The sequence below is a fragment of the Microtus pennsylvanicus genome, chromosome 7, assembly GCF_037038515.1.
Source record: "Microtus pennsylvanicus isolate mMicPen1 chromosome 7, mMicPen1.hap1, whole genome shotgun sequence".
In the NCBI taxonomy this organism is placed as follows: Eukaryota; Metazoa; Chordata; class Mammalia; order Rodentia; family Cricetidae; genus Microtus; species Microtus pennsylvanicus.
In genome coordinates this window covers 107,019,038-107,089,021 of record NC_134585.1, presented here as the reverse complement: position 1 = coordinate 107,089,021, position 69,984 = coordinate 107,019,038, and the positions used below count along the sequence as shown (strand labels likewise).

At 46.8% G+C, this 69,984-nt stretch overlaps 4 protein-coding genes and 1 pseudogene across 7 annotated transcripts in view; all 5 read right to left on the bottom strand.

Annotated features, from left to right (window-relative positions):
• Positions 1-2,540: 2,540 nt before the first annotated feature.
• LOC142855172 (small nucleolar RNA SNORA70) lies at positions 2,541-2,668 on the bottom strand (annotated as a pseudogene).
• A 9,516-nt stretch (positions 2,669-12,184) lies between these two features.
• Positions 12,185-17,670, bottom strand: LOC142855045 (glutathione S-transferase Mu 7). Its single transcript, XM_075981629.1, has 8 exons — positions 17,517-17,670; positions 17,112-17,187; positions 16,620-16,684; positions 16,260-16,341; positions 16,062-16,162; positions 14,882-14,977; positions 14,684-14,794; positions 12,185-12,815 (listed from the first exon to the last, which is right to left on the bottom strand). The coding sequence occupies exons 1-8, from the start codon at positions 17,550-17,552 to the stop codon at positions 12,726-12,728; spliced, it is 657 nt and encodes a 218-aa protein (XP_075837744.1). The 5' UTR covers positions 17,553-17,670; the 3' UTR covers positions 12,185-12,725.
• A 7,529-nt stretch (positions 17,671-25,199) lies between these two features.
• On the bottom strand, positions 25,200-49,337 carry LOC142855046 (glutathione S-transferase Mu 3). 4 transcript variants are annotated; one of them, XM_075981633.1, is made up of 14 exons: positions 49,240-49,331; positions 48,886-48,961; positions 48,237-48,301; positions 47,864-47,945; positions 47,667-47,767; positions 46,469-46,564; positions 38,326-38,436; positions 29,656-29,731; positions 29,163-29,227; positions 28,809-28,890; positions 28,614-28,714; positions 27,563-27,658; positions 27,260-27,370; positions 25,200-25,650 (listed from the first exon to the last, which is right to left on the bottom strand). In XM_075981633.1, exons 1-14 carry the CDS (start codon positions 49,273-49,275, stop codon positions 25,561-25,563), a joined length of 1,188 nt encoding a protein of 395 aa, XP_075837748.1. In that variant the 5' UTR covers positions 49,276-49,331; the 3' UTR covers positions 25,200-25,560. The 4 variants fall into 4 exon arrangements, with proteins under 4 accessions (XP_075837748.1, XP_075837745.1, XP_075837747.1 ...); XM_075981630.1 differs by lacking the exons at positions 38,326-38,436; positions 46,469-46,564; positions 47,667-47,767; ... (2 more) ...; positions 48,886-48,961; positions 49,240-49,331 and adding an exon at positions 29,960-30,109; XM_075981632.1 differs by lacking the exons at positions 25,200-25,650; positions 38,326-38,436; positions 46,469-46,564; ... (3 more) ...; positions 48,886-48,961; positions 49,240-49,331 and adding exons at positions 25,657-25,751; positions 29,960-30,109.
• Positions 49,338-61,104: 11,767 nt separating this feature from the next.
• On the bottom strand, positions 61,105-65,421 carry LOC142855048 (glutathione S-transferase Mu 2). The gene is made up of 8 exons (XM_075981635.1): positions 65,275-65,421; positions 64,940-65,015; positions 64,465-64,529; positions 64,109-64,190; positions 63,912-64,012; positions 62,947-63,042; positions 62,753-62,863; positions 61,105-61,531 (listed from the first exon to the last, which is right to left on the bottom strand). Exons 1-8 carry the CDS (start codon positions 65,308-65,310, stop codon positions 61,445-61,447), a joined length of 654 nt encoding a protein of 217 aa, XP_075837750.1. The 5' UTR covers positions 65,311-65,421; the 3' UTR covers positions 61,105-61,444.
• Positions 65,422-68,350: 2,929 nt separating this feature from the next.
• The window catches only part of LOC142855044 (glutathione S-transferase Mu 1), a 5,622-nt gene continuing 3,988 nt past the window's right edge, over positions 68,351-69,984 (bottom strand). The window contains exon 8 of the mRNA XM_075981628.1: positions 68,351-68,705. Coding sequence (XP_075837743.1) covers positions 68,616-68,705 — 90 coding nt within the window. The 3' untranslated portion in view covers positions 68,351-68,615. The remainder of the gene's footprint in view (positions 68,706-69,984) is intronic.

Here is a 69,984-nt window from a genome sequence, read left to right as displayed (position 1 = left end):
AAATAGTATATGAATCATAAGATGGAATTCAGTAAAAGAAATTTCCCACATGCTTCAGATATTAAGAATAAGGCAAGCCGGGCGGTAGTGGCACACGCCTTTAATCCCAGCACTTGGGAGGCAGAGGCAGGCAGATCTCTGTGAGTTCAAGACCAGTCTGGTCTACAAGAGCTAGTTCCAGGACAGGCTCCAAAACCACAGAGAAACCCTGTCTCGAAAAACAAAAACAACAACAACAAAAAAAAAGAATAAGGCAAAACAAAGTTTTTCAGAAAGCAGAAAAGCAACAAAACATGATAGAAAACAAGAAACAGTTCAAGAAAGAAAACAGTGAAACTTTTTTTTAAAAAATGTTAGTTTTTATTTATTTTTATTTTATGTGCATAGGTGCTTTGCCTGCATAAATGTCTGTGCCCTACATGTGTGCAGTGCCCTCAGAGGCCAGAAGAGGATGTTGGATCCTCTGGAACTGAAGCTACAAATGACTATGAACCGCAAGGTGAATGCTGGGAATTGAAACCAGATCTTCTGAAAGAACAGTCAGTGCTCTTTGAAGGGACTCTGGCCAACTCGAGTATGACAGGCATGGCTCTGGCAGGCCTTGCCCTTCTCCCTGATTCTCTCTGTCTTGCTGGAACCATTAGATTGCCTTCCTAAGGCTAACCAACAAGGCCTATTCCCTTATTTGGTCAAACACCATCTTTCATCTCCTGTGGCAACAAGGGTCTTCTACTGTTTCAGTCAGTCCCCAAGACTGAACGTTGGCCTAATCAGTCTCTGCTGACACAGCCCTGTTTACAGCAGGCTTCTGCTAGATTTATCTTGGATTCTGTTACACGTTGGCAATTCTTCTTTGTATTTAATGATTACTCTTGACCGGTTGCAGATGTTTCAAATGTAATGAAATGTTATCAGGAAAATATTGCACAGTATGACACAGACGGACTCTGCTCTCCCCTGCCCTTTGCACTGAGAAGGGATGCAGGAGGGATCTCTGGGTGGTTTTCTCAGACAAATCTTACCATATTTTAAAAATGCATTTTAAAAACACATCTTATAATGCCTTCTTAGTATTTCTGTCTCATAAAAACACATTATAAACTCCTTTCTCAATGGATCTCCCTTAGGCACAAGAGAGGAAAAAAATGGTTTAACTTTCAAACTGTTTGTGCTCTTGAATTTGGGGCATAATTGGTCTCTTTTTCCATGGACATCTTTTGAATTCCTGCCTATCTTGCCATTTTGACTTTCCTTCTCCGAGGGGATACACAGTGTGTTGAGACTGTGTACAGAGGATCTGAATGAATGAAGAAGGCCCAAAAATATGGCTGGAAAAAAAAAACATGAGTAGCAACTTGATAAGTATGTCTTTCGGTACACTGTGAATATGTGTTTCTCTTATTGGCTGATAAATAAAGCTGCTTTGGCCTAAGGCAAGACAGGATTGAGCTAAGCAGGAAATCCAAGCAGAGATACAGGAAAAGAAGGGCAGAGTTTGGGACATATCAGCAGCCGCCCAAGGAGCAATATGTCAGAGCACCACAGGTAAACCACGGGCCACTTGGCAATACACAGACTAATAGAAATGGGTTAACTTAAGATGCAAGAGCCAGATAATAATAAGTCTGAGTCATTGACCAAGCATTTATAAGTAATATTAAGCCTCTATAGGGTTATTCAGGAACCTCCAATTACAACTCTTTTTTATGTTTGTTTTGTTTTGTTTGTTTTCAGATGGATGTAAGATTTATTACTGAACTACTGATTTAGTAGGTACAGGTGTAGATGAAAGTTTCTGTCCTGCCCTATTCTGCAGCCATTCAGTCCCAACAAAACAAACAGAGGTTTATATTGATTATTAACTAGTTGGCCTATTAGCTTAGGCTTATTATTACTAGCTCTTACAACTTAAATTAACCAATAATTTTTATTTATGTTTAGCCACTTGGATTGGTACTTTTTCTCAGTGTAGCATTTTCATCTTGTCTCCTCTGCATCTGGGTGGTGACTGCAGACTAAGCCTTTACTCTTCCCAGAATTCTCTTAGTCTGGTTGCCCTGCCTATACTTCCTGCCTGGCTACTGACCAATCAACATTTTATTAAATGAATACAAGTGACAAATATTTACAGGGTACAATTGCATTATCCCACAGCATACAGGAGAGTACCATGGAAGCCCTCTGTAATGCCGGGCTCGCCACTTGTCCAGGGGACAATGATTGGGGACATATTTGACCTCACAGCTTTCAGAAATTAGCAGTTTCTCAGCAACCATGTCTTCAAATTCATCTGCATTAAACTTGGTGAAGCCCCACTTCTTTGAGATGGGGATCTTCTGGTGGTCAGGAAACTTGAACTTGGCTCCATGAGGAACCTCAATCACATGTTCCTTATTCTGCAGCTTGGTGTAGATGGACATGATGACCTGGCCAATGTGAATTGTGGTCACTGTGTCCTGGGTCTTACCAAAGTTACCACACATACCTGTCTGGAACCAAATTGGGGACAGAATTGAGATCAGAGACTTGAATAAGTGCCAGAAAATTGCAATCCCTTAGGGCTACCCATATGGGCAATAAGTTACATATACTTCCAAGGGGGCTGCTGCAGCCATTGCATGCCAGGCCCCCATGGGGAAAGGGACCTGGTTAGCTTAATTAGCTGCAGTTTGTTGCTACCAAATTGCACTTGTGTACAATGAGGAAATCATTTTGTCTTTCACCTTGTGTTGGAAGTCATTTGAGTTTTGACTGCAAGCATTGTTTTCTCACTGGAGAGCTTGATTCTTTTGATCTTTAAAAATATTTCTTCTTTAAAAAATTGTTTTCCTTTTTCAAGATTAAACCCAGGGCCTGGCACATGCTAGACAAGTGTTCTACCCGACAGAATCCCAACTCCATCCCATTCTCGCTTGTTTGGGTCTCACATGTAGACAGCAGTTAGAGATTAAACACACCTCTGGTCTTAAAGGTCGCTTCATTCTTAGACCATGACAGCAACTTTTGTTTCATTCTTTTCATCTGGGGATGAAACGAGCTATAGACTCAAGAGAGAAGCCATGTAGGGTCTAGGGATATATCTTAATGACAGAGAACATACCTGCATGGATGAGTTCCTAGGTTCAATCTCTAGCAAGCCCAGCTCAAACCCACTTGTCAAGACATTTAACAGACAAACCATTTGTGCAGTTGTAGTAGTCAGTTTTCTAGTGCTTTACAAGATACCTCAAGTAATCAACTTAAAAGGATGAAAGGTGCGTTTCTGGTTCAGTTTGAGATGTCTTTGCTCATGGTCCACAGCCCACTGCTTTGGGACCCTGCAGCAAGGCAATCTATCACAGTAGGAGCATGTGACAGAGGAAGTTCCTTCGCCTTATGGCTGAAAATGGGGGAGGGGGAAAGAACAGAATATCCCGCAGTCTCATTCAAGGCCATTTTCCTATTTCCTAAAACCTCCCACTATATTCTACCTCTTAAATGTTCCACCAGTTCCCAGTCATGCCAAGCTAAGGACCACACCCTTAATTAACATGTGGGCCTTTGGAGAACATTCCAAATCAAAACTATAGAACCATTCTAAATTTAAAGCAGAGAACTTTTTGGTCTTGTTCTATTGAAATGGGATCTCACATACCCACCCCACCCCCCAAGCTGGCCTTGAACTCACTGTGTTTTGTGGTGACCTTGAATTTCTGGTTCTCCTGATTCCACTTCCTGAGTACTAGAACTGTGTCCTAGTACCTGGCCATATGTGACCATACCTGGCTAGTAAAACCTTTAGTTCCATCTGTAGCTTGGTCTTCCTGTTAAAGGCTTAGTACTCAGAAAGTGCTAAAACCTGTGAGAGGCCGGGTGGTGGTGGCGCATGCCTTTAATCCCAGCACTCGGGAGGCAGAGGCAGGCAGATCTCTGTGAGTTCAAGATCATCCTGGTCTACAAGAGCTAGTTCCAGGACAGGCTCCAAAGCCACAGAGAAACCCTGTCTCGAAAAACCAAAAAATAAATAAAAAATAAAAAAATAAAACCTGTGAGAGTTAGAGCAGAAAGGGGGGGGTATTATTGCCTCAATATGAAATGTCCTTCCAAAAAGGTTGTGATTCTAATCTCATCAGCTTGACACACCTTCAGTGAGAAAACCTCAACTGAAGAACCACCTCCATCAAACTGGGCTGTGGACACATTTGCAAGGCATTATCTTGATTGTGGTGAAGGTAGAAGGGCCCAGCTCACTATGGGCGGTACCATCCCTAGAAAGGTTGGCCCTGAGCAGTATAAGAAGAGCAGCTGCAGAAGTGAGGGTTATCTGTCACCTGCTGTTGATCTCCAGGGTTGATCTGGCTGATCTGGCTGGCGAAGCAGATGTCCTCTTCTTTCCTCATTGTTCCATAGGCAACCCTCCTGAGGACCGGTGTCAGGGCATCCCTCCTGAGGACCAGTGTCAGGGCAAGGGTATATGAGTAACTGCACTCCCCTGTTAGAACTTCCAGACACGTTCTCAAGAAAGTTAGTTGAGCGAGCCAAGGAGAGCAGCCCAGGTAAGCATTCCTGCACTGTGTCTCTGCTTCAAACTCCTGCCTTGACTTCCTGTCATGGCTTCCCTCAATGATGGAGTATACTCTGTAAGCTGAAAGAAACCCTTTCTTCTCCAAGTTGCTTTCTAGCATGGTTTTTTTTTAATCACCATGACAACAACAGAAACCAAACTAGTCTGGATATCATGTATTAAAAGCTTGATTGCCAGCTGATGGGTTTTGGGAGTTAATTAGACGTTGAATGTTTTGACCTTATTAATGAATTCATTTCTTGATAGACTCATAGTATCATTTTTTAATTTATTTGAATACCCGAATTTTGACAAAGAAGCTAAAACTATAAAATGGAAAAAAAGAAGTATCTTCAGCAAATGGTACTGGCATACCTGGAGGTCGACATATAGAAGAATATAAATAGATCCATACCTATCACCATGCACAAAACTCAAGTACAAATGGATCAAAGACCTCAAATTAAAACCTACCACACTGAACCTCATAGAAGAAGAAGTGGGAAGTAAACTTGAATGCATTGGCACAGGAGACCACTTCCTAAATATAACCCCGTAGTACAGACACTAAAACAATTAATAATTGGGACCTCCTAAAACTGAAAAGCTTCTGCAAAGCAAAGGACACAGTCAATAAGACAAAATGACAGCCTACAGAATGGGAAAATATCTTCACCAACCCCACATCAGACAGAGGTCTGATTTCCAAAATATACAAAGAACTTAAGAAACTGAACACCAAAATCCTAAATAATCCAATTAAAAATGGGGTACAAATCTAATCAGAGAACTTCCAACAGACAAATCTCAAATGACCAAAAGACACTTAAAGAAATGTTCAACATCCTCAGCAATCAGAGAAATGCAAATCAAAATGACTCTGAGATTCCATCTCACACCTATCAGAAAGGTCAAGAGCAAAAACACTGATAATAGCTTGTGCTGGAGATGATGTAGAACAAGGGGAACACTCCTCCATTGCCGGTGGGAGTGCAAACTTGTACAGCCACTTTACAAATCAGTATAACTTTTTTTTCCCCAGAAATTTAGGAATCAATCTACCTCAAGACCCAGCAATACCACTTTTGGGCATATACCCAAAGAATACTCAATTATAGCACAAGGGCATTTGCTCAACTATGTTCATAGCAGCATTATTCATAAATAGCCAGAACCTGGAAACAACCTAGGTTCCCCTCAACCAAAGAATGGATAAGGAAAATGTGGCCAAGTCAAATAAAAATACTTTTTAAAAATGCCAGGAACAGATCGTCAAGAGACGTGGGCTGTGCTTGGTGAGCTTCCGCTTCTGAGTCCGGTCCAGTCCAAACCAAATCTTTAAGAGTAACAAATAAATTACCAAACCTTGGGGTGGGGGAATCAAATGTCTTTGTCCTACGAATTGGATCACTACAAAGACAGAAATATACCTCTAAAAACTTACCCTATTTTTCTCAGAATAGTACTTTCAGGTACTGTTAAAATTTTAAAATTAAAAAAAAAAAGGAGCCTTGAAATGGCTACGTGGATAAGTGGATTTGCTACCAAACTTAATGACCTGAGTCTGATCGCTGGTAATCCACACAGTGGAGGGAGAGCCTAGCCCAGTGGTTACCCTCTGAATCCACACGCCCACTGTACAACTATGTCTGCTTTGCCCTGTCCTTAAAATTTTATAAATGAGATTAAAGCCTAAATAGAAGGTCGGGGATGTGGTTGTCTAAACAGTGCCTGTCAAGGTGTCCCAGCTGCTGGTGACTCCATGTCTGGAATTCAGTCTGACAAGCTATTGGAACTGCGTTATAAAAACTGTGAAAAAAATCTCTTTTCTAGGAAGAGATTTCTTCCCACTGTCTGGTGCCAGCCTTTTCCTTCTCCCAGCAGGAGATTCCTGGAGAAAATTCTAGCTTCTTGGAGTTCATCATTTCAATAGTCTGAAGGCCAGCTTGAGGGACACAGGTGTCTCGTTAGCAGTCCCTCATTTCTTCCCGGCTGGTCACAAGGATTTCCACAGGGAGAGAAGTTTTCAGGGTGGCATTATGAGCTTGCTCTGTCCTTGTGTGACCAGCATCCCAAGGAACACACACTGATGTCAGAGACGCACAGGAGGCCGGTTCTCATGCAGATAACACCAATTTGTTCCAGTTCCCAGGAGGCCTGAGTGGGAGTCAGTGACCTCCTAGGGAGTCCTTATCTGAACGTCCTGGTCTTGGCCCACTTTCAATGGAGGACACGGTGTTAAATGCCTTTCTTTCTGCTCTCACCGTACATCACCAGCTAGGAACTTTTTTTTGTCTTGGATGAAGATTTCTCGTGTGGCTGTGGTGGATTGTTGACTGAAGGTGACCGTCTCTCACGCCTTTAGCCTCTAGAGTGGCCTGGGGTTTCTGTCATTGATTGATCCTGAAGTCAATAACATCAAAACAATCAGCACCATAGAGCTTGGGATGCAGTTGCAAATAAGAGGACCCAGGTAGGCATATGATGCCCAGAAGAGACTGTAAAGAGACTAGGAAGCACCAAAGGGTTTTGGGACTTCTCAGATGGTCAAAGGGGTTGACGTTAAGTGTTAAAACCTAGGAGCTCTAATTGGTTCCTTCATAAACACATCACTGCCCAGTGCCTTGGAATACATTTTTTACAAAGTGTAGGAATTGTACCAGAAACTAATATTATTTGAGGAAAGTTTGTTCCACCTGGGACACTAGAGAGCACTCAGAGAGTGTCAGGGATCCCAATAATCCTGTCTCACACTGCTGATTTTGGAATGAAAATCTCAGCTCTGAGTCCAGCACTGGAACGCTTAGGGCGGCTGAGCTTGCTCTAGAGGAACGGATTTTAGCTCGCCCTCCTCCAGGTCAGGTGTGCATTCAAAGCCAAGGGATGAGCCTTCCTGAGAATGACTTGAAAGTGTGATGTTTACAAACACAAAAGCATACAATTTATAGCTTTCAAGAAAAAAAGATCCCATAAAAAAATCATTAAAAAAAAAAAAAAGACCCAGGTAGCATCATGCTTCTTTAATTCCTGAACTCGGGAGAGGCAGGCAAATCTCTAGGCCAGCCTGGTCTACTGAGCAGTTCCAGGATAGCCAAGGCTACACAGAGAAACCCTGTCTCAAAAAACAAAAAAAAAAAAAAACAAGAAGAAAGAAAGAAAGGAGGGAAGGAGAGAGGGAGGGGGAGGGGGAGAGAGAGAGAGAGAGAGAGAGAGAGAGAGAGAGAGAGAGAGAGAAAGACAGAAAGAAAGAAAGAAAGAAAGAAAGAAAGAAAGAAAGAAAGAAAGAAAGAAAGAAAGAAAGAAAGAAAGAAAGAAAAACTGTGGAATAAGAAGGCTGAAATCCTTGGACATGTTTCATTTTTCTGCTATCTATATGGCTTACTTTATAGATAAAACAGTTTGTTAAGGTGTGATATGATCTAGTAGCAATAGTTCCTTGTTCTTTATCATGAAGAGTATGACCATTTCATTTAATCTTACAAATCAAACACGTTTTTATCTGCTACTTACACATAACACATAATGTATTGTGTATGAAATAGAGAATTTACGGAATGGGCCTCACCCATGTTCCTCTTTATTAGACTTAGTTAAAGGCAACAGCACTAACTGATAATAACCTCTTATCTTTGGGAAGATAAAATGTATTTTTCTCCTGACAGAAAACAGATGTTAAATATGTTATGAATTTAAACTCCAGTATTGAAATCTAGATGATCCGTGTCTGTTCACCTACTGCAGTAAAATAAAATGATCTGTGTGGGGCTTTGTGGGGTTTTTTGTATTGTTTTTGTTTGTTCAATTCTTAAGCAGAAAGAGTTCTTTTTTAAAACTTACCTTAAAATTAAGTTATGGAAATTCCCTATTTCCACTAACTTTATAGTTAATATGGAGAGGACTTAGTCTATGATTCATGAATCTTCAACTGAATTTTAACTACTTGAGAATTGGTGGCCAGCACGTAGGGGACCAGACTAGACACTACCCTGGAAAGAGTTACCAGGAGGGAGGACCTGGAAACTGTCTTGCCCCAGTGGCATCAGGCTGCGTATATGGAAGGAGAGATGGAGAGTTGGGCACGGGGAAAGGCTAGGCACCCTGGTCCTCTAGGGTAGGGAAGAGTAACTCTTTAGTCAGAAAACTGCTCCCTGTGCAGTCTTTAGCAGGCTGTCCCAGGTCCAGGCACCTCCTCAAGAGACTATGGAGATGGAAGGAAGTCCCACCATCTTTAGTCTGCAAGAGAAGAAAGCAAAACTGCCTGGGCTGTTAAATGTACCTGAACAGGTAGACACGACAGGGGAGTGAGTGGCAGGGAGATGGTATAAGTCTCCGCTAAGCCGGACCAGGGAACCAGGAGCACAGATTTCTCCACGCCAGAAATGGATGTCCTCCCTGAACAGAGATCCCAGTTTCACACTTCCCCACCCCATCCCCCCATCAGATCTAAGTTCCAATGCATCCATCTGTCTACCTGTCTCGATGGTCAGGATGTTTCCTTGCTACTCAGTCTCCTTCTTCATGCTAATCACTTCTGCAAACAGCCTCCCAGACACAGCAGAAGAATACTGCACAACTGTGTGGCCACCCATTTGTCCAGTCAAGTTAAGACAAAAAAAATTAAGCATCTTATTTGTGATAGAAAACCTGACCCTGAATATCAACTAATAACACTGAGCTATAGGGGACGAGTAGATTTGAACTGCGAGCAGCTCATCTTTTAACTGTTGCCTAAGCCCAGGGAGCTGTTGGATAAGCAGAGTTTTACACAGGGAGACTCACAGGCCTTGATCCATCAAGTGGAAATGGTATGCACAGTAACAATTAGCCAAGAATGAAGGGGAAAAGCATCAAAGAGTCCATTATAAACTTCAGAGGTACTGTGAAGTGGAACGATGGACTCCAAGTGCTTTGTTGACACATGAAAGGGGCCACATGTCTTCCTGGTGACACTGTAAATGTATTCGTAGAACAGGTACACAATCTCTTAAAACACCACACAGCTGGTCTTTCTCTATGCCCCAGACGGTATCCTTTAGAGATCATCGAAAATACAGGAACCAAAAAAAGGGAGACGATGCATTTAAAGACCATCATACTGGTGTAATGAAAGCTAAAATGTTAGAGGTGCCCAGTAGCATGAAAAGGATTAGGAAAATAGTATTTTATTTATAGGAACAAATACTAGAAGACAGCTAAGTTTCATGAAAGTACATGTAAGTAAAATGTTGGTATGTCCCACTTTTAAAAAATATACACCTCAGTGGGGCTAGAGAATGGCTTATTAAAGTGATGGGTATACAAGCAGGAGGACCTGAGTTTAGATCGCTAGTACACACTTTAATAAACCAGGCTTGGGCTGGGGACCTGTAATCCCAGTGCTGGGAGACGGAGGCAAGAGGATCCTAGAAGTTCACTCACCAGCTGTTCTAGCCACACAGGGCTTCAGATTCAGGCAATGACCCTGTTTCCAAACTTAAGGTTCAGAGCAATAGAGAAAGGTACCCATTGTTGATCTCTGGTCTCCACATGTTCACACACAGACACTTGCAACTAAACACATACGTGCACATACATCACACAGAGAGAGAGAGAGATGAGAGAGAGAGAGAGAGAGAGAGAGAGAGAGAGAGAGAGAGAGAGAGAGAGAGAGAAGCTTATGGTCTTTCTTTTCTTTCTTGGGCAAGGGGTCCAAGACAGGGCTCTGTGTGTACTGGGCAGATACTCTACCAATGAGTAACACAGCCAACCCTAATATGTTTTAAGTAAAAGGTTAAAGAAAGAATGAGCAGAACCTATAGGGAGCAGAGGAAGCCCTGAGTGAACAAAGTCCCGAGCGAATGTTATTTTGACACAGGCACAGCTACGTAGAGGACTACAAGACCTTGGAACCATGGGACTATTGGCAGAACCACTGCCCATACGGCCCAGGCTCAAGAGGAATGACAAAGCTTTTCTTGGGAGTCGGAGTATTTATGAGCAATTGATCAGTGTGTGCAAAGACCAGCAACTGCTGCTTCTTCCTCCTGGACGTTCACAGCCTAAGAGTGCATAATTACCTAGATTAGCTGACCTTATCCCCTTTCCTGTGCTCTATCTAATAAACAAGCTGATTACCCAGGTTGTGGTGGTGGCAGAACCCGACCAGATCCTAGCTTCACTATATGTGTGTCTGTTCTTTCTTTACTCCCTCGCTGCCTCTAGTCAGGGTTCTGGACCCAAGCTAGACTAATCCTGGCAAGAACATTAAAGCAGGCACTACTAAAAGGCAAGAGACAATGAAGTGATGTCACTAAATAGCCATTCATGAAGTCCCTACTAGGTTCAGGGTATTTTCTAGGTGGTAAACACTTAAAATACTAGTGAACAAAAAAACCAAAATACATGCCATTTTGCCGTTCTCATCCATGGACAGATGCACACAAGAAATGCGAACGGTAAGATATACAATGTGCATATTTTCCACTGATGTGTAACTCCCATGAAATACATGTGCGGCTCTTAAGCATGTACCTGTGTGACTTTGCTATCTGTATTCTTTGTGTAATTGCCATTCAGATCTAGATAAGGAGCATGTCTAGCTCTCCACAAGTTCCTGTCAATAAACAACCCTGCCAAAGTCAACATGCATCTGACCCAATCACACTTCCTATCAAAGCGGAATGATAAGAATGCACTTTCTACGTGTGTGGATCATTATGTCATTGTCAGCATCAGTCAACAATATGTCACCGAGACGCATACATGCTGTGGTCTAGAACATTGCCACATTTATCTTAAATTATGGTATTCTGTTTCATTACATGTTAATGGCTTTATATTAATAAACTACACTTGATTTATTAATTTCCTGCTGAAGAAATTTAAAACTAAGCTGTTTCCCACATTCTTGCACAAGTCTTCACAGCTTCTGGAAGACAAAAGTCTTGGGTGAAAGGTCACTACTTGCTCAACGCTTTACCATTGTCAACATTCCAAAGTGGTTATACACCCAGCAAAACACAAGTTCCATTACTTCATAAACTGCCAGCGATTGCCAGCCTGTTGGATCCTGGTCATCCTAGTAGGTCTATGCTAAGATGTTACAGTGTATGCAATGACTGGGGTTTGTTGTGAATTTACGAGCTAATAGACCACTTGGACGTTCATTTTTAGGAAATGCCTGTTCAAGCCTTGGTCTGTTTTGCAATTTTTTTTCTGGTTATTTTGTTTTTGGATAAGAGGTCTTTGTTGAGTAGCCATATTCTCCCAACTGAGCCTGGACTGAATGCCTACCCATAAAGCAGCTCATTCTGGTGCCATGCATGGGAACCGCTGAGACCCTGAAAAAAATCTCCTGGCGACTCGCTCTTTGGTGTGGTTTTTAAATCGCTTTGGGAGTGCGTGATGCAAATGAAGAACTGGTGAGGAAAAATTCTGAGGAGACAAAGCTTCCCACTAACAATGTGTATAAAAGAATGTCACACATGAAGCACATGAAGCAACACAAAAGCCAAGCTGGCAGTTGACTTAGAGACCTCGGAAGACCAAAGAGACGGCCTTCAGTATTGAAGCTCCTCTACAAGGGGTTTTGGATCTGTTGGAATTAGGCTTCTCGTCAGCTGTCTGTTGTTATGACAAAATACCAAACAAAAACGACCCAAGGCAGGGGGAATGATTTATTCCAGTTCATGGTTCAGGAGCTACAGTTCAAAGGGGCAGGGAAGGCAGGCAATAGGACTGAGTCACAGATGCAGTGATAAGTGTTTCTGTCGCAGCACAGCTTGCTCAGAGAAACAGCACGCAGAACAGGGGCGCGGCTACAACGGTCAAAGCCTAAGATCCTAGCAACCTCCCTCAGATAGAGCCCCCCCCCAACACCTTCCAGAGAGCCCACAGTTGTCCAAAGTGGTCATCAGTTGGGAACCAAGTATCCAAACACATGAGCCTGTAAAGGGCACTTTAGCTTTAGAAGGGTACTTTGATCATGGAAAGGAGTGGCGATGGTTTACAGAGCCTATGTGGGGCAGGAATTCGATGAGCAAAAAAAAGAGATAACTGTGAAACTTGGGGTCTGAAGCGGGGTGGAAAGAAAGGAGAAGGAAAGGGTGGCTTTGGGGCTGCAGGGGTCCAGGCTGCTCCCCTGGGCTCCTTGCAATCCAAAGAAATCTGGCAACGTAATCATACACCCCACCCAGCCAAGGCTCTACTTGCTGCCCCAAATGGCCATCTTTGTGAACACAGGTCTTGGGAGGAAGCGGCTAGTCTTCATGTATTCTGAGATCTTCTTCAGGCCCTGTGAGCGAGAAGGATGGAGCAGGAGCTCAGGTCAGCAGCCCCACAGGGATAAGCAGCCCCACTCCAGGAACAGCTTTCCCCATAGGCTCTAGTATTAGAGTTCTGAATGGGGAACTCTTCAGTTTCCTATAAAGACTCTACAACAGGCTTTGTATCCATATCGATTATGTATATGCTATTATGTATATATATTACGTTATATATATGCTCAGATCACCCACTTGATAATCCAAGATCAGTCTCACTGTGCCTACATGTCAACAAAAGCTGAGGTCCAGAGGTGTTAGGTGGCTTGGTCCCTGGGACAGGGACTGAGTCAGTCTGGCTCTAGGGCTTCCATTCTGTGTCCTCTCTGCCCAGTGCCCTCCTCTCCTCCTGCAGGACACCCCACCACCCCCTGTCTTCACAGACAGGCTCCTTTTCCACAGGGAACATCCTCTTGGCTGGTTTACACAGAAAATACCTGTAGCAGGACAAGGAGGTCCAGAACAGGCCAGTGCAGCACACCAGAGAGCCAGGACCTCAACAACTGACCTGGCAAACCCTGGATGAAGTGCACAAGGGGAGGAGGGGCATCCTGGAGTGTTGAGCCAGCTCTAATCACTCCTGAAAGTAGAGGTCCAATCTGTTCTCTGTGGAACCTCAGGCCAATCTCACTGTGCCCCCAAGCTGCCTCATATTCAGCCTTGCTATATACAGAGACTGCAAAGGGACACCAGGTGTGTTTTGTTCCATCTTATCGGTAGAGCCAGCTCAGATAATTCCTACAGTGTTCAGAGCCCTAGAGCTGACTGTTGTCAAGGAGACGGGAGCCGCAAGCCTTGGGCTGCAGCCCTTGGCTCTTCCATCCTTCCCTATCATGCCCACACAGCTCTGGTATACTCCAAGGCCACTGCATCAGGACCAGAGTCAGAGCTGGTGAGAACTGAGATGAGGTATCGCTTGATTTAAAGAGATGCCCAACTAGAAACCCATTGTCCCACCACCTGCAATTGCCAAGTCTCTCTGAAAGGAGAGATTATGTGGGTGTTAAGGAGAGTCCGGGGGACTCGTGCAGTGAGGCTGAAGCTTCGATTCCCAGCACCCATCTGACACCATGTCTGTTAGGTCCCCATCTCTCTGCCGTACTCAGTCTCCGAGTGGAGTCCTTTCCGTGTCTCATTGGGCCTGACGCTGAGTCTCATATAGAGGACGAGGCCAGTGATAGGAGAGAATACAAAACGGCTCCATGGAAACATGGGAAAAGGGAAGAAAAGCCCCACACCATGCCACACTTTAGGATAAAACCCTGAACAGGGCCCACACATACTCTCAAATCTAGTATCAAAGAAACAGCCCTGGGTTTGTCATGTACTCAGATTGGGATCAAATGGAGGGAAGCGTTCTGAAGATCGGGTGTGAGTGTTGTCCACACACGGCTATTTCACATAAATCCTACCAAGCCTCCCTCTCAGAATGCCCATGGCTTACACAGTTCCTGCCATGTTCTGCCTTCTCCACAGCATCCTGGGCTATGTAACCCAGACACAAGGGCCCAAGGCTCTTTCTTTTGACAGAAAATAGGAACATAGCCACTGCCTGCTGACCTTAGAAGCCAGATACCAAGGGGAGCTGGGTATCATCTCTGCTAGTAAGGGACTTACCTTCTATAGTCTGTTTTCATATCTATCCAATGGGAATCACAATTCAATCTGCCCTATTGATCATAATGATAAAGTTCACCCTATAGAAAAAAGATGCTAAGCACAGGTCCTGCCAGACTCAATAAATGCCACTGTTTTTGCTGTTTTTAACTTAGATCCAGGACTATGGATTTATCAGAGGAAGGAAGGAAATTCAAGAAAAAAAGAGGATTAGGAACATCACCTCAAAGCGGGAGATGAAGTCCTTCAGGTTGGGGAATGCGTCCAGGCACTTGGGTTCAAATACTTGGTTCCTCTCCAGGACATCATAAGCAATGAAGTCCACGATGGTGATCTGCAGGAAGCCGCCAGTGAGTGTACTGGAATCTGGTAACTTGGGAAGAATGGCAGCTCCTCCTCCTGTCCACCCCACTCCTTTTACCTTGTCTCCTGCAAACCATGGCCGCTTGCCCAGGAACTCGGAGTAAAGCCTCATCATTCCCGGGAGTTGCTCCAGGTAGCCTGACTTCAGCTTCTCCTACAGCAGAAAACACGGTGACCACCCTCAGTCACAAGATTCTGGGCACAGGCTGAGCTCACAGGGCTGTGAAGGCCCCATCTGAGCAGAGGTGTGGCTGCCTTCCAGAGATTGGGCCCGGGTTAATCCAGGCTTTATTCTGTTATGTCAGCACTGATTAGATCCCATAGGCGCCAGATCCAGTGTCAGAGGTGATGAGAAGGCACACGGGAATACCCTGTCCCTGGGACTCACCACTGATGTCCAGAACCACTCTTGTGGGTCACAATCAGCACTATGTGGGTAGGCTCTGGACTCAGGTGTTATGCAGAGTCAAAGAAGCAAACAATTAAGCACTCTGGAAAAGAAGTCGAATGTTCTACATGGTAAAGTGGCAGGAGAAGGGTAGGACTTGGGTGCAGCTTCAAAAATGATGAGATCAACTTGCGAGGGCGAAAGAGACCAGGGAGAGAGTTGATTGGCTGCGGATTGCCTATGGGGAACATCTGCTTACCACCTTGGGCATCCTGGCTCTGGGAATCTGCTTGGGAAGAGTCCCCAGGTGGTGACGCCCTTCCATTTCCAGGTGGCTCCACTTTTTCCTCATTGTTTGAGAGTGAACTACCGGAGCACCGATGATTTAAGCCAAGTGGAAGCCATAACCCAGGGCAGAAACGGGTAGTCAGAGCTGAGGATTCTAAACATAGTCTTTCCTGCCCAGGTATTGATGCTTGACTGTGCAGGTTTGCACTGGTTGCTAAAGGCAGTAAAGTTCACTGGGAGTTTCATTTGACAAGACTCTGAGGTTTGCGGGTCACTCTGTGGGCAGGAGTGTGTGTGGAGGGGGGTGAGTGTGTGCACAAGCGCCTGGAGGGGTTGGTTTGTTTTGGTAGCTTTGATTTGGAGACATCTTGCTTTGTAACCAGGAAGGCCTTAGACAGCCCCATCTTAGCTCCAGGCTGTGCCACACGAAGGCTGCAGTCCAGGGCACCATTTCTAGGTGAACAGGGCTAAGAATATTAGATGCTAAACACACGGAGAAGGTGGGAAGGCAAGGGTGCAAGCTCCTGTTCTCCCACCTCACCCAGCCCGGAGTAGGACTCACAAAGTCAGGGTTATAGCAAAGCCGGGCTAGCATCATGCGGTTGTCCATGAGCTGATTCTCCAAAATATCCACAAGGATTCTCTCCTCCTCTGTCTCCCCACCTGCGGCACACACAGCACAGACTCACTCTCAGCATCCCACTGTACCAAGCCCAGGAGGATGGCCACCGTCCCCCACCCTGCAGCCAGCCCCACTCACACAGGTTGTGCTTGCGGCCAAGGTAGCGCAGGATGGCGTTGCTCTGGGTGATCTTGTGGGGCCCGTCAATTAAATATGGCAGCTAGAGAGACAAACAGGGATGGTCAGATGGGGTACACGGTCCCGGCATCCCTTCCTTGGGTGAGGACAGACATGGGGCCTGGCACTCAACTGTGCCTGGCATGGGAAACTTTCCATGAACACAATGCACTTGAGTCAAAGAGCTGGGATACAGCCTGTACCAAAAAGATGATGTGGACAACCAGGGGTGGGCGGATGAAAAACCCGACACCGGACCTCCTGATCTGTGCAAAATAGGGACACCATAACCTTCCCCAAACCTCCCTTCCCTGCACCTACATTGGGAAAGTCCAGGCCCAGCTTGAATTTCTCGTTCAGCCATTGGCTTTGGTCATAGTCGGGAGCTGTGGTAGACAAGGTAACATGAAATCAAAGGACCCATGTGTTCAGATCCCTCTCCCAAGACCCTCCCAAGGAATTGAAGACTCTCTGAGACAGCAGACCTGCAAGCTGACTCACACAGTCTCACACTGCAAGTTTCAAGGATAAAGAAGTCTATAAGGGCTGTGGGCTCCTCCATCGCTAAAGCTTACAAAATCTTTAGCCAAGTGCTGAAGGGAATGGAACCCAGTTATATATACAAAGAACCCTCTAATCGTTCCTTAGCATCTTCCATTGGTAGAGCAAACTACACGGTTAAGGTTCTATAAGGGGGTATAGTCTAGTTCCAACAAGAAGAGGCAGAGCTGAGCAACAAGGGGCCTAGGCATGGGCCGCTGGGCACCAGTGGGCAGGAGCAGGGTAGGGATCTGACTAGGAAGGTGCAGTCACCATCACCCATGACGTATCTCTTCTCCTCATAGCTTGAGTCTGTGTATTCCAGGAGCAGGCGGATGGCATGGGCCAGCTGCAACAGACAACCAGAGACAGTGAGATTATTTACCCCCTCCAGATGAGTCCCCACCTCCCTGTACTAATTTTACCATCTCTATGCGCTCTCGCTCTCTCTCTCTCTCGCTCTCTCTCTCTCTCTCTCCCTCTCTCTCTCTCTCTCTCTCTCTCTCTCTCTCTCTCTCACACACACACACACACACACACACACACACACACACACATCTCCAATAGCATGCCTCCACAGATTGCCTTCCGGAAGACAATCCTCCCCGGCAAACCCATCTACTGTGTGTGTCCTTACGCCTCCTCAAAATCTTACTCTGCTTTTGGACCCTCACTTACCCCGCGGATGTCCCAGTAACCCAGTATCATAGGCATGATGCTGTGGTCCGAAAAGACAGGGTCAGTGTCAGACTAGGCTCGACGTTCTGAAAGCTGCCAGAAATGGAGGGACCGGGACTTAGCTCTGTCAGTTTTTCAGACCGCCCGCCCCCGGCCCCAGTTTGGACCAATACCGGAGTCCAGCGGGGCGGGCCAAGCCCACCACAAATGAGAGCCAATGGAGCTTGAGCTCAGATATTACGCAGTGGGTTGGCTGACCCCCTGAAGCAAAAGGCGGGGCTGGACTCGCCAGCTCCTCCTTAGTGTCTCTGCTCTCCTCCGTTATGGGGCTGCTGTTCTGAAGCCTCCGGTCTAGCTGTCAGCCGCACTGCCTAGTGGTGACAATTCAGGAGGCCTGGAACCTTGACAAATGTGCTCTGAGGACAAAATTATCTCTTGTATTGTGAATACATGAAAAGGGAAAAACTGTAAAACATGATAATGTAAATATAGTCATGCATGCAAGATAAATCTTTCTAATTAAATTTGCTTCAACTCCGTGTTTTTGTGCATGTGTGTGGTGTATGTGTCCCAGAACATGTGGTAAATTTATCTATTTTTTCAGTTTTTTTATTTTGATATAATACTAGCCTTTGAGAGAATTCATAATAGAAAAAGCACACACTCGTCTCCTATGAACCCTAGCTGCTCCCTTGTTCAGGTGCTCTCCCCCAAACTTGTCCACCTAGCCACCCCCACCTCGGACCCCTCCCAGCGTGAGTACAAAAGCTTATAACCAAGATCCCATTTTGTTTCTCTCCAGCACCATCCTGGGGGTGAGTAAGACCCGGAAGGAGCTGTGGTTTATAATCATCTCTGGTGTGCTGACTCCCCAGCCAGGCCATTCATGTGGACCTGTAATTTATGACAATTGATGGAACATGTTTCTCTCTGCAAGCCTTGATTCCCCAAATTCCTGAGGAACAAGCGCTCTTTGTCTTATGTTTCTTCTTCTTCTTCTTCTTCTTCTTCTTCTTCTTCTTCTTCTTCTTCTTCTTCTTCTTCTTCTTCTTCTTCTTCTTCTTCTCTCCTTCTCCTTCTCCTCCTCCTCCTTCTTCCTCTTCCTCTTCCTCTCCCTCTTCTTTTTCTTCTTCTTTTTCTTCTTCTTCGTTTGTGATGACTTCATAACTCTAGGTAACCCGGGGGGGGGGCATGAATTAACTTCACTTCTCCTGCCTCAACTCCCAAGTGCTGAGATTAAGGCATACAGCACCATGCCTATCTCTCTTAGAATGTACCATCAACTCACTCCAATCTTGAGTTTTTTAAAAACGTGTTTTATGTTTGTGTTGGTTTTATTTCGTCGTGTTAAAATGTAGCTGAAGAAGAGGAAACCTTCCCTAATTTGCAAAATCATTGTACTGATATATTTTTTAGGCCTGATTTTTACTAACTTGCAAATCTCAATAACAGAGCAGAGTGAAAAATATTCCAGGCACAGAAGGTGCCCTTCATGTCTAGAGATCTTGCGAAGGTCACCTGCTCTGGGGGTACCCTTCTTAGTCCTCTAGAATCCTTGTGAACCGGGCACTATTAGGGTCACCAGGCAGTCCTTCTGTAATGGCGAAAGCTCGTGTGACATCCAAAGCAAGTGTGACTCAGACTTTATGGAAACCGTACAAGGCCATACAGGGGCCTCACTGGGGAACACTGCAGGTAACCACTAGCGAGCATGGGGTGGGCATACCAGGCTCCTCAGCATAGCACAGCCAGTGCCAGACAGGACTGTCAGGCCAGCCTCAGGGACAGTCACTTCAGGAGGCCACTTTGTTGAAGGAAAAGAAGGAGCATAGGCTTTAAAGCGCAAGAACGGGACAGGGATCAGGGACAAAAAGAAGGGTAGGTGATACCTTGAGGTCAGGAAGAGGAAAGAAAAAGAGTAAGAGAAGGCAGTGCCAGGCTGGAGGGGAGTGGCTGCTGCTGAGGCCCCAGCTTCACAGGGAGAATGGGGGTCTCACCCACACCTCGTGTCCTGTCACGGCCCTAACTGTTGCCCCAAGCGTCCATATTTAGTGGCCATCTTTGTGAGCATAGGTCTGGAAGAAGCAACTGGTCTTCGTGCAAGCAGGGGTCTGCTCCAGGCCCTGTGAGTGAGGAGATAGTAGGAGCTCCAGCCTACTATCTCCCACGGGGCTTCCTGGGGCTCCACTCCAGGAGCAGCCTTTCCCTGTGGGCGCTAATGCAGCCTCTTCAGTTTCCTGTAAAGAAGGGGAGACCTGGCGGGGGGGCAGGGGTTCCTCATACATAGAGAGTCAGAAAACTCACTTAATAATCCTGCAAGTTCTATCAGACCATGACTAGCTGTCAGCAAAAGCTGAGGTCCATAGGTGTTAGGTGGCTTTCTCCTGCTCACACAGCTGGTCCCTGGGACAGGGACTGAGTCAGTCTGGCTCTAGGACTCCCATTCAGTGTCCTCTCTGCCCAGTGCCCTCCTCTCCTCCTGCAGGACACCCCATCACCCCCTGTCTTCACAGACATGTTCCTTCTCCACAGGGAACATCCTCCTGTTGCATACCTGTAACAGGACAAGGAAGTCCAGAACAGGCCAGGACAGCAGACCAAAGAGCCCAGACCTCAACAACTGACCTGGCAAACCCTGGATGAAGTGCACAAAAGGAGGAGGGGCAGCCTGGAGTGTTGAGCCAGCTCTAATCACTCCTGAAAGTAGAGGAGTTCCACCAGTTCTATGTGGAACCTCAGACCAATCTCACTGTGCCCCAAGCTGCCTCATATCCAGCCCTGCTACTGAGGACCGTGCAAAGGGACTCTGGGCACTGGATGTGTTTTTGTTCCATCTTACCAGAAGAGCCAGCTCAGATAATTCCTACAGCGTTCAGAGCCCTAGAGTCGTAGGCCTTGGGCTGTAGCCCTCAGCTCTCCAGTCCATCCCTCCCAAAGCAGTGCCAACATTTGCACAATCACCAAGGCTATTCCTGCATCAGAACCAGAGCCAAATAGAATCTGAGAAAGCAGAACATTTGATGGAGGGACAACTTCGGACCACAAACCTATTGTGCTGATGCCTCCAGTACCCGAGTACATATCAAATGGACTCGAGGACCCATTGTGAAGTGGTGTAGGCTACTGTGACCCCCGGTAGCCAGGTGACTTGTATGCCTCTTGCTCTTTGCTGTACTTAGTCACCGAATGGTGGGTCATCTTTGCATGGCTCGCTCTGCTTCATACAGAGAAGATAATTGAGTATCAGTGAAAATACATACACAGCTCCATCTCACAGATAGGAAACAAGCCACGCAGAGGATGAAGGGAGAAAAACTTGAGAATGAAGGACACTGTTCCATTTGATTTCAGGATTAAAAATCTTCCAACCAGGGAGCTGGAGAGATGGTTCAGTGATTACAAGTGATGGCTATGCAACCATGAGGACCTGAGTTCTGATCCCAGTGTCCATGAAACAAGCTAGGCATAGGTCCATGCCGAGCGTTAAGGAGTGGGATAGGGGCATAGCCGGAGTTGGTTGACTAAAAGCCCATCTGAAAACCATGAGCTGAACTACTCGGTTCAGATAGAGATGATGCCTCAAACAGAAAAGGTGGGAAGAGCTAGAGGAGCCCTGATGTCCTCCCGAGTCCCTGTGCATGCTTACAAAATGCACACAAACAAACACACATACACACAAGCACGCACGCATACACACATACAAGCATAGATATACACACACAAATTCTTCCAACTGGACTCCTACGTGTCTACTCAAATCTAGCACCAACTATATCTCTTGGGTCTCAGTACTTCTCCACTTGGGGCTATAAGTCAGTAGGATATCCTGTAGATGGAGCATAAGACTGTCTGTGAACCTCTGCCTAGCTTGTCCCCCACAACTCACAGCTGGTCCTATTCACACACACTGTGCTTTGTACGATATAGCACAAGATGGCACCATTTTAGGTGATCTTGTGACTGGTCATAGCACACTACCTCAACCGTGGGATGTATCTGATCTCTGCCTCACTTGTAGAGGGGGAATCTCTTGCCTTGGTTTGGACTTGTTTTTGTTCTCTCCTTCCTGTACTTTAGATACCACTTCATCTAAGGACAGGAGTGCCAGACCCAGCACCCAGGCAGGGAGCGTGTCTCTCCCTCGCAAAGGGCCCTTGCAGATAGCATAGCCCTGGACAGAGAAGGATTACAAGTGACCAGTGTCCTCTCACAGATTGAGTAGGCCCTTTGTTCTTCCAGAAATCCTTATCCAGAAACGTCCTTGGGACGTTTTAACAAGAAATACAAAAACACGCAATCTCTCTTAGTTGGCTAGGGGGTATCAGCTGGCCTTGTACCCATTTTCTCCTATAACACCACTCCCCGCTCCAAGTTTGTCGTCACAAGAGACCTTCAAAGCCCAGAACTCCACACTTCAGACCCCACCACGCTGTGCTTCCTCCCTTCCTGTGGGTGTTGATAAGGTCTGGCCTGAGAGCAGTTTGACTCAATGCTTCCCTTGTGAGCTGCTTTCACCTCTCAAACCCTAAACCCCAACAAAGAGGAAGCACCCTAGGGAATGGAGGGACCATGGGCGAAAGGAGGCTGAGACCTTGAAATACTCCATGGAGCAGAGTTGCTCAATCCCCTGGATTCTCCCCATAAGAGAAGATAAACTGGGGGCATGTTCTTGCAGAGGTCGTTCCAGGCACCTTCCTGTCACACTCTGCCTCCTATCCACTCAGAAGTGAGGATAGTCTCTACCATATGCTCTGACAATCATAATATTCTGCCTAAGCACATGGGGCCACGCATACATATATACATACACACATAACATATATGCATATGTGTGTATTCATGAACTTCAAATTACTTTGCATATGCATTCAGAAAAGGAATTAGTGAATAATATCATAATTTTTTTAAAGGAAATAATTACTAACAGTTTAATTTCCACAGTAGCTGCAACATTTTCTATTCTTCCAATTACCCCAGTCTGCCATCTTGACAATGACTGCTTGACAGTGGCTAATTTGATGTGTGTGAGGCATATCTTCAATGTAGTTTTGTTTGTTCAGTGATTAGTGATTTTGAGCAATTTTGATGTGTTTACTGTCAATTGTACATCTCCTCTAGAAAAATGTTTGTTCAAGTCTTTGGCCCAGGTGTGAGTTATTCGGATCTTTTTGCTGCAGTAACCCTGTGTCTACAGGTATGTTCATCAGAACACAGCCAGATCGATTCATTACGTGGAGTTTGATACCCAGCAGAGATATTAAAAATGACCCAGGAAAGGAGCGGGAAGTGACTCCCTCTACAAAGTACTTGTATGTCGTGCAAGTACAAGGACCTGAGTTGTCAAGCCAAGTGCTGCTGTGATAAGAACTTAGACTCCCCAAGCTGGGGAGATGGGGACTCTCCGGACTTACTCTGTACACGGCTTACCCGAACCAGTGAGTGCCAGGTTCAGAGAGAGATCTTAAGAGAGCCTGAGGAGGATACCTGATGTCATCCGCTGACCTGCACGTCCAGGCACGCATGCACACGAGGCCAGGGCTACTCATGGAAAGTGTTTTCTAGCTTCTGCTATAGAATGATAACAATATTAGTCTGGTTTAACATTTCTGTCTTCTTCACTTTTATATATGCCCATTAACTTCTCTTTTTCCTGCTGCTGTTGTGTCTGGGCTTCAGTTAGTGTTTAGTGAAGGTTGGCTGAGAAGGGTGCTGATCTCTTCGATGAGTACAGGAAATAATCTCTTCTCCGATTTTACAGGCTCTACCTTTATTTAATCACTTTTTCCACCGTGATCCTCACATCCTGTCTATGGGTGCTTATTTCTCAACTGCTGTGGTAGCAGCTGGAACTGGGCATAGGGACAGTGCCCAGGAGGCTGTCCTCCAACCTGCTGCTAGTTATAGATAGGAAGTGCTTGACAAAGGCCAGGATCCAGGAGCCAGCTGCCCTCAAGGATCCTGCTCATTGGATGCTTCTTCAGTGAACCCAGTGCCTTTGTGGGTGACCTGACGGCGCCTGTGGGTGACCTGACGGCAGTCGGCACCTGTGGGTGACCTGACAGTGCCTGTGGGTGACCTGACGGCAGTCGGCACCTGTGGGTGACCTGACGGCGCCTGTGGGTGACCTGACGGCACCTGTGGGTGACCTGACGGCAGTCGGCACCTGTGGGTGACCTGACGGTGCCTGTGGGTGACCTGACGGCACCTGTGGGTGACCTGACGGCAGTCGGCACCTGTGGGTGACCTGACAGCACCTGTGGGTGACCTGACAGCACCTGTGGGTGACCTGACGGTGCCTGTGGGTGACCTGACAGCACCTGTGGGTGACCTGACGGCGCCTGTGGGTGACCTGACGGCACCTGTGGGTGACCTGACGGCGCCTGTGGGTGACCTGACGGTGCCTGTGGGTGACCTGACAGCGCCTGTGGGTGACCTGACGGCAGTCGGCACCTGTGGGTGACCTGACAGCACCTGTGGGTGACCTGACGGCAGTCGGCACCTGTGGGTGACCTGACGGCAGTCGGCACCTGTGGGTGACCTGACAGCACCTGTGGGTGACCTGACAGCACCTCTAGTGACCCAGGCTGCTCCAGGGCCTGGGAAAGCAGATTTGCCCATCTCCAGTTGCTCAAGGAAACTGATGCCTCCTTTTATCCCCCTGTTTATTTTTTCAAGACAGGGTTTCTCTGTAGCTTTGGAGCCTGTCCTGCACCTATCTCTTGTAGACCAGGCTGACCTCAAATTCACAGAGATCCACCAGCCTCTGCCTCCCGAGTGCTGGGATTAAAGGCGTGTGCTGCTACCACCTGGCTTAATTGAAGCCTCTTAAGTGCTTCACCTGGGTCTCTGGGTCAGACCACAGCACCTCCACATGGAAAATTCTTCTGTACCTCATTCTATGCCTTCTCCAGAACCATTGGTATTTCCAGAGCTCTTCCTCCAAACACTGGTACAAACATCTCTAAAAGCAAACCTTCACAATTTCCTGAACATTAACAATGGGCCAGACACCGCCATACATTTCAACAAGGCCAGGATCCGCCCTCGATGAGCGATGATTGGATTTGTTGAAGATCCCACAACACAATCACCAACAATAGGGAATATTTATAGCAAAACATCTTGGAGAGAGAGATGACTTCCAGGCGAGGCCAGATGTTGAACCTGGAGCCTGCTCACCCTCTGCCTACCAGCCCGGCACCTCTCTGACACAGGCTTAGAGGTGCACATGGCCAACAGAGGTACTGCACACTGCAGGATGAAGGATGAGGGACTCCTATAGGAAACCCAGGTGAACACTGTCAGGGGACATTGTGATCTCTCTCTTTTAAAGATTTATTTATGCGTGTGTGTCTGCTTGCCTAAATTCACGTGCACCAAGTGTATTTGAAAGTCCAAGGAGGCAACAGACAGCATCAAATTCCCTGGAACTGGGCTTACAGGTCATTGCATGCCACCACGCGGGTGGTAGGAACCAAACCCAGATCTTACACAAGAACAGGAAGTGCCCTTAACAGATTAGCCATATTTCCCACCCCTGTGCATGATCTTACCTCCTCCTGCCTGAAAGCCCACCTCCCCCCTTGTTTCCATCACCCACCTGTTCTCATGAACAACAGAACAAGGGTGCACATCAATGCAATCCCTCCGGCGAATTGCAGAAAATAAGACAGGACACGAAGCAAGTGTGGCTCATACTTTACTAGAGATCAAACAAGGTCGACCATCCCACTCTGAGGACCGAACCTGTACACCAGGCAGTATGGATCTTTGGGCAATAACCCAGCTTCCCCAAGCAATAGAATGGCTGTCTATCTAGTAAGAAGCACGACAGAAACAAGTAAGAAAAGGAAGGGTCTTTGCGAAGGATGGGAGCTGAAATTTCAAGGCTTGCGTGAAAAGAGGCAGTGCGAAATGGGAGGCAAGGAGAAAGGAATGGAGGACTGGGGCACAGAAGTTACTGGAAGTTAGCTGCGGCCCCGTTGGTGTTCGGGGTGTCAGGGGCACTGGCAGATCTTCCCTGCCAGCACCAGCAATGTGGGTCCTACTTGTTACCCCACATGGCCTGTTTTAAGTACAAAGGACTCGGGAGGAAGCGGTTGCTCTTCATATAGGCAGAGATCTTCTTCAAGCCCTACGGCAGGAATGAGAAAGCAGGCTCTCAGGTGGGCAAACTCACTCTAGGAACATCCAAGAGAGTTTAAAATCCAGATGCAGAAAATCCATCCAACCACCCTGCAAAATCAGTCCCACCATCACCATTTAGCAGGGATGCTGAGGTACCCAGAGGTTAAGAAACTTCCTCACTCTCCCATGCTCTGTGCCCGCCACGCTGCACTCCCCCCTGCATCCCATAGAGGGCACTGTGACTCCTGGCTGGATTGCCATGTCTATAATGAAAAGAAGCAAGGATCCAGAAAACCAAAAGGGCTGAGTACTTGCACATATGGCTTAGAAGAGAGTCCAGGTCCCACCCAGGGATTCAGCAAACCCTGAATGTGAACGGAGAGGGGTAATGGGTCTGCAAGGAGTGGTCAGCTCCAACTCTCGCCTGAAGCTTCTTTTGAGCTCTGGGCACACTCTCCCTGAGCCCCAGCTAACCTCATCTCTAGCTCTGATTCAGGAGAGTGTGTTACAGGGCACCTCAGCAAAGAATGCACAGATCATTTTTACAGACCAACAGAGAGCTGGAGCTACCAGCCCCCAAGGAGCCACAGCCATCTATCTGCGCTCAGAACAAGGGCTTCTCCGCAAACACCCCACTCCTCTGCCAGGCCGGTTCTTACACACTCCCAAGACCACTCTAGGTGGACCAGAACTAAAAAATGAACGCATCCCTTCATGGAGAGTGGAGAAGGAGAAACACTTCCAGGCCAAGAGCTGTTGCTATGCTAATGGCTCTAATTTTCGAATCTGGTCTTGTTCATGTGAAACCAGAAAATTCAGCATGGCTCTGAGTCACTGTGAGATGAGTGCCAGGCAATTACTAATATCACATGCATCTCTGCCATGCTTACTGCTTTCAGCTGCTCCCAGTCCCACGATGGAGGGACATTTTTTGCATGTCCTGTTGGGCCACACACAGGGGATAATCAAAGAAACTGAATAAAAATAAAAGTATGGCCTCGTTTCATAGAGGAACATAAGATATGAAAGAAGAGGGGGAGGCAAGAGTACACCCACCGAAAGAACTCAAGATAAGTTCATCCCCGGGAGCGGGCCGGGATCACCCTGCTTCCCTATTCATAATCAAGGCCGACTGCATCATTCTGCAGGCCAGGTGTGACTACTGAGTATGTTTTGGTTCTGCACATCAGTCTGCCTTGGTCTCTGCCCAATGGTTGCAGGAACAAAGACATTCTTCACATGTTCTGCATGCCACAGGTCCTGAGCAGGAAGCCCATGCTGTACAAAGGCCTGACTTTCCCCTTTGCACAAATCAGAGATGCCAAAGGCAATCAGGAGCCCAGAACAGTCTCTGCTGGAACTAGGACCTTGAGCAAACAGCTTGTCCTCCACAGTCTCAGATCCCTTATTAGTCCAGTGGGACATCTAATTCTATCCAGTTTACTATTGCAATGACAAATTGACTCCACAAACCTAAGAGGCTGAACTTGGGTCCTGGCAGAAAGCCAGGGCTCAATAGATCCTTCTTATTCTTCTTTTAACCCTCAGAACTAGAGAAGTATCCTAGAAAGGGGGAAAGAAAGGGCATCCAAGAAGAAGGAGGATCAAGACATCACCTCAAAGCGGGCCACAAAGTCCTTCAGGTTGGGGAAAGCATCCAGGCACGTGGGCTCAAATATACGGTGCTGGTCCAGGACATCATAGACGAGGAAATCCGCAAAGGTGATCTGCAGGAAGCGGGGTCAGTGGGATGGGACCTGGTAGCCTGGAAACAATGGCAGCTCCTCCTCCTTCTCCTTTTCCTCCTTCTCCTTTTCCTCCTCCTCCTCCTCCTCCTCCTCCTCCTCCTCCTCCTCCTCCTCCTCTTCCTCCTCCTCCTCCTCCTCCTCCTTCTTCTCCTCACTTTTTACCCTCCTTACCTTGTCCCCTGCAAACCATGGCCGCTGACTCAGGAACTCAGAGTAGAGCTTCAACTGACCTGGGAGGCTCTTCAAGAACTCTGGCTTCCGTTTCTCCTGAAGCAGAAAACAGCTGTCACACCCTCATTCAGGCCCCAATGGAGGAAGAGTGGCCTCACGGGGCTGTGCAAAGGAGCAGGCTCCTTAATAAGACTGGGCTATCACCGTCTGATGTCTCACTGTTTGCATGGTTAGACTCCTGTCTGCTAACGGGCCTCATCTCTCAGGGATGATCAGAAGTTAGATGGGAATGCCACACTGTCCCTGCATCTGTCACGACTGACATCTAACCTAGGACTTCGTGGGTATCTCCTACTTCTTGATCGAGAGGGCCAGTAGAAGCAGAAAAGCAAAGTACTTAACCATTTCAAGAGAAGAGAAGAAGTGAGTTCTAAGAGATGGTACGAGGACAAATTTTCAAACATCGAGTAGGGCAAATACAGTTGAACAGGGTCGGATGTTGCAAGGGACAGTGGTCCTCCGGCTGACCATAAGCTGCCTTTTAGCAAGAGGCCCTCATTTTTGCTCCTACTGGGGACTCAGCTGCAGGAAAGCTGCTGGGTATGTTCCTGAACACCCATGACTTCTTTCGCTCTGACTTTCATCTGTGAACTCCAGGAGTGGTAGTTGGTGTGTGAACTGGACAAGGAGGTACAAGCTCAAATTTGAAGAGAACTGAACCCAGGAATTCACTCTGTAGGAAATGAGTTTCCAACCGTGGGTGTCATGACAACACCTCGCAACTTCTTGCAATTGATACGTAGTGTTCATTGACAAAATGAGGGTGAGTTGGCAGCTCAACATGTTGTTAGGATAGGAAAGCCTGGGAAATCAGTATGGGTGGGTTCAAATTCCAGAGGAACAGTGTGGATGTGAACACAAGCCCTTCACTCCTCCTGCACACCCAGCCTACGTCACAGCGTGGGAACTCACGAAGTCACAGCTGTGGATGTGAACATAAGCTCTTCACTCCTCCTGCAAACCCAGCCTATGTCACAGAGTGGGAACTCACGAAGTCAGGGCTGTAGCAGAGCGTGCCCATCTGAATGCGGGTGTCCATGACCTGTTTCTCCACAATGTCCACACGAACCCTCTCCTCCTCCGTCTCTCCACCTGCAGCACACACAGCACACAGCCTCAGCACCTCACCCCAGACAAGCCCAGGGGGATGACCTCCATGCCCCACCCTGCAGCCAGCCCCACTCACACAGGTTGTGCTTGCGGCCAAGGTAGCGCAGGATGGCGTTGCTCTGAGTGATCTTGTAGGGCCCATCAATTAAGTAGGGCAGCTGGAAAGACAAGCAGGGAGAGTTAGATGTGATGAGGGGTCCATCCATCCCTTCCCTGGGTGGGGACAGACATGGGGTCTGACATTCAGTGTGCCTTCTATGAACACACTGCACACCGAACGAAAGAGAGCTGGGGCACAGCCCATCACACTGCCCAGCCACCAGGAATGGGAGCAGGAGAGCAGAAGCTCTGACCCCAAACCCCCTCATCCAGGCAAAGAGATGAGGTGAGGATGCCATGTCTTCCCCAAACCTCCCTTCCCTGCACCTACATTGGGAAAATCCAGGCCCAGCTTGAATTTGTCATTCAGCCACTGGCTTCGATCATAATCAGGAGCTGTAGACAAGAGGATGTGACAAAAAGATCATCTGCCTCTAAGCCTCCTTCCCCAGAACCCTTCCAAGGAGGGCAGGACCCCTGGTGCAGGGAATATGCAGTCTGACCCAGTAACCCTTCCATCCCAGAGCTGTGCGCTTGAATAGGGCCTTAAGGGCTGTAGGCCTTACATCGCCAAGGCTTACAAAAGCACTAGGCCAGTGCTGGGTGAACCTCACCCGATTACAGCCAGAAAAGGGCCAACATCCCACAACCAAGATTCTGTGTTGTAAAGCAAAGCTGCACCCTCAAAGAAGTCTCTAGAAGGGATACGCTCTGGGTTCGTCTGGAGGAGAGCTACGGAGCTGAGAAATAGGGAACTAGGCAGAAGCCGCTGGGCACCAATGGGCAGAGCTGGAGGAAGAACTTGGCCAGAAGAGCGTCATTACCGTCCCCCATGGCATATCTCTTCTCTTCGTAGCTTGTCTCTGTGTATTCCAGGAGCAGGCGGATGGCGTGACCCAGCTGAGAGAGACGGCCGGTAACAAAAGTCACAGTTAGTGCCTTCGCCTCCTCTAGGAAAGCCTCCCCACCTTTTACTACAAAGAGAGGTGGGGGAGAGGGAGGGAGGCAAGGGGAGGGGACCGATTGCGCAGGGTGGTTCTGACAGAGGCAGGTAAAGGGCTCAAGAGAATCTTCCTTTGTGTTCTGACCCTGGGCTCTTCCCACCTAGCGACCCAACCTTTCACTCACACCACGGATATCCCAATAGCCCAGAGTCACGGGCATGATTTCTAGTCCAGCCTTGGAGACTGTGCAGTCAGGCCACGGTCAGAAAAGACTCCTCTTTCAGATAGCGGTGCCCAGCATCAAGTGTCTGAAAACGCTTCCAGAGCAGCTCTGCCCCGCCCCTAAACGAGACAACCACCCAACCATAAAGCCCAGCCCACCATGACAGAGGAAATGAAAGCCAATCCAAGCTCAGGATCTATAATCCGGAGGCGGGTCTAAGTTTTCAGATACCAAAGACGATGATTGGCAGACCTGCTCCCTCTGCCCCCTGCTGGATCCTCAGGAAGTTGGCAGTATCCCTGGAGACGAGCTAGCTAGGACCGGTTCTGCCCTTTTCTTTTCCTTGTGGATGGGTTTTCACATCTAGACTGTGGGAATCAGTCATTCAGTGAGGCTCAGATCTCAACGTAGGGATAAAAAGGCACTCTCTCAACCCGAGAATCTATTGTCCCCATCACTGGAAGAAAAGACCCTGCCAGTGTGACAAACTCCAGGCTTTATTGTCCTCACAGCCTGGAGGCACAGGTGCAGTGGAGTGGGAACGACCCGACCCGGGACAGGCCCAGACACTCCCTGGTGTTTCTTTGGGAGCACGTGGGGGGCTGTCGTAGCTACCTTCCTATTGCTGTGACAAACACCATGACCAAGGCAACTGTGGTGGTTTAAACGAAAGTGGCCCCCAAAGGCAGTGGCACTATTAGGAGGTGTGGCCTTGTTGGAGAAGTGTGTAATTGTGGGGGCGGGCTCTGAGGTCTCTTTTCTCAAGTTTCGCTCAGTGTGGCAGTCAGTCCACTTCCTGTGGCCTCTGAGTCAAGATGCGGCACTCTCAGCTCCAGTATCATGTCTGCCTGCCTGCCGTCATGCTCCCGGCCATGAACCTCTGAAACTGTAAACGAGCCTCCCCCCACCCCGCCCCATTATATGTTTCCTTTATAAGAGTTGCCATGGTCATGGTGTCTCTTCACAACAACTTTGCAGCAACTTACAGAAGAGAGCATTGAATGAAGGATTGCAGTTTCAGAGGGGAAGACTGTGATCATCATGGCGAGGGACGTGGCAGCAGATAAGCAGACAGGCAGGCGTGGTGCTGGGTCAGTAGCTGAGAGCTGACATCTGATCTACAAGCAGGAGGCAGAAGGAGAGCTAGCTAGGAATGGCATGAGCTTTTGAAATCTCTAAGCAGACCCCCAGTGACACACCTTCTCCAGCAAGGTCACACCTCCTAATCCTTCCCAAACAGCTCCACTAACTGGGGACCAAGCACCTAAACATATGAGCCTATGGGGCCATTCTCATTCAAATGACCACCGGGACCCAGCCCTTTGGTCAACAAGTTAGTGACTATATGAATTAATGAGTACTTTGGCCTTATTTGTGAATTAGTTCTAAGAATCCAAGAATCAGATACAAAGGGCTTGCGATACTGAAAGGGTTCTACCATCATGGACAGACCCCCTGAACTCAACAACACAGTAGCCAGGAGGGACAAGACACCTCTCCTAATTCTAAGGGACAACAGGATTCTGTCCAGAGAGGCCCTTGACAGATTCTGCAGAGGACCCAAAGACCTAAGAGTCAAACGCTCAACTGCCCAGTTCACTGGTTTCAGCCCTGGCCCAGCTCATGCCTCATGTGTGTTTTGGTACAAGAGGGTGGCTCAAATGTCTTCCAAGTCATCGTGGCACCCGTGGTAGAACCTCAAAGACAAAACCCTACCAATGTTACCTGAGAACCAAGGCTCCCTTTTCCAGGTTCTTAGCATCAGTGATAAATGAATGTTTAAAACAGACACAAGATGGCAGGAGGGATGGTTCACTTAATAAGTATCTTCTAGAGCAACATTAGGATCTCAGTGCTAACTCTTATGAGAAGGTTTTTATAAGAGCCAGCGCTGGGGAGGCGGTGACATGAGGATCTCGCGGACTCCTGCGGCCAGTCCAGCTGACTCAGCAGACTCCGGGATCTGGGAGAGAGACGTCTTAAACTCCACATACAAAGGGATGATGAAGACACCAGACGTCAGCTTCTCACCTCCACATACATGTGTGCGCATGTGCACACGCAGGAACACATATGTACAGCTCAGGGGGCTCAGGGTCATAAAGTCAAAAATTAACTCAGTGGGGAGGCAGAGGCACAGTAAATACTTGACCGTTTCTGTGAAGTTGGGGAGTAAGTGAGGCTGAGAGGAGAGAGAGAAAGAGAGAGAGAGAGAGAGAGAGAGAGAGAGAGAGAGAGAGAGAGAGAGAGAGAGAAGCAGAGGTCCTCTGACTGCCTGTGGGCTGACTACTAGAAAACTCACTGGTAGATCTGAACAGGCAGCCCCAGGTAACAGGTGAGCAGAGGAAGTCAGGGGCTCCATCCTAAACTACTCCTCTTGATGGAATCTATTAATTCCTTGGGTACAGAGAATATTTGAACCAGCTGGAACAAGGCTGTGGCACAGGCCATAGGCAGAAGAAGTTCTAGAGAGCTCTCTGGGAGATGAAGATCCACTCTGCGGAGAATCCACTCAGCCTCACCCTGACGAATAACAGTGCTGTGAACAGCTTGTGGAATGACCTGGGCTGTAAGTGGCTTCAACAAGGTCAGAGGAGACTTAGGGCCTGCGTGCAGGATCCAAACCCTGCCTGGCCCTGTCCAGCAGGAGGCGTGAGATGCTGTGGAAAGTCTGGAGTAAACAGGTTCCTGCTGTCTGACTGGAGATACTCTCAGCGTGGTTCTTCAAAATGTCTGTCTGTCCACGTGTAGCCAACACAACGACTGATGTCCAGTATTTCCCCTTTGGTATGTTCAAGCGATGGCCTCTGACCTCCCCGTCCCCTATCCCTGCAATTTGCAGCCAGCCCCTCTCATACAAGCTGACATCATCCTAGGTGACCCTGTGCCTGGTCATGGCATATTGCCATAAGCCTCCCCAATAAGCTGCCCCTCGTCCCCTCTATATGTTGAGAACTTCTGCCTTGGCCTGTGTTCTCTCTCTCTCTCTCTCTCTCTCTCTCTCTCTCTCTCTCTCTCTCTCTAACTGAAATACAGCTTCTTCTAAAAACAGGAGTGTCAGGGCACATAGACAGGGAGCAAGTCTTTCCCTCCCTGTTAATGTGCCCCTCTGGGTAGCAAGGCCCTAAACAGAGGACAGCACACAAGACAGGACCACTGTCCTATTGTGTACTAACTAGGTCCCTTTGTTCTTTGAAAAGCCCTTGTCCAGAAACGTCCTTGGGACTTCCAAGCACTTGTTTATGCCAGAAATGCAAGAAAATAATTGTGTCTCTTAGTCTAGTTACTGACTGACCTTGGACCGGGTTCCTTGAGATACAGCCCTTCCTCTTTACTTGCCTCTCCAGGGACCTGAAAGGAACAGGCTCTGCCTGCCTAGAGGGAGGAGCCTGAAACTTCTTCAGACCCCTGCCAATAGTTAGCAAAACTCTTGCTTAAGGGTCAGCTCCACACAGTGCCCCCTTCTCCTCTTGAACCTGAAAACCTAACAAGGAGAAAGTACCCTAAAGAAGGAAGCTGAGATCCTGAAAGACTCCACAGAGTAGAGAGGCTTAGTCTCCTGGCCTCTCCCTGGGAAATGAACTGTTATCTAGATAGCTTTCTCTTTGGGCTGAATTCTCCTCCACAGATACCATGCAATATGGGAAAATAGGCAAAGAAGTGTAGCAGAAAGTGAGACCAGACTGACCAGGCCAGCTCTGAGCCGGTTCCTCCCCAACTTTGGTTGGTTTGTTTTTAAGAAAGCCTGTCCCCTTCCCCATCCTAGAGAGACAGAGGCTTACCAATGGAGGGAGCCCAGGGAGTCCAGCAACAGCAAATCATGTTTTGTTGCCTCAATCTGTAGCATTCTTCTAGCAGAGACCTTCAAGTGGATATTTTTTATCTCTCCTAAGTGTGAACACAGTGTTCAGAGAGCTTTTTCATTTGCAGCTGCCTTATTTATTTCATCCTTGGCAATGAGAACAAAGTTACTCTTGATTCTTTTAATAATCACACTTAAATTTCAAATCTAAAGTAGCCTCTGGCTTATAGCGGCTTGCCTTTTTCATGGGAACATCTGAATTTGGGGGTGGGTACCGCTGGGAACCCATATTTCTTTGCTTTCTCTCACTGTGGTCAGTTCTATAACATCACATTTGCCATTGTGCCGGTTCAGTATGGCCCTGCATTCATGTCGGCAGCTGTCCTCACTCTGTGGCTCTAGTGTAAGCTGGAGGTGCTGTCAGCGCTCTCCGGTCCCCAGAAGCCACCATCCTGATGACTATTCTGTCTTCCTCATATGTTAGAGCTCGAATACGGATCATATCGCGAACACTTGAGTAGGAGGTAGCACTATCTTTTGAGGTGGTGGAAAATTTAGACTATGACCCGAAGCTACAAGAGGAGATGCCCGGGAACAGTCCCTTGCAGATGTCCAGTCTGTGAACCCTTCTGTCACACCCTCCGCTTTATCCACCAAGAAGAGAAAAACAGCCCCTTCCGTATGTTCTTGCCGCGCACCGCGCCCCCGTGTCTGCGCTCTGTGCGCTGGCACCCAGTTACCGAGCTTCGGGAAAGGGGCTAGAGGTTAAAATACACAGACACACACAGACAGAGAGACAGCGACACGGGTCATCCTTGAATTCCCCAAGAATGCCCCCTTTATTGTGTTCAGGGGCAGATTATATAGAGATAGCCACGCCCCAGCCAAACCCACCAGAAACCACTCTCCTGCCATCAGGAACTCCTGAAGGTCTAGTGCTCAGAGCAGCTGTAGGCACTCAGATCAGGGGAAAACAAGCTGTTTACAAGAAATTCAGGATCTGGGGTCTCACTGATCCCAACATGTTCTGGCCACCATAATATTCTGCCTTAGCACATGGAGCCAAGGGACTGTGGGCTGAACTTTCTGAAATGTCAACCTAAGTAACTCTTTTTGCTCTCAAGTTGTTCACTGCCCAGTATTTTGTCAGAATGATAAGGAAAGTAAGCGCCATAATCAGAATTGTAAAATGTTTGTGGTGGTGTTTTTTGTTTGTTTGTTTTTGTTTTTTAAACCAGTTTTCATGTCTCAAGTTGCATCTAAGTTTCATCACGTGTCAAAATATCCCTCCTCTTTAACACTGAAAACTATTCTTCAGTAATTCTATACTGCATTTTCTTTCTACGTTCAATTGAAAAAGGGTTCATGGGTTGCATTCATGTTTTATTCATTGGAATAATGCTTCTTTGAACATGAACAAACACTTATTTGAACTGGCCATGCTACCACATACCTGTAATCCTGAGGACTCAGGAAGCTTAGGCGAGAAGATTACAAGTCTTGGCCAGCCTGGGCTACACAAATAATTCTAGGCCGGTTTGAGAGCTATTCAATAGAGAAATTTTGTCTAAAAAAGTCAAAATGATCATTTAAACCCACTATATATGGTGCATATTTATTGTATATTATATGTGCATATACATTACACACGCTATATATATATGTATATATACCTTGAATTTTTGAGCATATATCTAGAAAAAGAATTGGCACATAATAAGAAATTCTATCATTTATTTTATGAGGAACATAGTAGCTGTAGCATTTTACATTTCCAGAGACAAAGCAAAAATGCTCTAATTTCTTTACATAATTACCATCTATAGTGACAGTGAAAAATCAGGTGTGTATCAGGCAGATATCGAATGTAGCTTTGTTCTATATTTCTCCAAGTGATTTTTGAACAATTTTTCGTGTGTTTATAGACACTTGCATATCTTTGCAAGAAAAAGACAAGGCCATTTAAGTCCTTTGCCCAAGTTGGAGTTGTCTGGTTTTCTTTTTGTGGCAGTCACTGTGTGTGGACTACGTTCATGGGATGTCGTGTGTGACTTCTACAGACTGGCATCCAGCAGAGGAATCCGAAAAGACAGGAGGGGCTGAAGAATGGCCCAGTCAGTCTGCGAAGTATCTGCAGACTACATGCTCAACCACCTGAGTCCAATTCCCAGCACCCGTGGGAAAGCCAGGCTAGGAAGTGCGAGCCTGTTGATTTCAGTGCCTGCAGGAGGCAGGATGCTAGCCAGACAGTTTAGTCAAATCACTGAGCTTCAGGCTCAGTGTAAGACAAAGTCAAAATAAATAAATAAATAAATAGTAAGGTAGAGAATGGTTGAAAAAGAATCTGATATTGACAAACTCTGATTACACATGCACAAGCACACACACACACACACCACACACTCACACACTCTTACTCTTGTTGGATATTTGTGTCTACCTACTTAACTTTTATCCTATTTCCTTTAGCTTCCCTTTTTCCTGTTATTCCATCTGTGTTTGAGTTAACTTTCTTTGTTTGTGTGTTCGCTTGTTTGTTTTAACTTTTATTGATTCTTTATGGATTTAATGCCATGTGTTCTGATCCCATTTATCTCCCCATGCCCTGGAATTAGCCTTCTGCCCTTGCAACCTCCCCCCAAAATCAAAAACAAATTTAAAAGAAAAAACAAAAAACAAACCAAACAAAAACAAACAAACAAAAAAAGAAGACTCTTGTAGTGTGGCTGAGACACACAGTTTACCCTTTTGTCTGCTTTTATGAGTCAGTAATGTTTAATAAAGACTGACTTAAAGGATTTTGACCTTACCAGATTGATCAATCCTTGTCTTCAATGAATAAAGAAAACAATCTCTTCTCTTATCTTACAAGTTTTACCTTTTAATTAATCACTTATTTCACAGTGACCCTTACATCCTGTCTATGAGTGCTTATTTCTTAACTGCTGTAGGCAGCAGCTGGAACTGGGCACAAGGACAATGTCTAGCAGGCTGACCTCCAACCTGTTCCAAACAAGTTACAGATAGGAAGTGCTTGACAAAGGCCAGAACCCAGGATCTGGCCACCATCAAAGGATGCTTCCCCAGTGAGCACAATTCTTTGTGGGTGAGCTAACACAAAATGCCCACAGCTTTTGCTTCCACAGAGGATGAGAACCTGTGGGTTCCTTCCAGATTAATGTGGTTTCATGGACCAAGAGTCCCTGAAAGTTCACCATAAACACCCCCAAAAATACTTCACCCAACAAAAAGCAGGAAGCAGTTTGGAGAGAACTATGCCCAAATTCCCTAAATGATTGTTTATAAATGTTTGTTTACATTTAAACAGGGATACAATATAGAGACGAATACTTTGCATTGGTATGGATCTTGGTCTATTGATATAAATTTAAGGTCAATTTTGTTATATGTATATTTCTGCTCTTGATTAAGGTATTGTGTTTGTGCAGCTCATTTAAAAATGTAATGTATAATTAAGAAATATAGGTTAATAGAGAGTCATCTATAATAGTCTATGTAGTCATGTTAGTTAGGTTTTCTAGATATATAGAAATATATTTCAGTTAGATAGATATTCTTCAAATCTTTCAGGGACCTTCAGAATATGGTATTTATAATGTTTTAAGAACTTAGGACTTTTCATGACAGTGAGGTATATCTGCTCCTGGCAGCACCAATTACTACAAGAGGAAGATGGGTATCGAAGAGGCTCCTTATGGAGTTTGTTAGCTATTTGGGCAAGAAACTGCTCCTGCTTGGACTGCTTGATGTTATGCTGTAGGAACTGGACATGCAGGGCCCACAGAGAAAGGACTGAAAAATGAGACAGTCCTTCAGGGCTCCTGCTTTATAAAAGAGTCTACAGACATTCTGCAGGACACAGAAAATGTGACAGACAAACTGGCAGTATAGGTTTAACTGTCTTTGAGATTTCCTGCTTCATGGAAAAGTCTGCTGGATACTATGGGCCAGTAGGCTAAAGATGGATGCCCACAATAAAAAAGAACTGTGGGTAACTGTCCAGGCGGCGAGACGTCTCTATCAACTCTAGAGTTTTGGAAGTTGCTTACAATGCACTTCCTGTTAACTTAGATAATATTATATCATTCTGGAGTCTTTGATAGAGTTGAAGAATAGATCGTTAGAAATATTTCCTAATGTGAGCTCCCTGCCAATGCAAAATTCCCAGTCAAGCCAAATTAAGAAATAGCAGGTTTAATGGGAGTTCTGGGCTCTCAGATGGCCCCAAAGGGGAGCCGCACAAACACGATGACCAGGAGGAAGAAAAGGAGACCACATGTCCCTCTTTTGGGAGCTCATTTAAAGTGGGGCATCTAATTCTATCCAGGTTGTTGTTGCAATGGTAAATTGACTCCACAGACCTAAGAGGCTGGTCATGGGTCCTGGCAGAAAGCCAGGGCTCAATAGATCCTTCTTATTCTTCTTTTAACCCTCAGAACTAGAGAAGTATCTTGGAAAGGGGGAAGCAAAGGGCATCCAAGAAGAAGGAGGATCAGGACATCACCTCAAAGCGGGCCACAAAGTCCTTCAGGTTGGGGAAGGCATCCAGGCACGTGGGCTCAAATATACGGTGCTGGTCCAGGACATCATAGATGAGGAAATCCGCAAAGGTGATCTGCAGGAAGCAGGGTCAGTGGGATGGGATCTGGTAGCCTGGGAACAATGGCGGCTCCTCCTCCTCCTCCTCCTCTTCCTCCTCTTCCTCCTCCTCCTCCTCTTCACCATTTACCCTCTTTACCTTGTCCCCTGCAAACCATGGTCGCTTGCCCAGGAACTCAGAGTAGAGCTTCAACTGACCTGGGAGGCACTTCAATAACCCTGGCTTCCATTTCTCCTGAAGCAGAAAACAGCTGTCACACCATCAGACACCAGAGCTCTGGAGAAAGGCTGACCTCACAGGACTGGGCAGAAGTGTAGATTGGGCCTGGGCAGTGTGCAGGTTTCTATGTAATGCATTGCTGTTTTGTTAATCAGATGCCTTCTTGGTAGAGGATTTCACTCAGAGGTTAACATGAAAAATGACACATTCATGTCTAAGTTAGATGGAAATGCCACACTATCCCTGAATCTGTCCTGACTGACACGCACCAGGCATGGTGTATTACACCCAGGATATTAGGGTAGCTGTTGGGTTCTGCACCTGGAAGTACAGTGAAACCAGAGAAGCAAAGTAGTTAACAACTTCAAGAAAAGAGACCAAATTATTTCTAAGGGATAACACAAGAGTAGGGTCAATATTTGTGTAGCATGAGCAAAGTTGAGCCATGTCTGATGCTGAAAGGGACAAAGGCCCTCAGGCTGACCATGAGCTGCCTTTTTGGGAGAGAGGCCCTAGTACTGCTTCTATCAGGGACTCAGCTCTGGAATAACTGTTAGGTACATTTCTGAGTATATTAGACTCGTTTTATCCTGGTTTGAATTTATGCACTCAAGAAGACAGATGGTGTGTGACCAGTTAGGCAAGATGGCACACAGCCATGATCACATTCAAAGTTGAAGAATTCAATTCTGAATATGTAAATTTATTATATAGGAACCAAGTGCCCAGCCATGGCTGTCACAATAATACTAAGTGTTTCTAGGCATTGTTACACAGTGTTTGTTCATTAAGATCTGGGGGTTAAGGAGTGAATGTGTTGGCTGAATAGGAAACTTGGAGGATTAGAATGGGTGAGAAGCTGGAGAAGAATCTGACCATTGCCATCAATACTCTCCCCCAAGGTGTAGCGCTTCTCTCCGCGGCTTGTCTCTGTGTGTTCCAGAAGCAGGCAGAGGGCATGGCCCAGCTGAGAGAGACGGCCGGTAACAAAAGTCACAGTTAGTGAGATTCTAAATGTGTGCCTTCGCCTCCTCTAGGAAAGCCTCCATCTCTATTCCTAGCAATAGAACAGGAGCACGCATAGGACTCCTGACAGGGAACAGGTAGGAGATTCTAAAAAGCGTTGAAGAGGTTCTACCTCCTGGAACCAAGCCTAACTCTTCTCTGCCCCAATCCAGGGCTCTCCTCACTCAGCAGCCCAACCTTTTAAATCACCCCATGGATATCCCAATAATCCAGAGCCACGGGCGTGTTTTCTGTTCTAGCCTTAGAGTCTGAGCAGACTGGCTTCAGTCAGGATGGATTTTACTTTCTGATACCAGAGCACAGGGGGGCAGTGTCTGCTAGCATGCATTTCCTGCTCCACTCCTAAATGGGCCAACCCTCAAGACCTGAAGCCCAATTTAACATGACTGTAGTGAAATCCAGTCCAAACCCAATAATCTTCAGGGGCAGGTCTGAGTATTCAGATACTGAAGGCGGTGACTGGCAGGCCTGCTGCCCACAACCCCTCCCCCTGCTGGGTCCTCAGGCAGTTGGCAGTGCCCTGGAGCCTGGCCAGATAGGCAGAGAACAAGGCAACTCTCTCTCCTCTCTTTACAGGGCTCCATTTTCACACCTAGACTGTGGGAATCTGTCATCCCTCAATATAAGGACCAAGAAAACATGTCCCCAACCTGAGAGTTTAATCCAACACCTATCGCTGTTTCCAGGACTCCTCTCCTCTGAAAGCTATCAAAACATGCTGTCCCACAGTCTAGAGTCACAGGAATAAGAGGTGACGTGGGAATGACCCCAGGGCAGTGACAAACAGCACCGCTAGAGTCTCTGTGTTTCCTCTAGGGGATTTTGTTGGAGTTGCAGGTCTTTGATTATCAAGCTACTGAGCATATAAATTAATCAGTACATTGGCCATATTGGTGGGGACTCAGGGTTTCCCACCGCCTCCAGCAGCAGTCTGCTGGCAGAGCCTCGCACTCACCAACACCGTGGGAGGAAGCACAGAACTCACAGCTGGAGTTTGCTAGGGAGGTTGAGCACGTGTCCCAAGGAACCAGACACCTCCCCCACTTCCAAGGGGTTACAGACTCCTGTAAGAGAGAAGGCCCTGCAGTAGCTCCCTAGGATCTCGGGGCTCAAGGTCAGGCTCTCAGCTCTCCAGCTCCCCTGCATCAGCTCAGGCTCCTGATTCCTGTGTGTCTGCGAATGAGAGGGTGTAACACCCGATTTTGTGTTACACCCTCGGTACAGTTCGCGCACCACTGTACCGAACGCGAGTCGAGCAAGGGCCTGGAGATTGAAAGAACACACAGAGAGACCAGGGTCAGTCGAAAGGAGATCAGCCGAATGCCATTTATTCAGACTTGGGGAAGTCCTTTTGTACCTAACTGCTGCACAAGGATCTCCTCCCAGGCAGGTGGGAAATTACCATATTAACAATAGAGTAAATGCCCTGCAGCTAACCACCAGGAAGGGCTGGGAGAGCACAGAAACACACAGGAAGCTTAGTTAGCTGATCTTAAACTGTCCCCGTGAATGCACCCCAGGAATAAGGGAGACCAGGGCCCTACAAGAGGGTGGCTTAATTGCTCTTCATGCCACTGTGGGACCTGAGACTTGAGGTTAAAATTCAAATACAATATCCTGCCAGTGTTCCTCAAGAGCCAAAGTCCCCTTGCTTGGGCTTTTAGTATTTGTCTTTGTCATTGTCCTATTGCTGTGCAGAGACACCATGACCATGGCAACTATATATATATATATATATATATATATATATATATATATATATGGCTTGCTTACAGTTTCAAAGGTTTAGTCTGTTCTCCTCATAGCAGGGAGCATGGCGGCACACAGGCAGACACAGTAGCTGAGAGTTCTAATCTATAATCAACTGCTTTAAGGGAGGCACTTTGGGATATGTAAATATGCTATCTCATTCATGGGATAATTATTCCTCCCATCTCTTGACATGCCTTCGGGCATATCAGCTTTCTTGAGGATGTGATCTCCTGGCCAGATCATTGACAAGTCTATTTGGATAACTTTTAAGGGAGGAGACAATAGTACATATTTGTAATCTTCTATTTTGAACATTTTAGAATGTCATGACTGTACCCAGGGCCAGATGTAGAACTCAGATTCTACAACTGACCAGGAAGAAATACCTTCCCTTAATGTGTCTCGGCAAAGCCCTGATACCTTTGTCTTCCATCTCCTCATTTGGTATTTGAAATCTGCAGTCTTGATGTTATCCTTTCTTACAGAGAAACAGAAAGGCAGGGAGCTGATCATATATGACAATTCAGTTTGTCTTCAGATGGCTTCAAAGTCTCCTAGTATTAGTCTAACTGCCTGACACCAAAGAACACTGTCCCTTGTGCCGGTGTTCTCACTTAAATGCAAAGAACTGATTTGAAGGTTCACAACCAAGTGATGGAGGGCAGGTAACTTGGTCTGTAGTTGTCTTTGCCATATCTAAAGGAACTTGACTGACATAATGGATAATGAATACACATCTTTTGTACTTAATGCTGCAATTAGATGGTTAATACTTAAAGTTATTTGAATCTCTGTGGACTTTCTCTTCTCCTTTTTCTTGTTTACAGGGAATGTTCCGTGCTCAAGGTCACTGATAACTTTGCAGACCTTTCATGGAATATAAAACTTTCTCTTACTTTCAAAATCTGTGAGACCATAGGGGGAAAAGATATTAAAATCCAAATGATGAGAAGTTCCCAAGACTTGCAGGAGGAACAAAGCTTAGAAATTTGACTATACATGTACAGATAATCTTAATTTACTACACTGTGCCTCATATGTAATTTGGATTAAACTCTTATTACAAAATAGAAGTTGAAAAGGGTATAAATATAAAAATAAATATATTTTTGGTAAGAGGGTAAAAATCTGTAACAAGGGTGGATTTTGTATACTAAAACAAGATTTTTTGTACTAAAAGTAAAAGAGAAAAGTTGAAGACTATTTTTTTAAACTTTAAGTAAAGTTGTACACAGCCTGAATATATTATTCAGGGCCTGTGGATGATGTGTGTTTGTGCCTAAAAGTTATTAACTACTATGGTCAAAGTTCAATACACTATTATCAAAATTATCTTTAAGTCAACAGAGTTCTCCTAGGATATTGGTCTCTTGGTCCTACTATACATTGTTTCATTAATATAACCAGAGAAACACAATCTTAACAAAAATCAAGATTTTGGTTTGTTTTTTTTTTTTCTAAACCTGATCAAACTGTTACTTATAAGTTAAAACTACAAGATTGGCAAGGCTGCCCTTCTGGATGTTCACCAAAAAAACTTGGAATTCTCCACAAATAAGGGTGAGAGGATCTATAAGAACTGCCAATACTTCGGCCCTTGCCCTCCAAGCTCAGCCAGGATCCATGAGATGGGATCAATAGAAGGTGCAGGCATGCTATTGTGGGTTCTGTGAATCTGCGTACATTAGTTCTAATGGAAAGGGCCTCCTGTAGTTTGCCTCCCAGTTTCCACTGACTGCAGGAGACCCCACAAAGCCCATGGTGGAATTGGTCTTGACTGGACAGGAAGCACTAGGAAAGCACCAGATAGAGCCTGAGAAAAGAATGCACATGACCAGGCCAGGGATGCCTGGGTGTGACAGAATGAACTCACACATCACCCAGCTTTGATTCCACTAAGCCCTGTGCCCATGAGTGGTACCTAACCCCAGAAATAAGAGTGATCCTTCTTATTCAGTCTACTGAGGCAAAAGTGCATCACTCCTAGAAATATCACCAAGGCCACACCAGCATACATTTTACACACTTCCTGGGAGCTCTCAGAGCAGTCTATTTGACTATTTGACATAAAATATCAACTTCAAAGAGCAGATGAGGTCTGAGTGAATGTATATTGCTCATATGGACATACCTATATCAAGAACCACAATGCCTCAGACCGATGAGAATGACAAGGCCTTCTCCAGGTCAGGCTCAGAAGACAAGGCTTTCTGGTGGCCCAACAATAGATGCTGCCAGTATGTGCAGAAGTTCCAACTACAGCTTCTTCCTCCAGGGCGACTGTGTTGGATGGAGACTGCTCCTCTCCAGACATTAGAGAGGTTAGCTGGCAAGCATCCTAGATCATCTGTAAATTATAAACCCACCTTCTTGTTCAGCTGTACACGCTGAATTTCTGGGTGGCTATTGTATCTCCATCGGAGTACATGGCCTACCCATCCCGGTTCCTTCTGGACTTGTTTCAGTCTTTCTTCATTTCCAGTTGCCCCAGTCAGGTCTATCCTAGAGCCATGCAGGCCTTAGGAGTCAACCATTCCATTGAGGTAAAACCCTGAATGCAACAGTAGCCAATTGCATTAGGTCTGCAGAAAACAAGGGTTTGATGGTCACAGACTCATCACAGTTCTCCAAGAACTGTCTGAATAACACAATGTTAAATAGAGACATAGGAAACCTCACTGACCAGGAGATTTACTGACAATAAATTATAGAGAATAAGGGTCAATTCAATCCCCTTTCCAGAAATAGGAAGGGTAACCAAGAATGAAGGTCCCCATGCCAGTGGAGCTGCAAGACAGAAGAGGACATCAAAGACCCAGTAAAAGCAATGTCCTAGAAACCCAATATTGACACAGCCATGGATGTGAAGGTAGGGAGACCATCCAAAATCCTTCCTGGCCACTCCCACCTGCCACATCATCATTCATTAAGCCCCATTCACTCATTTTCACAGGTCAGAGTCCAGTACACGTCGCAGTGAACTAGAGTCTAGACAAACATATTCTGTCCTCTAGAGAGCTTTGTTCCCCGCTGTGAGGGTCTTGAAGTAGAAGCAAGATGTTTCAAATTTCCTCCAGTCTCATTAGACTCCTCAGAACCGGGCACTACAGGCTCAGAGCTCAGACTCTTGGAAGCAGCTGTGACACTTGGCAAGTCCAAAAAGAAAAAGGCACAACACAGAGCAAGTGTGTTTCAGGCTTTATTGGAGATGAGACAGGCCTGGGGGAGCCCTGCCACTGGGGAACTTGAAACAGTATTGACCTGTAGGGTAATTCTAGGGAACTGTGTTAAGGGCAGACATCAAATCACAGAAGAGGACTGTGTGGTCAGTTGGGAAACAAATAAAGAAGGGGCCTTGGTGGAAAGAAGCAGGGAGAATGTCAACCACAGGGACTTGACTAGGACAGGCCTGATTAGGAAGCAGGGGGCTGACAAAGTCTTGTGGAAAGGAGAAAGAAACGGGAACAATGAGGCAGCGGTACAGAAGGCCAGCTGTCCCAGGGCCTGGAGGATGCCAGTGTGGACAGATCCTCCCTGTGGGTGCCAGCATGGCAGGGGCTGGCAGGGACCTAATCGGTACCCCACTGGGCCATCTTAGTAAACACGGGTCTTGGGAGGAAGCGGCTACTCTTCATGTAGGCAGAGATCTTCTTCAGGCCCTGCAGATTGGGAAGAAAGCACAGCAGGAGCTCAGGTCTGCAGCCTCACTAGGTTCAAAAGCTCATTTCTCAAAAGCTCAAGCCCTGGAGCACAGCACAGCCAGTTTAGCTCCCAGCCCTGGCAAGAGAACTCTTCAATTCCTATAATACAAGAAAGACTAGACCCCAGGAAGGTGCTTTATACCCACTAAAGGCTACAACACAGGCTCAGGAAACACCATGACCAGCAATCAGAGGTCCAGTGAGGTTAACCAACTTCCCCTTCTCGCATGGTAGTGACCAAGACAGGGCTGGAGTCAGCCTGACTCTGGGGCTGCCAGTCTCCCGCTCGACCTCCCCACGCCCCCAACAGACATTCCACCGGAAAGTTCTTTCTAGATTGTATTGACACACGCATGAGGGATGCAACAGGAAGAAAATACCAGGAAGATAAGTGGAACCCAGGCACTTGGCAAATCCTGAATGAAAGGCTGAGTATCATTCTAAATGGTTTCCCGAGAGCAGCGTTGACAATTCTTCAGCTGGTTCCTAAGGACAATCTCACTGCACCCTGGCTGCCCTCATCTGTACCCACAGCACAGGAACCACTTCATGTGACTGTATGTTGTGCTATAAGGCATCAACACCAAGCTGGAGAATACACAGACAATTGCAGAGGGTGTAAAAGATCCACGGCCAACTAGACACAACCTGGGCTAAGGGGCACTGTGTTTCTCCACACCCACCCTAGAGCCATGCCAGCGACTGGACATACCCCTAGGGCACTCAGCCTGGGCCAGAACAAAGCAGATTAGAATCGGGTGGGAAAGCGCAACCTTTCTTGGTGGAAAATGAACCAGGTCAACAGATTGCAGAGAGGAAAAACCCTTGGATCAAGACCTCAGACTCCCCATTGTAGACAACTCGAGACTGAAGTCCGGTACATTCCAGACCAGGCTCAGCAGCTATGGGGAGTATCACATTCATCTCACAGTCTGGGTTCTACAGCTCTCTACTGTCCCAGGATTGTGGCATTTGCATGTCCCCCCACCAACACCTTTGGGGATTTTGAAATGGTAAATTTTGCCCCCATAAGGGTCTGTAAAGAAAGCCCCCCCCAAAAAAAAACTCCTACTTGCTTTCCTTTAGTCTCAGGTGAGAAAAGCATTGAGGAAGAGAGGAAGGAGGTCAAGCAAAGGAAGCAGGAAAAGGGCATCACCTCAAAGCGGGCCAAGAAGTCCTTGAGGTTTGGGAAGGCATCCAGGCATGTGGGCTCAAATAAGCGGTACTGGTCAAGAATATCATAGGCGAGGAAATCCACATAGGTGATCTGTAGGAAGCTGAGGGTGAGTGGCCGGCATCTGACAATCTGGGAAGAATGGCAGCTCCTCTTTCCACCTCCCTCTCTTTACCTTGTCCCCTGCAAACCATGGCCGCTTGCCCAGGAACTCCGAGTAGATTTTCATCTTGTCGGGGATGGCCTTCAAAAACTCTGCCTTCTGCTTCTCCTGAGACAGAAAATGGCTGTCACCACCCTTAGGCTCAGGCTCCCAGCAGGAAGGCTGCTGGCCTTTAAGACCTAGGCTTATGAGTATCATTCCCATTTTATTAGTAGCAGAGGTCATCTGTTAGCGGTGATGGGAAGACAGACAGGAATGCTCCGCTGTCCCTCACTCTGTCCCCACTGGTACCCAGGGGCTGTGAGTCACATCCGGGACTTCCTAAGTATCGTGGATGCTATGGTCCAAGAGATCCAGTGGAGTCACGGGAACAAAGGATTTATAGATCCCGGGAGAAGACGGTTATACCTGGACTTGTGGGGGCGCATGAGAACAGATCATACATTTGCACAGCATGCACCAGATTTGAGCAGTCACTAATATTGGCAAGAAGAACAGCAAAGGTCCTCTGACTGGCCCTGAGCTGCCTCCTGGGAGGATGTTCTGACCATGACTGATGCCAAAGACAGAACTCCTGGAAAGTACTAGGTATATGTGGGAAACCATTGCACATGTTTGTAGGAGGTATGTGTGTGTGTGTGTGTCCTGGAACCAGCTCTTGTAGACCAGGCTGGCCTCGAACTCACAGAGATCCGCCTGCCTCTGCCTCCTGAGTGCTGGGACTAAAAGTGTGTGCTACCACCACCCGGCCAGGGTCTACTTGTTTTTAATGTGGGTACTGGAGATTCATTATCAAGTCCTCAGACTTACACATCGAAGACTTTGACCCTCAGAGCCACCTCTCTAGCCCTTATTTTTATCCTCTGAGTCTGTGTTTTGAGAGGAATTGTTAGTGGGAACACCAGGTTAGATGATACGTGGAAGCAGTCAAACAACATCAAACGAGAGAAATATCAGGGATTTTTAACGACACAGTAAATGTCTAGGGTCAGAAAGTTCACTCTATAGAATCTCAACCATATCTTACAAGTTACTCTGGAAGTGATAGTTTCACGGTGTCATTGTGCTATCTCGCTGGGTTATTAGGGTCACTCTGCTGGTAAGAAAGGAGAGCTTGGAGAATCAGTAACTAAAAGAGGAGGCTGCAGATCTGAATGCAAGCCTTTCAGTCCTGCTCCCAACCCTGCCCGCTCCGCCACGGGCAACTCACAAAGTCAGGGTTGCAGCAGACTATCATGAGATGGATGCGGGTGTCCATGACCTGGTTCTCCAAAGTGTCCACACGAATCCTCTCCTGCTCTGTCTCCCCACCTGCAGCACACACAGGACATTCACCATCAGCATCCCTCACCAGACAAGACAAGGAGATTGTCCCCCATGCCCCACCCTGCAGCCAGCCCCACTCACACAGGTTGTGCTTGCGGGCAAGGTAGCGCAGGATGGCATTGCTCTGGGTGATCTTGTGGGGCCCGTCAATTAAGTAGGGCAGCTGGAAGAGCAATAAGGGACAGTCAGATGGGATATGAGGACCCTAAATCCCCTTCCTGGGTGAGGACAGACATGGTGCCTGATACTCAGTGTGTCTGGCATGGGTAACCCTCCGTGAGAGCTCGACGCACACTGAATGGAAGAGCCAGGACACAGAACATCACAAAAACTCTGTGGAACCCTGGAATGGGAGCAGGAGAGCTGACACATGGATCTCAAATGTCCTCAGGCAATCAAGGAGCTGAGGCAGGGACACCGCAGCTCCCCCAAATCTCCCCTTCCCTGCACCTACATTGGGAATGTCCAGTCCCAGATTGAACTTCTCACTCAGCCACTGGCTTCTGTCAAAGTTGGGAGCTGTAAACAAGAGGATGTGGAAAGAAGTCAGCCCAGGGTCTAACTCTTCCTCCGGCACCCACCCTCCCAAGGTGTCAGGAGCAAGAGAGCAAGAAACTCTGAGGGATCTGTAACCTCTCACACTAAGTCACCATCGAAGCTGGAAAAGAGGGGTGTAAACAGCTGGTAATAAGGGGAGCCTGGACCCAATAGGACCCCAGTAGTGAACCCGGTGGATCAGGACCTTCATCTCCAGTGTTTTTGTTTTCCTTCTAGTTGTTTGAGACAAGGTCTACAACTACATAACTCTGGCTGTCCTGGAACTCGGTCACTCTGTAGACCTGACTGACCTTGACGACACAGAGATCCACCTGCTTCTGCCTCCCTAGTGTTGAAATTAAAGGCGAGCTCCATCACACCAGGTCATTCCCAATGTTCATAACACCAAATTCCACCCTCAAGAGGTTTCTGGAAGAAGCAGGCTGTAGCTGCAACTGTGTGTAGGAGGGCTGCAGGCCTGTGGACTAAGGGGCTAGGCATGGACTGCTGAGCATCACTGGGCAAGAGGGAAGGAAGCAGGAGACTGACCAGAAAGGTGTCATTACCATCCCCCATGACGTATCTCTTCTCCTCATAGCTTGAGTCCGTGTATTCTAGGAGCAGGCGGATGGGATGTGTCAGCTGGAAGAGAAGACCACAAAGGCTGGAGATGGTCTGACCCTTACTGTATGACTTCATCTTCTCAAATGAGTCCTCCCACACTCCACAAACACAGGCACCCCGCGGTGTGTGTACACACACACACACACACACACACACACACTCACACCGGCACAGCCTCGCCTGTACAGCTCCAGAGAGCTAAGTGGAGTATCCCTCTGCTAGGAAAACCGCCCTGGCGGCTCTGAACTTCCCGCCCAAGTCCTAGTCCCACCCATCAGGAGGACCCCCGCTCTCACTCCGCGGACATTCCAGTAACCCAGTGTCATAGGCATGGTGCCCGGCCGTGGTCTTCTCAGACTGCCTTCAGAAACGTTGAGAAGGGAACTTTAAAGGACTAAGGGAAAGGTGGGAGGGGCCTTGTAAACGGTCCCGCCCTCCATGCCCTAACCCAACTCAGGCCCAGCCTTTAACCCTCTAACTCTAGGCTTCACAGGGACTCTGAACCCGAAGCCAAAGGGCCACACCCCCACCCAGGGAGAGGCAGGAGAAAGATGCCGTGCAGTCTCAGGCCCAGGATTCTGATAGGGGAGGGGAGGGTCCTCCAATCTCCTTTAGCGCCTTCTCTGCCACCGACCCCTGAGAGGTGCCCCAAAAGCTAAAGGTACTTTCTTTCCTTGAAGAACTTGGCTTTCACTCCTAGACTGTGGAAATCTGTCATTCAGGAAGGTCCAATTCTGAACAAGACATAATGCAGGTAGCCCCCGACTTGAAAGTTCAATCCAGCCCCATTTGCTGCATCCAGAACAGCTGGTTTGTCACTGCCAGGCTCATCCGCCACAGCTCTATGATCCACCTAAAGTCATCAGACAGTCCACGACAATCAGAAAACAGCTAGTCTCAGTATTTTTCTTTAAGAAAAACGAGGACTCTGTCATATGCTCAGCAAATTAGTGACCATAAAAATTAGTATTTTTGGTCCTATTTGCCAGTAAATCCAGGAACTAGACACCAAGGGCACAGGAACTCTGAGATAGCCCCATCATGCTGCAAGGCAGCTGGCTGACAATTTCCGGGCGATTATCACAGTGCAAGGGAACAAAGGGCTCATAAGTGGGGGGTGATGGAGTGGGAGAGCATGTGTTCCAAGAAGCTTGCTTTCAAGGGACAACAGGATGCTGTCCACACACGAGCCTGGAACACTCTCACAGGGCACTAGAAGTCCAAAGCTAGACCCTCATCTGTGCGGATCCCTGATTCTGGACCTTGCCCAGACTTCTGACACATGAGTGTCTGGATATGACAGGGTAGCTCTAATGGCCTGGGGTAAGTAAGCATCCTGGGGTAACCTTCATAAGGACAATGTCCTACCAACAGCAGGGTTCCACCCGTCTGCTTTCTCCCTTGATGGAAAGAGACTCTTTCAAAATCGAGAGGCTTGCAATTTTAGTGGACCAAAGGATGACATCACCTTGTTTACAGAACTTATTGGAAACAGTGAAAAACAAATGACGGAAGTGGAGACTAAAATGGGTTTGCAAGTCAAAGGACAAGGCCTGTGCTCTGCTCAAAGTGCATTTTGGGATTAAGTCACCCTTTACTAGATCCAGGATCTGAAGCCAACATTTCCACAAAGGTTTGACCTCGGGAGGGTGGATGTGCAGTGAGGGTGCAGGGGACAGGCAGAGGCTGGCTTCAGTCTGTGAAATGAGGGAAGCCACACGCTTCGCAGGTCTCAGTGAGGATGCAGGCTCAGAGACCACGTCCCTGGAGCTGGCAATGCCTGTGGCAAATGCTGCTTTAACGTTAGAACACGTCCACCTGCCCACTTCAGGTTCCTGGAATGCTCAAACTCAGAAAATAACCTGAGGCCTTAAGGACAATGCCCAATGTCAAGACTGTCTAGAAAGACAGTACTATTCACACATGTATGTAACTGCCTGTTTCTATGAACTCCTGTGTATTAGATCTTTAATGATTTGCTATTCTGAACATTATTCTGCACATTGAGCTTAGAAAATTGAACTTTCTGGACTTATCTGGAAAAATGAGTTTTAAGTGCTAAGGTAGACTAGAATGATTACTTTAAAAGCCATTAAAAACATTTAACGAACATTAAAACAATTTTACGTGGAACAGAAATTGTGCCCTTGTGCTCATCCAGCTTGCTTCCTCATTTATTAAGCAAAATTGAGTCTCTAGCACAGAGGCCCCTGGGTAAGAAGGTCCTCCATGTGGAATGTAAGTTAACTACCAAAGACCGCAAGTTCAGTGGGAATTGCAGGGAAGTATTTCCCAAGTGTGAGGCACGTCAGCATATTTCCATACACTAAGGGGGTGGATGATAGGAGAAGAAACCCTTGCTGGCCAGGACAAGAGCTCAGAGGAACTGGAAGGGAGGCCAGAGCCCTGGAGCCCTTCAGAGGACAGAACAGCTCTGCAAAAGAACCACAGGGCTGGGACAGCAAGCCCTGAGTGCAGGGTCCTGAGTTAATCATCATGGGACCCCTTGGATGAGAGGGCTCTGAGAGGCAACAGGGAACAGTGGGGACAAGGGATGTGGAAAGATGTCTGAAGCCAGTACTTGCTGCAGAGTTTAATCTCAGTGTTGACCACTGACCCTCTGGCTGGCTCTGAGCTCAGTCACAAGTTCACAGCGCAGCCACTTCAGGTGTCTTAAAGGCACGGTGCATGAAAAAACCTAAATATATTGGAGGGAATTTGCCTTATAACCTGTAGAGTGACCTCTGCAATGGAACCCATAATTCCTTCCAGCCTACTAGGTGACATGCTAACATTGTCAGTGCAAATTCACAGAATTCTACACACACTGGCTTCACAATTTTTAAAGACTACAGGGGAAATGAGGACCAAGAAACAAATTAAGTGGTCTCTGCTTTGTGGAAACTTTCTGACAGTCTCTGACATGATAAACTCAGGAAATTCCAGAGGCCCTAGGAATGTGGCTCACTTGGGAGAGTGTGGACTAGCACACACAGAACCCTGGGATCCATTCCAATACCCCCTACACCAAGCATATGGGAACTCACCTATTCTCAGCTCTCAGAAGGAGAGGCTGCAAGACCAGTAGTCCACGGTGAGCTATGTAATGAGTTTAAGGCCCTGAGCCATGAGGCCCTGCTTCAAATGGGAGGAGATGGAAATTTTAAGCTCATAAGAGTTAAGAGAAAGAACAGAGACTTGCAAATCTATATAAATGCTTTTAAAACTAGAGATCCATTTCTTCCACATACACACATCACGCTACAATGAACCGGGTCTTGTGCAAATACCACAAAAAGTGGATTGAAATATTAAGACCCAAATGAATTGATAATCTGCACAATAATTAGTGGAACAGAAAATATTTGGCTTTCAGGAACTAGCTGGATGGAATTTCAAAACCTCCCAAAGCTAGAAAGTTTCACCAGTTGTCATGAACTGCTCTCAGGTCTGGCATTAAGTTTACGCCTGGAAGGCAACACGGTGATGATGGTTGTAAATTATTCTTCCTTTGGAGTCTGAATTCCCACCTAAGCGTCACAGAGAAAGAATGTGGTGCCTTGGTTGTAATGGCTTCCATGCTCATACATGGCATTTATGACACAGACAAAGATGGGAGAGGAGGGAGGAGAAGAGCATGTGGACCAAACAGCAGAGCTGCAGAGGGGAGATTGGACCCTGTGCACGGTGCTTTGTACACTCCAAGTATCACAACACAGACTTGGACACTCACTCAGCAATCCTGACCAATTTGTCCAGCCATGACACTTGTCCAGAAGGAACCTGAGGTTGAGAATGCTTAAGCAACTTCCTCTTCACATAGCTAGTCACTAGGACAGGCCTAGGTCAGACTGGTTTTGTGGTTGGCTTCTGTGAGGTTCCTGAGCCCATGCCTCTTGCCCTCCTGCAGGGGACTCCATCCCTCTCTATGTGCATGTCGTGGTCTTGGTTCAGAGCTAAGCTCTTAGCCTAGGTTTGCACACAAACTGAATTCCCAGCAGGACAAAGGAGTCTGATAGCTCAGTGTGGAATGGAAGAGGTCTTACTCAAAGACCCACTAGAATCAGGATGAAATAAAAGACTGGGAAAAGGGCCTCATCGAGGTTGTAACCAAGCCCCTGAGAGCAGAAAAAGTCCAAATTCCTCCACTTGGTGCCTTACGTCACTCTCACAGTGCCAAAACTGACCTCATCTCTAGGCCTGATAAGGGGCCAGGTTGGATAACAGCCACACATGCCATTGACCTTCTAATAGGACAGAAAGGGTCATACACTTTCAAGAGTTCAAAGCTATCCATGACTTTAGACCAGTAGGCGGAGGCTGCTTATTCATCTCCTGGCCACCCATACCTAAAATAATCACACAGAAATTATATTAATTGCAATACTGTTTGGTCAATAGCTTCTTATGAACTAACTCTTACATCTTAAATTAACCCACTTCTATTATTCTGTGAATTACCACAAGGCTCATGGTTTACTTGTAATTTTCTGGCATCTGTCTCCTTCAGCAGCTGCATGGAGTTTTCTTGACTCTGCCTGCTCTCTCTCTATATCTTTTCCAGGCTAGCTATATTTTGCCCTGCTATAGTCCAAAGCAGCTTCTTTAAAACCAGTGGTAATAAAACACATTCATAGCATGCAGAGGGGAATCCTACATCATTTTCCTTTTCTGTCTAAATACAAAGGAAATTTTAACTTGAACATAGTAAAATTACATATAACAAGACAGGTATCAAGCAAGAATTACAATTATAACATTTATATCTACTTTATCTTTTATCATAACTAAGGAAAACTATAACTATCTACTCTTCAACTCCAGCAAAGACTCCAGAAGGATAAAACATTACCTAAGTTAACAGGAAGTGCATTGTAAGCAACTTTCAAAACTCTAGAATTGATAGAGATATCTTGTCACCTGGACAGTCACCCAAAGTTCTTCTGTAACATTGGGGCATCCATCTTCAGCCTACAGGCCAATAGTATCATGAAATAGGAAATTTCAAAGACAGTTCTACCTATATTGGCAGTTTGTCAGTTACTTTCTGTGTCCTACAGAATGTCTGGCAGACTCTTTCATGAAGCAGGAACCCTGAAGGACCAATTCACCTTTAAGCAAGTTCAGCAGTCACTTTTCTGTGGGTCCTGAATGTTCAGTTCATACAGCATAACATCAAGCAGTCCAGGCAAGAACAGTTTCTTGCCCAAATGGCTAACCAGTTCCATAAGGAGTCTCTTTGAAGCCCATTGGCTCTTGAAGTAGATTGGTGCTGCCACGAGTGGATGTGTCTCATTGTCATGAAAAGTCCTAAGTTCTTAAAATATTTTAAATGCCATATTCTGTAAGTCTTTGAAGGTTCTGAAGTATACCTATCCACCTGAAATATATCTTTGTACATCTTGAAAACCTAACTAACATGACTACAAATTTGACAATTATGGATTGCTATCTATTAACCTATATTTTTAATTATACATTACATTTTTAATGAGCTGCACAAACACAATACCATAATCAAGAGTCATAATATACATATAACAAAACTGACCTTGAATTTTTATCAATAAACCAAGATCCATACCAATGCAAAGTATTCATCCCTATAGCATATCCCCCTTTAACTGTAAACAAGCATTTATAAACAATCATTTAGGGAATTTGAGCATAGTTTTCTCCAAAATGCCTCCTGATTCTTGTTGGCCAAAGTATTTTTGGGTGTTCACAGTAACCTTTCAGGTAGTTTTGGTCCACCAAACCACATTAGTCTGGAAGGAATCTGCAGGTTCTCATCCTCTGTGGAAACAAAAGCAAAACCTCTTTTCCAAAGCAACATATCCTTAGACCCAAATTTTGAAGTCAAAATTTAAAGATACCTTTAAAATACATGTGGTGGTTTAGCTTAGCAGCCTGTACAGTAAAATGTCTCTCTGTACTTAGCTCATTTACAATCAAAAAGGCTAAAGAAAACACAATAGTATACATAATCCAGACTCTCTGTATATATTACATCTTTACATGGCTTATTTTTCTTTAATCTTTCGATCTATGATTGTCTGTACTCTGTCTCTTTAAAGTCTTTGTTTTATTTTTTGAAACCATTTACTTTTTTTTATAACTGTTTATATTCTTTTTCTCTCTCTCCCAAACCTACATATAGTTTTTGAATGCACTGTGTCTTCTTTAGGGGTCTTTTATGTCTGAATCTGCCCTGTTGCTTGTCTGCACTCCTTTTCTGTCCAGGAGCACTTCTTAAAATGTTAAGCAGCATGACCAGGACTAACTCTGTGGCCCTGCCTGTTGGCTACACCCAGTCCAACTTGGTGGAGGCATTTTTCTGCCTCTGAGAACCAAGCCCATTGCCCCAGCTCCAGGGTTGCAGTGGGTCTGTGTCACCATTAAGTAAGTCTACAGAAGTGATGGGAAATCGGTCAGGAATACAGCTCTGTCAGCCTGCCCTGGCGGTACATCTGTAACGCCAACACTCATTTGCTGTGTTCCAGAACTTGTCATGAATCTGCCAGACCCCCTGCCTTTTAAAGTTTCAGCTGAAGAGTCTGCTGCGATTCTGATGTGACTTGGGGCTTTTCTCTGGCCCCTTTCAATCAGATCATGTGGAATACACTCTGATACGTAGTCTCAACAAGAACATGGCTGAAAAGGGGGCTCAGCGGTTAAAACACCCACTGCTCTTGCAGAGGACCAGAGTTTACTTTCCATTACTCACATGGGATGGCTTTCAAGCATCTGTAACTCCAGCTCCAGGAGAACTGGCCACTGAGGATGAGGGCACCCCACATGCATGTGTGTATGCACGCATGCAGAGAAACACAGAAACATACATTAAAAAGTCATTTGGTTTAATTTTAAAATCTGAAGACAGGAAAAGAGCAGGAATAATATCAACAGCCCATTGCCCCTGAGTGTGTTCCCACTGATACAAACTCTCTCCTGCGGGTTGAACTCACGAGGTGTGAACACCTGACTGCATCCAGCCAGGGACTGACTGAAAAAGCAAGGAACTAAAATTGCTCCTCAAAGGTCAAGAGCCTTACAGGAGACCACTTCCTAAATAGATGCCCAATAGCACAGACACTGAGAGAAACAATTAATAAATGGGACCTCCTGAAACTGAAAAACTTCTGTAAAGCAAAGGACAAGACAAGACAAAACGACAGCCTACAGAATGGGAAAAGATCTTCACCAACCCCACATCAGACAGAGGGCTGATTTCCAAAATATACAAAGAACTTAAGAAATTTGTCATCAAAAGAACAAATAATCCAATAAAAAATGGGGTACAGACCTAAACAGAGAACTTTCAACAGAGGAATCTAAAATGGCTAAAAGACACTCAACATCCTTAGTCCAGAGAAATGCAAATCAAAACAACTCTGAGATTCCATCTTACACCTGTAAGAATGGCCAAAATCAAAAACACTGATGACAACTTATGTTGGAAAGTTTGTGGGGTAAAGGGAACACTCCTGCATTGCTGGTGGGAGTGCAAGCTGGTACAACCCCTTTGGATGTCAGTGTGGTGATTTCTCAGAAAATGAGGACACAACCTTCCTCAAGATCTAGTAATACCACTTTTGGGTATATATCTAAAGGATGCTCAACAGTGCCATAAGGACATGTGCTTAACTATGTTCATAGCAGCTTTGTTTGTCATAACCAGAACCTGGAAACAACTTAAATGTCCCTCGACTAAAGAATGGATAAGGAAAATGTGGTACATTTACACAATGGAGTACTACACAGCAGAAAAAAAATAATGACATCTTGAAATTTTCAGGCAAATGGATGGAGCTAGAAAACATCCTTTTGTGTGAGGTAACCCAGACCCAAAAAGACAATTATCGTATGTACTCACTCATAAGTGTTTTTTAAACATAAAGGAAAGAAAACCAGCCTGCAAATCACAATCCCAGAGAACCTAGAGATATACATGGATCTAATCTACATGGGAAGTAGAAAAAGGCAAGATCTCCTGAATAAATTGAGAGCATGGGAACCTTGGGAGAGGGTTTAAGGGGAGGGGAGAGGCAGGGAAGAAAGCAGATAAAAATGTAGAGCTAGATAAAAATCAATTAAAAAAAAAAAAGGTCAAGAGCCTTACCGAGTAAGATTTCAGAAAGGTGAAAATAAGCGTTTGGGGAGATTTCTATAAAACTGAGGAGGGACGCCGGGCGATGGTGGCGCACGCCTTTAATCCCAGCACTCAGGAGGCAGAGGCAGGTGGATCTCTGTGAGTTCGAGGCCAGCCTGGTCTACAGAGCTAGTTTCAGGACAAGCTCCAAAGCCACAGAGAAACCCTGTCTCGAAAAACCAAAAAAAAAAAAAAAACTGAGGAGGAACTGAGGCCTAAAAGATGGAAGGAGATCAACAGTGGTCCTCTCCACCCTAAGATGGGCATTGCATCCACATACTAGACTGCAAGGCAGAACTGCTTCTTAGGATAATTTGCTGACTCTACTAAACCAGGAAACACTCACACAGGGTTCAGAAATGCTTACATAATCTTTATAATCCAGGGTTCCATGACTGTCCATCCTGGAATTCTTGTTTTCATTGACTGAGCCAGTCCAATCCAGAAATTCATAGTGTGAACCCACTCAACAAGAGAGTCCTTGGCACAGACCAAGGTCAGAGGTAGGAGGGTTCAGGACAGACTTTGCTCTCTGGGAACTGAAGATCCACTCGGGAAGAACAGATGCTCTCTTAGGGTGGGTGGGCCCTCATAACAGTGTTCGCTTGATACATTTGGGGTTTGGAAGGACAGTGGCAAGATGGGAAGGGAGCTGGATTGTAAGTACCTATAAGAGTTCCAAAGGGAAACAGGTCGGGGTTCATAGCAACCCAAGAGTCCTGGCCCTGATCCGACCTGGTTCACCCCAGATCAGGACCCTGGTGATTCAGAAAGGCTGGGTAGCAGGTTCTGGCCACCCGAGTGCAGGTGGCTGTAGTTGGTTTTCCAATGCCCAAGTGTATCTGTTATTTTGCCCATGAACAAGCCACACAGTGGCACACCCTCAGTATTCACCCCAGCTGTTTATGTGGGTGACCGCCATCCTGTGAGGTAGCAGGGCTATAGTCAGGAAGAGTTTAATAACGGAGTGATGTCATGGAGCTGGGCCACTCGGCCTTCTGGGTGTTTCCCACGGAACTGGCATACGGAAAATGAACTGGGTTTGCAGACTGGGTCTGCTTCAGCTGAGTCCTTCTCCACCAACACAATAGGAGCGAGGAGCAGGAGCCATGGCGGGAACAGCATGTGGTTGCAGCCGGACTCAGGGGCCTCCAAGGAGTGTCAGCCCTTCCTGGATGAGCCGCAGGCACTGAACAGATACAGAGCCCAGTCCCAATGCTACGAATATTCCAAAGCGTTAGGACTTCTGGTGGACTCTGGTCATGTCAAGTCATCGGCTTGTTTGTTTGTTTGTTTGTTACAGAGTTTCTCTGTGTAACAGCTCTGGCTGTCCTGAACTCACTTTATAGACCAGGCTGGCCTCAAACTCATTAGGATCCACCTGCCTCCACCTCCCGAGCACTGGAATTATGATGTGGGATTTCATTGGTCAATAAAGAAACTGCCTTGGCCCATCTGATAGGGCAGAATTTAGATAGAGTAAACAAAACAGAATGCTGGGAGGAAGAGGAAGTGAGCTCAGATGCCATGCCGCTCATCTCCAGGGCAGACGCAATGAAGCAAGTCGCCAGGTCAGACATGCTGAATCTTTCCCGGTAAGACTGGTGCTACACAGATTACTAAAGATGGGCTAGGCAAGATGTGAGAATTAGCCATTAAGAGGCTAGAACTAACGGACCAAGCAGTGTTTAAAAGAATACAGTTTGTGTGTCGTTATTTTGGGGCATAACTAGCCAGGCGGCCGGGAGCTGGGTGGCAGGAACGCAGCCCGCAGCTCCTTCAACAGAATTAAAGGCCTGTGCCTCCACTGCCCAGAAAGTCATCGGCCTTATTTTGTGAGTTTCAAGGCCATGCCTAACAGTACTTATACCTGAGGCTTTAATTTCCTAATTTTGATCTTAATATTCAAAAAATTGCTTTCATTTGCAATTCTCTTTGTTTGCCATGTCTTCATCATGATTTGGACTTCTCTTGGTTTGCATAGACTCCATAACTCAGAGTTCCATGTGTTACCATGGAGAGAATATGGTCTGCAGGGCCTGAATACTGCCCCCCCCATGGGGAGTGTTTACCCACCTCCATTCTAGGTCTGTGAACCTAGTAATTTTGTTCTCTCTACTTGACATTATCAGAGCCACTCCTGACCTCATTCCATCCTTTCTGGTTTATCTTCTTTGTCTTTTAGTTACAATTTAACAAATGCTGGCTGAAATAATATTGGCCAGCAGTCTCACAAACATTGCACTTCTAACGATTTTTATTTTACGACCTTTATCTTTTGATTCCTCATTTCTTTTTCTTTCTTTCTTTTTTTTTTTTTTTTTTTTTTTGGTTTTTCGAGGCAGGGTTTCTATGTGTTTTTTTTTTGGTTTTTTTTTTAAATATTTATTATATAAACAATACTCTGTCTGCCTACAGGCCAGAAGAGGGCACCAGACCTCATTACAGATGGTTGTGAGCCACCATGTGGTTGCTGGGAATTGAACTCAGGACCTTTGCAAGAGCAGGCAATGCTCTTAACCACTGAGCCATCTCTCCAGCCCGTGGTTTTGGAGCCTGTCCTGGAACTAGCTCTTGTAGACCAGGCTGGTCTCGAACTCACAGAGATCCGCCTGCCTCTGCCTCCCAAGTGCTGGGATTAAAGGCGTGTGCCACCACCGCCCTACCGATTCCTCATTTCTTCCTGCAATCCTGTGCTTGCTGGGTTCTTAACTACAGCAGGAGGCAGCAGGCAGTGTGTATGAAGACATCACCTACCAGGGCCCTCATCCAGAGATGCTACCTGGTACAGGGAGGTCATGGGCACTGCCTGACAAAGGCCAGGATCTATGATGCAGCCACTGGCACAGGAACCTGCTCGGTATGTGCTCCTGCAGTGTGCTCAAGCCCTTCATGGGTGATTTGATACAAAATGCCCACAGCTTTCTGACCGTCTGCCGGGGCCCTGGGGCCCAGCACCCTAGTCCGGTCCCTCCCCAGCCACGCTCCTCCTCAGGCAGCTGCAGCCTCTTCATGAGCTGCTGAGCTTAGAGAGCTCTGACCCGGACTCCAGCACCATTGCAGGGACGTGCTGCTGTGAGCCTCTGGGTAAGGTGTTTCTATCCAGAGCTCTAAGCCCTGCCACTGGTTGAGTGGCCAGGCCAACTTCTCTGGAGATAATTGATTCATATTCCAAATTTTCCATGCATCAGCCATGTGCCAAGCCTGGCCATGCATATCAAAGATGAACAATCCAAAGTTGGCACTGTGGTACACACCTGTGGTCCTAGGATTCAGGGAGTATAAAAAGGAGAATTATGAGATTTAGGGCCATCTCAGCCACATGGTGAGAGAGGACTCAGTCAGTGTAGTTGACATTAGATCCTGGACAAAGACCTTGTACGACCAGAGGCTGGAGACATGGGTCAGAGGTTAAGAGTCCCCAGCTCATTGAGCGCCCACGTGCACGTCTGTCCGTCCAGCTCCAGGAGTCTGATGGCCTCTATCCAGCATCTGTGGGCACCAGGTACCCGTGTGGTGCTGAGAAAAGCAATAAAAAAAGAGATGGAGAGGGAGAAAGAGAGCAATTCTTCAGTTCACTGTGGCTCGAGTTGAGGGAAACTCATCAGTTGCAGGCAGTAGGAGATGTTTATGGACAGGAAGGTTGAGAACACAAACGAGGGTTGTGTGTTCAGCTTAGGAAAGCTGATGAGCACATCAGAAGCTGATGAGCCAGGGCCCGCCTGCTCAGCCCTTCCCATCAGCACAGAGTCTCTCTGAAGCAGGACACAATTTCACATGGACAAATGAGACACGGCACTTGGGAGAGTAAGCGGGAAATGAAGGTTTCTTCCACGGGAGTACCAGATTGAGGAACACGGGGACATGGAACTTCAAGGACTTTAAATATCCCAGAGTCCCTATATTTCTTTCTCCAGCCCATCCTAAAGGCAACGAAGCAGAAACCACCCAAAATGCCAACACAGTTGATTCTGAGAATCACAGCCCGCAAAACAAGACACAGAACAAATGTCATTCAGACTTTACTGGGGATGACACAGGGCTCAGTTGCTCACTCTGAGGACCAGGGCCAGCACACAGGCAGGTCTGATCTCTCAGGCCTTACTGGGGATTCTGGGGTCTGGTACATTCCTCTAAGCAGCAAAGAGAAAGGTCTGGATGCAGGGCAGGGCAAAGGAATAGGAGCAGGAGACCGATGAAGAAATGGGGAATCCAAGGATCCAGAAGCTTGACTGAAGGAAGGGCTTGTAAGAAGAAATGGAGGATTCGGAAGAAGAAAGAAGAAAACAATACTTGGCAGGGACACAGAGCTGGAGCCAGAAGGTTCCCCAGTTCTGGGCTTTGTTGTCCTATGAGTTCCAAAAGGCCATCTTTGCAAAGATTGGTTTGGAGAGAAAGCGGCTGCTTTTCATGTAGTCAGATATCTTCTTCAGGCCCTGTAGGGGAGGAGAAGGCAGAAACTCAGGATCTGTGTCCCCATTGGGTGCACAGGTTTTCCTTTAAGAACCCAAGCACAGGGGGGCTGGAGAGATGGCTCAGTGGTTAAGAGCATTGCCTGCTCTTCCAAAGGTCCTGAGTTCAATTCCCAGCAACCACATGGTGGCTCACAACCATCTTTAAAGAGGTCTGGTGCCCTCTTCTGGCCTGCAGACATGCACACAGACAGAATATTGTATACACAATAAATAAATAAATATTAAAAAAAAAAAAGAACCCAAGCACAGCACGAGCTGCCCAGGTGCCCAGTGCTGGTAAGGGAAGCTTCGACTTCCAGCAGGGAAGGAGAAACCGAACACCGCTGTCAGCTGTGTGTCTGTCTGCAGTTGTGGGACAGGTATAGAGAAGGCACCCCACAAAATCCCACGGAACAGCAACTGCTCTGCCTTCAACAGGAGGGAGGCCGACACACAGAGAAGCTAAGTGCTTCCCTGCAGCTCACACAGCTGGAAAGACAGTGGTCTATAACCCTGTCCGAGCGGGAGGATCTCTGCATCTTCCCTGCATCTTCCACTCCAGCTCTCTCGGCTCACTCCCCAAGCAGGAAATCCCTTGTCACTCTCTGATTGCACAAACACTCTTGCTTTATTATACACTGGAAGTATGTGATTTGCTTTCTGGTTTTGATTTTACTGGGGGTTACAGCTAAGAGGTTGTTTGAATCTCAGAAGAGACTTTCAACTTTAGACTTTTAAATGAGTTTGAGACTGTGATAGACTATGGGGCTTTTCAAGTTGGACTTACTGCATTTTTGCATTATGATATGGCTTCTAGCTTTGGGGGGCCAGGGAGTGGCGTGTAGTGGTTTGAGGAAAAAAAGGTCCGAAAAGGAAGTGGCACTATTAGGAGGTGTGGCATTTTGAAGTAGGGGTGGTGTTGTGGGAGGCAGTGTGTCAGATCAAGATGTAGAATTCTCAGCGACTTCTCCAACACTATGTCTGCCTGAATGCCGCCGTAATCCCAGCCACTATGCTCCCTGCCATGATGAGAATGGACTAAACCTCTAAAAGTATAAGCCACCACCAAATGAAATGATTTCCTTATTAGAGTTGCCATGGTAACGGAGTCTCTTCACAGCAATAGAAACCCTAAGACAAAAGGCATCCTGGAAAGGGGAAGGGAAATAGGACATCCAATCGGATGGAGGATCAGAGCATCACCTCAAAGCGGGCCATGAAGTCCTTCAGGTTGGGGAAGGCATCCAGGCACTTGGGCTCAAATAATCGGTGCTGGTCCAGGATATCATAAACAAGGAAATCCACGTAGGTAATCTGCAGGAAGCCAAGGGTAAGTGTCCTGGAATTTGATGCCTGGGAAGAACAGCAACTCCTCCTTCCCAACTTCTTCCCTTTACCTTGTCCCCTGCAAACCAAAGTCGCTTGCCAAGGAACTCAGAGTAGAGCTTCATCTTCTCAGGGAGACCCGCCAAGTACTCTGGCTTCTTTTTCTCCTGAAACAGAAAACAACTGTCACCACCCCAGACACAAGCTCCCTGGCATTGACTGGCCTCACAGGGCTGTGCAGTCCCCAGCAGGCAGAGGAGCGGTGACACACATGAGATTCAGTCTGGGTTGACATCCAGGCATTTACTTACAGCATCCCGATGATTAGATTGCTGCTGCTAGGCAACAGCCAAACAGGACACAACTCTGCTCCCACTCCACCCCCCACCCTCATCTCTACCACCCTTGTCAGAACCACTGTGCATCAGACCCAAGACGCCTGTGGGCACCTGGTTCCGAACTCACAGGAGGCAGAAACAAACAAGTCACACCTGCTGGGGTGTGGGGTGAGGGGATGCTTTGGTACAGTTTCCAAAGAGATGAGAAGTATTTGAGAGGACAAAAGGAAACAGGAAGAGGATCAAAGGCCTTTGGCCTACTGAGTTGTCTATTGGGAAGACCTGTTTATCTCTGCGGTATCAAGAACACAGCTCAGGGAGACCATTCAGGAAGAGTGTCCCTCCCAGCCCTCATTTTCTAGTCTCATAGTGTGAGGGTCTGTGCTGCAGAAGCAGCAACACTTTAAGACAACTGCAGGCCAAGGCTTGTGACAGAACCAGAAGCTGGAACTGGAGCAAACTGAAGTCTGTCTGTACTGTCAGGGGGTGGAGCCCCAGTGCGGAAAGTCTGGACTGGATCTTAAGACTTAGGAGCCATGACTGGGCATTTTCACTTGGCGATGGTGGGGTTCCTCTGTAGGCAGTTTCAAACACGGAACAGTGATTCGCACTGAGAGGCTCTGGGGGCGAACTGGACCAGAGGGGATTCCGGGGCAAAAGTACAGGGCCAGTTCCGACTCAGAGGCGGTGGGACTCACAAAGTCAGGGCTGTAGCAAACCATGGCCAACTGTATGCGGGTATCCATAGCCTGGTTCTCCAAAATGTCCATCCGAATCCTCTCCTCTTCTGTCTCGCCACCTGCAGCACACGCAGCACAGAGTCACCCTCAGCATCCCACCCCAGGAAAGCCAAGAGGATGGCTTCTGCCCCCTCCCTTCAACCAGCCCCACTCACACAGGTTGTGCTTTCGGGCAATGTAGCGCAGGATGGCGTTGCTCTGGGTGATCTTGTGAGATCCATCAATTAAGTAGGGCAGCTGTAAAGACAAGCAGGGACAGTCAGGTGGGATACGGGGTCTCATCATCACTTCCCTGAGAAAGGGGCCTGGCATTCAGGGTACCTGGCATGGGAAGCCACCAATGAACACAGTGCACACGGAATGGAAGAGCTGGGACACAGCCCATCACCCTGTGCAGCCACCAGAAATGGGAGCAGGAGAGCAGAAGCTCTGACCCCAAACCCTCTCATCCAGGCAAAGAGATGAGGTGAGGACACCATGCCTTCCCCAAACCTCCCTTCCCTGCACCTACATTGGGAAAGTCCAGGCCCAGCTTGAACTTCTCATTCAGCCACTGGCTTCGGTCAAAGTCGGGAGCTGTGTGACAAGATATGAAAAGCAAGCACCCCAGTGACTCAGAGTCCTTCTCTAGGGACCCTTCCAAGGAGTCAGGCATGAGACACCGCCCCACACACACACACAGCCGGCACAAGAAGGAGATCTGCAGCCTGACCCAGTTTTGCACACCCCAAGGGTATAGGATGCTTGTAAGGATTGTGGGCACTACATCACTGTGATTTACAAGACATTTAAACAAGCCCAGAGGAGAACATCATCCAATTAATGTAGAAGGCAACCCAGCCTCCACTGAAAGACCAAATTCAAGGAGGTTTTAAGAAATCCAACTTGAGAAACCCTGTAGAGCTCTGAGCCACAGGGAGTCAGACAAGTGCTGCTGGACACCAGTGAGCAGGAGAGCCCCAATCTGAGCACCAGTTTGTAATCACCGTCCCCCATGGTGTATCTCTTCTCCTCATAGCTTGTGTCTGTGTACTCCAAGAGCAGGCAGATGGCGTGAGCCAGCTGGAAAGACGACATATGCCAGGTCACAGACGGGGGAACTCCGACATACTTCCTTAGCCACCTCGGTGAGCCTCCCCCATACACCTGCAGTCTCCCCACAAGCTCACTCACAGGCCTCATAATCACAAGCTCTCCTGTGTTTCCCCTGACATGCAAAGTTTTCTAGCAAGTTCGGAGCCCCATCTATCAGTGAGAAGTCAGCCCTAGCTGCTTCCCACCCCATGTCTCTGTCCCACCCAGCAGTTGCTCTTGTACTCACCCCACGGATGTCCCAGTAACCCAGTGTGGCAGGCATGGTGCTGGGTGGTATCCAGAGCAGGCCAACCTGGATCTTGCTAGTTTGAGTTTTCTGAACTATCCTAGGCTAGGCCGGAGGAGGTGGGACTCCTATTTGCTTTCCTATTGGACTATGGGCTTACAGAGTCTCAAGTTGCAGACATTCCAGGGCAGGGAGTGCTGGAGGGAGGAGTCAGGGATCCAGGGGCAGGGCAAAATAAATCTAGTCTCATCTCAGACTGACTCAGGAAATAAGTCTCAGCAAAAGGAAGGCTTAGGCTAGCACCTGGGTCTGCAGCTCCCTGCTCTCCCCGTGGTGTGCTGTGTCCCTTTATCTTCCTGACATTGCTTATGCTTCACCATCAGCTCCTCCCTGCTTTGGCTCTGTCTGAATCCTGGTGGCTGAGCTGGAACATAACAGGATGCCTCCAGCCCCAGGCATTGTCTGTGCTCTCAGATGGCCTGCAGGACTCTGCTGAGCTGGGCAACTCCCAGTCACTTATCTATGCGACCTGTAGATGCATGAGAAACACTCAGGATCACTGAGCACCCGGAAGATGCAAAGCAAAAACACACCGAGATACACGTTTCCCAGTAAAGAATTGCTTTTTATCAAGCAAAACAAAGGTTTCAGAGGTATATCCCTTGTACCCCAAGACCTTTGTCATGAAGAGGTGTTGGATTTTGTCAAAGGCTTTTCAGCAACTCATGGGATGATCATGTGGGTTTTTTTTTCCAGTTTGCTTATATGGTGGATTACATGGACAGATTTTCATATGTTAAACCATCCCTGCGATCTCTGGGATGAAGCCAACTTGGTCTTGTGGATGATTTTTCTGATGTGTTCTTGGATTCGGTTTCCAGTATTTTATTGGGTATTTTTTGCATCAGTGTCCATAAGGGAGATTGGTCTGCAATTCTCTGTTTTAGTAATGGCTTTGTATGGTTTTGGGTATCATGGTAATTGTAGCTTCGTTTAAAAAAAAAAACAGTCCAAGGCTCATATAAACCCACAGAGACTGAAGCAAGTGCAGGGTCTACACGTGTCCTCACTAGGCCCTCAGCAAACATATTACAGCTTTTTAGTTTAGTATTTTTATGAGGCTCTCGAGTACATAAACAAGTGGGTCTCTGGGTGAGGCAGCACTCAGGAACAAGCAGCTAGATCCACCCACACACAGTAATTTTTCCAGAACTGCAGGGGAGGGCCATGAAGGATCCACAGAGCTTCCTATACAAATGCACTGTGAGGAAAACAATGTTCAGCCACTCCCCACATGTCACTGCCAGTGGCTTCACTAGGACCCTGCCTAGTGACAGAGGTAGCCATGGCAACAGTTCCTTACAAATGCTTATACAGTCTCTCAGACTTCCGGAGCTCCTCCTGATGATCAGCTGGATGGAATGTACAAGCAGACAGGTCATTTTCTCCATTGAGACCCAGAACACATTGAGAGATCCACAAAGACAGGGGAAGCTAATGTACTTTCTTTCCTGCACACCTCCAAGACCTACTCACTGATGGACATGATCGTTTTTTGCTATGTGCAGTGGTAAGAGTATTCATAAAGACGCTATATTCTAGAGACACTAATTATTTGGGGGACTTGTAGTAGCATTTCATTTGTATTTTAATAAATAAAGCTTACCTGAAGATCAGTGGCTGGCTGTTTGGCTTTTCTGGCCTTCAGGTTGAACCCCAGTTTCTCTCTCTGTGTTTTTATTAATCATGTTTAAGGGGTTATGTGAGTGTGCATGTGCTATATGTCATGAGAAGATGTTCCTGTGACTGTCACCCCATGATCTTCACATTACAAGAGGAAAAAGCCAGAAAGCCCATGATGTATCCAGTCCAGACCTGACTGGACAGGAGGCACTGGGAAAGTCCCAGGTCATGACAGAGCAAAAGGAAAGCAGAGGACCAGGCCAGGAGATGATGGGCACCTGGAAATGACAGAAGGAATCCACTTATCATATGGCTTACTTTTTATTTTATTTTGTATTATGGATGTTTTTAAATTTTATTTTATGTGTATAGACATTTTGCCTGCATGTGTATATATGCACCATATGCATGCAATACAGAGAGGCAGATCCCCAAACTTGAGACACAGACCATGGTTAGCTACCATGTGGCTACTAGGAACCATACCAGGGTCCTCCAAAAGAGGAACCTGAGTTCTGAACCTCTGAGCCATCTCTGCAGCCCCCAAACTAGAATCTGATTAAAGCAGACTTAGCTCTTAATCAGTTCTCCATGAAGTGAATGAAGTATCCAATGTTAAACAGCTCCACTGACAGGGAGAGTCATCGACATTAGAGGAAGTATAAATAATAATTGTGAGAGTTATGGTATATTCAATAGGTTATGGTATATTCAATAGGTTTCCCAACATAGATAAAAAAGGATTAACAAAGAATAAGTGTCCTCATCTCAGCAGAGCTTCAAGCCAGCTTCAAGAGGACTCAGTAAAGACAATATAATAGACACCTAATGTTGACACGGTCAATTGTGAGGTAGAGAGACCATTCTGGGTCCCTGCTAGGCACTCCCACAAGCCTCATCATCACTCACTGAGACCCATATCTGTGTTCACAGTTCAAAGTCCTAGTGTGCTGCAGTAGAGGAGATACTAGGAAACACACTTTATCCTCTAACGCAGTGGTTCTCAACCTCCCTAACACTGTGACCCTTTAATTCCTCCTGCTGTGGTGACCACCACCATAAAAGTATTTCATTGCTACCTCAAAACTATAATTTTGTTACTCTTACGATTCATAATGTAAATAATATTCAGGATAGCTGATAGGTGACCCCTGTGAAAGGGTCGCTCGAGTACCGAAAGGAGTCACAACACACAGGTCGAGAACAGCTGTCTAGAGAGCTTTGTGCCCACTGTGAGGGTCTTAGATTAGAAGCAAGATATTTCAAATACCCTCCAGTTTCATAGACTCTTCAGAAACGGGCACTACAGGCTCAGAGCTCAGACTCTTGGAAGCAGCTGTGACACCTGGCAAATCCAAAAAAGAAAAAGAAAAAAGAAAAAAAACAACACAGAGCCAGTGTGTTTCAGGCTTTATTGGAGATGAGATGGGCCTTGGGGAGCCCGGCAACTGGGCACAAATGAAGAATGGGCGTTTAGCAAAGGAAGCGGGGAGATGAAGACTGCATGGGTTTGACTAGGTTAAGAACTGAGGAGACAAAGGCGGAGAAGGGTGTGGGAATAACAGGGAGGCAGCAGTGTAGAAGGCCAGCGGTCCCCAGGGCCTGGAGGACCCTTAGCATAGACAGCTTCCCCATATAACAGCCAGCACAGCAGGGGTCTACTTGTTACACCAGTGAGCCATTTTTGAGAAGATAGGTGTTGGAAGAAAGCGACCCGTCTTCATGTAGGCAGAGATCTTCTTCAGGCCCTGCAGAATGGGAAGGACACAGCAGGAGCTCAGTCTGCAGCCCACTGAGATGAGCAGCCCCAAGCCAGGAGAGCCTTTGTCCTGGCCTCAGGCTGCAACACCATGCAGACTGCTTAGCTCCCAACCCTGGCAAAAGGGCTCTATCATAGCCCCTATTGAAGGGGAGACTGGATCCTGTGTAAGTGGTTTTATAGCCACTAAAAATTACAGTATAGGTTCAGAAAACCCACCCATCAATGCTGCAAGATCAGTTATTAGGAGGAACCTGAGGGCCATGGAGGTCGTGCAGCTTCCTAGGCTCACACAGCTGGTGAAACAGGGCTGCTTCACAGACACTCTCTCCTGTGTGCTCTCTCTTGCTCTCTTGCTTGCTTTCTCCCTTGCTCTGTCTCTCTCTCTCTCTCTCCCTCTCTATGTTTCTCCTCCTCCTCCACCTCCTCCTCCCTCTCTCCCTTTTCCGCTCCCTCCCTCCCTCTCTTTCTCCTCTTTCTCTCCCTCCTTCATCCCTCTCATCTCTCTACTCAGCTGCCCTCCAGAGGAGACCCTGTCCCAATCTCTGCATGAACAAGATCCTATTCCAGCGGTCACTCTTTTTAACCTGTACTTACACACGGGGGAGGGATCAACAGGATAAAGGAACTGAAAAACTTGACTGTATGTATTTAGGAAGACAGCCAAGCACACAGTGACTCAGCAAATCATGCAAGAAAAGGAACATCAAGATGACAGCCCACAGAGAAAGCTGAACAAGATTCTAATCAGCGTCCTGAGAACAGGATTAACTATCTGGAGCTCAGTACAATGTTACTGCACCCTGAATGTCCTCATCTCCCCTGCTAATACAGGGACCACCCTGTGTGACTGTATAATGTGCTATAAACCATACTCCTTTTTGGAGAATACACAGACAATTCCAGGGGTTGTAAAGACATCCACAACCAACTAGACACAAGCTAAGCTAAGGGGCCTGCATTTCTCCACAAAACCAGCCTAGAGCCATGCCAGTTATTGCACAGTTCCCGAGGGTACCCATCCGGGGCCAGACCAAAGCTTATGAGAGCTGGCTGAGAGAGACTGGAGATTTAGCTCAGTGGTAAGGCGTTTGCCTGGCAAGGCCCTGGGTTCAGCCCTCAGCTCAGGGGAAAGAGAAAGAGTTAACTGAGAAAGCACATCCCTTGATAAGGAATGGGCAAGGGTCAACAGACTGCAAGGATTAAACAAAATCCTTGGATCAATGTCTCCAATTCCCAAATGTCTGAATGACCCAAGTCTGATGTAG

Excerpts from the sequence above, each read along its gene's own strand:
- LOC142855046 (XM_075981633.1), bottom strand. The coding sequence starts at position 49,275 with ATGCCTATGACACTGGGTTACTGGAATGTCCGCGGA. Across the intron at positions 48,962-49,239 it reads GTTACTGGAATGTCCGCGGA|CTGACACATCCCATCCGCCT; the intron begins GTGAGAGCGGGG and ends CTTCTCTTCCAG. Across the intron at positions 29,732-38,325 it reads ACTTTGTGGCCCGCTTTGAG|CTGGGTCACGCCATCCGCCT; the intron begins GTGATGTCCTGA and ends CGTCTCTCTCAG.
- LOC142855045 (XM_075981629.1), bottom strand. The coding sequence starts at position 17,552 with ATGCCTATGATACTGGGTTACTGGGACATCCGCGGG. Across the intron at positions 16,342-16,619 it reads TGGGCCTGGACTTTCCCAAT|CTGCCATATTTAATTGACGG; the intron begins GTAGGTGCAGGG and ends TTGTCTCTCTAG. Across the intron at positions 14,978-16,061 it reads TTTGCTATAACCCTGACTTT|GAGAAGCTGAAGTCAGGCTA; the intron begins GTGAGTCCTACT and ends TTTCTGCTGTAG.
- LOC142855048 (XM_075981635.1), bottom strand. The coding sequence starts at position 65,310 with ATGCCTGCCACACTGGGTTACTGGGACATCCGTGGG. Across the intron at positions 64,530-64,939 it reads GAGATACACCATGGGGGACG|CTCCCGACTTTGACCGAAGC; the intron begins GTGATTACAAAC and ends CTTGTCACACAG. Across the intron at positions 64,191-64,464 it reads TGGGCCTGGACTTTCCCAAT|CTGCCCTACTTAATTGATGG; the intron begins GTAGGTGCAGGG and ends TTGTCTTTACAG.